This window comes from Vigna angularis, chromosome 2, assembly GCF_016808095.1.
Source record: "Vigna angularis cultivar LongXiaoDou No.4 chromosome 2, ASM1680809v1, whole genome shotgun sequence".
Lineage (NCBI taxonomy): Eukaryota > Viridiplantae > Streptophyta > Magnoliopsida > Fabales > Fabaceae > Vigna > Vigna angularis.
This window is the reverse complement of record NC_068971.1, coordinates 34,252,557-34,324,645: the sequence shown is the minus strand read 5'-3', so window position 1 is coordinate 34,324,645 and position 72,089 is coordinate 34,252,557. Positions and strand designations below refer to the sequence as shown.

Below are 72,089 nucleotides of genomic sequence, written 5' to 3'. Positions count from 1 at the left end.
CCAATCGGAAAGAGTGAGACATGGTGGAGTCAGAAGCATTATTGTGGAAGATAGGATCAAAGTGGGGTGTGGTGGAAATAGAAGGGGTAGTGGAAAAGAGAAAGGGTGGTTTGAAAAGTGAAGTGGCATGGTGGTTGTGATGGGAGAAGAGGTTGGAGGTGGAGTAAATGTAGAAGAGAATGAAAAGAGAGGTGAAGAGTGCTAAAGTTGTGGGGATGAAGAAGAAGCCGCTGAGAGAGCCTGCAACACGGCGTTGAGAGTAGTGGTAGAGGAAGGAAGAACGAACCATGGCATGAGGAGAGAGCCAGAGAGAGAAAGAGAGTGGAAGGAACAACAGACAGAGACCAAGAATAAAAGTCAGAACACAAACGTTTGATTCCGGTAGTAATGCACTGTGATTAAGTAGTTTTTCTCTGCATGAATCTTCAAGTTAGATCACAACTGAATTATAACACCAAGAGTTTGAGTCTTGAAAAGTAATTATTTGAGCATTCAAGTGTGTCTAACAATTGGTATTCTAAGATTATAAATCGATGTGATAGAATCTTTCATACCACAAAATCATGAATGAACTAATTAATTTTTAGGCGTAAAAGTGAAATTTTCATAGGATTTTTATGGTTGTATCCTAAATCAACTTTATTAAATATCCATGTTCGCTTTCTTTTTTAAATATAATGTTCCTTGTAAATTCGAAAAGGGTTATTTTTCAAAGGAACAATTTCATTTTCCAAATAAAATGTAATAAATGAGTTACTAAAATTGTTAGATATAAAAAATGGAATTTTTATAAAATTTTGTGATTATTAACTCAACTTAACTAAACATACATATTTTATTTTTTCAATATAATATCTAAATTATCCTTTGTAAGAATTTAGGAAAAGAACTGATTACCAAATTCGGTTTCCAAAAAGTAATGCAATTGAAATAATGAGTTATAATTTTCTCATTAGTGTTTTATGTACAACAATTTGAATTCAATGACAAAAGATGTTAATATACAGTCAAGCATAATTTAAAAAACATCTAAGGACATACTACAACAACATGCAAGCTACATGGAGTCTGACTTTGGACATTTATTGATGTGATCCTAAAATCAAAGTTTTCAATAAAATAAGAGATTGATGAATACTTTTCAAGAAGGAAAGTAAAAAAAATTGTAAATCATTAAAATAAGGTTTGAGAAAGTTGGTTTGAATATTCGAATACAGTGAACCTAGGTTAGAATGGTTAACCTCAAATGCTTATGTGTAAAATGGAATCTCACGTCTTTATCTAGAGTATATGAGATGCAGTTATAAGTAATTTTTATAATTTTAATTGAATGAAAACATATTCTCAATATTCTCACGTATATGAAGAAAAAAAACTTATCTGAATTCATTGTAAAGTTTTTTCAATAAATTGTTTTCACTTCTCTTACTTTTTTTTATATGGCTTCTTGATGATATAGAAATTATCAAGAAAGTCTTCTTATGTCAAAATCATCTTTTCTCTCTATTTCTTAAAACGTAGAATAAAGAAAAACATGACTTTAATTAAATTTACAAGTGTCATGACAGTACAAGTTTATAACTATACATATCCATATAGATAGATAACATCATCATGTTAATATTGACTTGTCCATAATACTCATACTTTCAACATGGCCAATAAAAGTTTTAGGTAGTAGTCCTTTAGTTAACAAATTTGTTATCATCAAATCAGTACCAATATGTTCAGTCAACAATTAAGAAGATATTAAACAAATTTCCTAAGAGATAATGTGATTATAAGGAGTGTATAAAGTGAATTGGATCCCATGAATATAGGAATATATCTCCAAACTGTTTCAATGTTAATTATCCCTTGAATCTAGTAGAAGATAATTGGATTTTAGGGTTGAGGGTTCCCTATAAATAAAGGAGCTAAGATGGGTGGTAAGATACTCCAAGTTAAAGCATTCCAATGGTTTAGAGAGTGAAGAGAGAAATGTGAGTGGGTTTTGAAGGAGAACGCGTGGAAAAAAGTGCAGAGTTTAAAGTGAAGATTGAAGGGTCTAATTGAAGCATTGAGTATTCAAGTAAGGGGAGCTAACATTCTTGTTTTCTTTCTTACCTTCTTACTTGTATATGTGTGGATATGTTGAGTTGGGTTAAATTATGGTCATAAGGGAAGCTAACTTGTTAAATGGGTTTTATGTGTTGGAATGTATGGTATGATCAATGGTAAATTTGATTGTTTGATTTTGAGACAATGATAATGATGATATGTGTGAGGGAAGCTAACATGTCTTTTACTGTTTGTGTTCATATGTTGTTCAAAAATGTGTTTTCTATTGAAGTGTAAAAGTGAAGCTTGTGTTTTCTTCTTGATGAATGTGTCGTAGGGTGAGTTGTGTTAATAGTGGTTGTTGTATATTATTGTGTGCATGTTTTTTAATGTGTATATGTTTGAGTATGTGAGGTACAATTATATATAAATTAGGTGTTGTATGTATGAGCTTCAATTAGAGTAGTGGTGTGATATTTTTTACTCTTTATAAGTGTTGTTCAAGCTTTGTTCAAAGTGACTCTTCAAGTGGTTAGCTCTAAGTGGATCCCTCTTGGCAGGTGACTCAATTGAGTAGAGGGTTCTTAAAGCAATTAGTTTAGAGGACAAATGAATTCCTTTAGGTATTAGCTCTATGAAATGATGTTTGGGTTTGCTTGAATATGGGTGTTAGGTTCTTAAAGTGTTTAGCTAGGAGGACGGCTAAATCCCTCTGGACATGTAGCTTTGTGAATTGGTGTTTAGTATGCATGAATGTAATGTAGGATTCTTAGAGTGATTAGTTCAGAAGATGGTTGAATCCTTCTAGATAGATAGCTCTATGAGCTAGTGTTTGATGTGTGGATGCTTGGACTCTTGAGTGGTTAGTTTATAGGACAATTAAACTTATAAAGGTAGGTAGCTCTATGGATAAAGATTTTGTTGTGAGCGTGAGGATGTTAAAGCGATTAGCTTGAATGAAATCATTATGGACAGGTAGATTTATGACCTAGTGTTTTTGGTGGTGTGAGCAAGTACCTCAATAGGTGCTTTGAATGGGTTGTTAAGAGAAGGAATGATGCATAAATCTTATATTTGGTGTGTTTTAGAAATTGTTGGTAATTGGTTTTTATTATTTAAAAAAATTTGGGTTCTATTAGTAACTATTGAGATGTGTGAACGTGATCTTCGAAAAACTCTGGTTAGGAAATATAAGATTTTTAAGTCTATCCATTTGTGACTCAAATCTCTATTTTGGGAGTCTAACTTGGTGAACTTCCGTGTATTTTTACAAATGAAAATACTTTTGGAAAAGTTATGTTTTTTTTTTCATATTCTGGATTTTAAATGCTATGTGAATTTATTTTCAAAACTAGGGGTTTTGTTGGGTTATGTTAGCATGCCTTTTTCTTTTTGTGTGCATGTGTGTTTAACTATGATGATTGTGATTTATCATAGAGCAGATGATAGAATATGTGTTAAGAAAGATGCAGAACACTAGAGAGCGGTTAAGATTAGGAGAAGTTTTGGACAATCTTATAGTGTGATGTTTTATATTTATTTTACATTTTCAATTAAGTTTTTGTTTGTAAAACAATTATTTTCATTAAGATTCATATATAACGATAAAATTCATTTTAACTACGTAATGAAATAGGTTTATTCGTGTTAGTTACATACGCGTATAAATACACAAACAAAATATAGATTGATTAATTATGACTATAGATCTCATCAATAAAAAGACAAGGCGATAAGTATCATTATATTGCAACTTAACCTAAATAGACTATTTAAGTATCCTTCATGGCTAATCAAGAAAATCCAATCACCAAAAGTCAATTACATTGTATCGAACCACAAAAAAAAATATTCATTACAATAAATGAAACAACCACTTATTGATATCATTTTAGCATCCACTATAGTACCTAATATCTTTAACCAAACAAAAGAATTTTAATTCATGTTTCTCTAAAAAAAAATACAAATAAAAATAAAAAATATGAAACAAAAGTCATATAAAAAAAACTTCAAAAAGTAACCTTAAGAAATTGATAAGAGTGCCTTTTAGTAGTCTAATAAGTTAAAGTCAAACCCAAAAAAAAATATAAAAATTAAAAAATAATTAAATTCAACTTAAAACTTTTATAGTGTTAAAATTCTAGGAATTATGATATATAAAGAATTCAACCTTTTATATAAAATGTCGAACTAAATGTTATAGTATTGATAGGAATAACCAATATATAACATGATAATTGTTTCTTTTTTTCCCCTTAACATATTCAAAATGTCAAATTTAATATTATTAACTTCTATATCATCTTCTGAATATATTTCCAACTCATGTCCTTGCGCTCCCTTTATTTATTTTTATTATCAATTTATATTAATCGTGTCAATCCTATTCTTTTCTATATATTTTCAACTCAATTTTTTACACCTCACATTGTTTTTTCTTGATTTTTAATATAAATTAACCATTTTAATCTACATCATCGTCACCTTAGTTGACATTGGATTTTGAGGTAAAATTTGAAGTTAAGGTACCATATTATTACTTTTAACCATAAATATTGTATTTCACAATACAATGCTAAAATAGATCAGACATATTTAAAAAAGTTCAATATATCCTTGCTTTTTTCAACAGCACACACATGATAAAAAAAATCCAACATACTCAAACTTAAACATGTGATAAAATTTATAAATAATAGATCATTGATCTCATCACTTTCCCAATTATATTCCACTTTACATCATCATTAATCCTCAATTATTTAGTGGTTTTTTTAATACCAATCAATTAGTAATAGTTGCAACATGCAATGACAAAATAAAGGAAGTATCGTCATAAAAATCTTTAAAAACTTCATAAATACAAGCACATTCTCAATCAATTTTTTTCTGTGACATCCTCCTTCTCTATTAGCTAAAAATAATAAATTGTTTGTTTATATTGTATAGCAACATCTAGCATAAAAAAGGTGAAATTTCACTTATCTGATACACTATGTAGGGATATAATTACTTAAGTAGGTATGCTTAGTTTGCACATCTCTTGAAAGTTACTAACCTATTAAAAGAATATTTCATATGATTGCATGCAACTTTTATTTTATTAATTGAGGAATCAATTTCGTGTTTTCTCTCATTTTTCAAAATACGAGTAAAACATCTTATATATGCATGTACTTTCCATTCAATAAAGTATAATGATACCAAACATTCATGTCTCCTATCAAATATGAATTAACTAACTTGTTTACCTGGTTTTTATCAACAATTTAGAGAACAATTTTTTTCATTTTCATCCTTTCATTATCTTTCAAAAACTAACAATTAAAATCTTAATCCAATTAGAACCAAATTACAAACTAGAGTTCAAATTAATAGAAGTGTATCATTATAAATTAAGTCATGGATAGGTAAACACTATTGAAAAAAAGAACAACATGTTGGTGCAAGGTAAGATCTCGCTTTTCAAAATACAAGTAAAACATTTTATATATGCATGTACTTTCCATTCAATAAAGTATAATGATACCAAACATTCATGTCTCCTATCAAATATGAAATAACTAACTTGTTTACTTGTTTTTATCAATAATTCAAAGAAATTTTTTTTTCATTTTCATCCTTTCCTTATCTCTCATAAACTAACAATTAAAATCTTAATCCAATTAGAACCAAATTACAAAACTAGAGTTCAAATTAATAGAAGTGTAATCATTACAAATTAAGTCATAGATAGGTAAACACACTATTGAAAAAAAGAACAACATGTTGGTGCAAGGTGGGGAGGGGGGATAGAGCATGTAAGCATTTTAAACTTTTTTGCATGTAGACATTTTAAACCTGTTTTGAAATTGAAGTAAAAGTATAAAAGTAAAGGATAGATACACAAAATTTATACTAGTTCACCCTTAATGTAAGGGCTATGTCCAGTCTCTTAAAAACATGCTTAAGATATTCCACTAATAAAATATTTCCATTTGATTAAAACATGAGTATCAACCTCTCTAGGTCTCATAAGTATCAACTTATCTAAGTCTCATGAGTACCAACCTTTCTAGGTATCACGAGAGTTAACCTCTCTAGATATCATGAGTATAAACTTTTTCAAGTATCACAAATATAAACCTCTTTAGGTATCACGTGTATAAACCATCTATAGATTCCTTCTTAACCTCATCCTAAGATTAATAAATGTCAAATCAAGTAACAAGAACAACTCTCAAAGTAAAAGAGTAAGCTCACAGGGTAAAACTTCACTATGTGAAGAATATCACAATGGTTAATTACAACCATTATCACTCGCAACTAATAGAATTTGACTTTATAATCTTAATGTTTTTTCTTTTCAATCTTCTCTTTATAAAGTAGTATTTTTGTTGTTGTTCCATCTCAATATCATTTCTTCATAACCTTGTTCCTATATATATATATATATATATATATATATATATATATATATATATATATATATATATATATGTTATGGAATTACTATCATTCAGACTTATTCATCTTGCTTCTCTTTTGAGAACATTTTGGATATGACCTTCAAATTATTTTCTTTCTTTCAATCTTGAAATTTTCCTTATTTTCTTCTTTGAATTTCTTCTTTAATTTGTATTTCTTCATTTTAATTTATATTACTATTATAGCTTGAATATAATCTTCAAGATGTTCTTCGTGCAATTTGTAGTCTTTAAAATACTTCCTTGCTCTTGATTGATTTAAATCATATAAGATATTATTCAATATTCACAATATTCTATCAACGTAGATATTCTTCAAATATTCTTCTTCTTTAATCAAATCTTACACCAATAAGATTTCTTCTAATTCTTGATTTGCAAAATGATAAATTTGATATTCTAATTGTTGATTTAATATTCATTTTCAGCGTTCAGTTTTTTTTTGCTAAATAATGTATCAGGCGCACTTCTTTGTTTCGATGGGTCGTCTGGTTCCCTTTGTAGACTTTTGACTTTTTCGTGTTGTCTGGTCAACTTGTATCTAACTCATCTACGCACTATGGTCATTTGCTTTATTTGATTTGACTTTCAACTCGTCTGGTCTTACTTGACTTTTACTCATTTTGTCAATGTGATTCATCTTGTCACTTGGTTTGACTTCCTTAGAGTTTGGTCTTATCTTGACTTGTCTAGTCAATAGATATGACTTATCTAGTTTGGTGAAGCTTTCCACTTTGTCTAGTCTAGTTGACTTTTTATCTTAGCTCATATACTCTTCTCTTTCAAACTTATTTCACTTAGTTTATGATTGATATGTTTTAGATAGTGTCTAACTAGTGTATAGTTTAGTGATGACAAAGTTTAGTCTAATAATGCAGTCTTTATATGAGTGTATTCTATTTATTTTTTGGTTAAAGTGAGACTTAAATACTTGAACAATTGTAATTTATGTTTTCATTTCATTATAAATTTTGCTATCATGAAACCCACTTTATCAATATTAACATCTAATGGAGTTTGTAGTGTCTTTAACACAACAAACTCTAAGGACAAAGAAAATCCACAAATATAACAACTCAAGATTCAAAATATTAGGAAGAAGATAATTATTATTTTGTATATGTATGTTGTTCAATTTATATTTTTGTCAAGTGAGATATCCCTTATCTCATTATTATATTTTGATTTGGTATGAACAGAGTATTATTGATTTCACTTTATATCTGACATTATTCGGAGAAAGTGAACATTTAAATTGTATGTCATTGAATGTTTGACCTAGGAGATTTAAATCAATGATATTTGAATCATATTAAATGGTTAATTACATTAAAGCTTATTTATTCTAACTAGTAATTACAAAAATAATTTAAATTGATTTGGTATGATTTGATATGAACGGAGTATTATTGATTTCACTTTATATCTGACATTATTAGGAGAAAGTGAACATTTAAATTGTATGTCATTGAATGTTTGACCTAAGAGATTTAAATCAATGATATTTGAATCATATTAAATGGTTAATTACATTAAAGCTTATTTATTCTAACTAGTCATTACAAAAATAATTTAAATTGTTGTATGTAAATCAAATAGTCTATATATATATAATTACATTATCTATTATAATAATTATTATATGATAATTATTCCTACTTTGCTTTTTTGTTTCACATTTACTCTTTCTTTCCTTAATGAAAAAATGGTGAGATTTTGAATACATATTCATACGTACCCATTCGTTTGACAATTATCTTCAACTACCTTGGATGCACCAAAATAATATAATGACATTTAAAGAACATGAATAACCTTTGTTAACACTACCACATGGAACAACTAATATCTCTATAACACCAATTACTATTATTTTCACTATTCCAACAAGCATAATGCACGTTAATCCATTCTATATTATACTAATGGATCAAATTTCTTAAATATGATGTAATTAAACTAATGACTTTTGAATCATACACTGAGTCATAAATACTAATTTGATAATCTAAATAGGTCTCATGTTTCCCAAAACTTAGTTTTGAAGTTGTTGATTTCTGATGTGGCATTAAACGATGTTAGTATGATGTTGAGCGCAACTTGGTTAAACAAGTCAGAGAATAATTTTGCTTTAGACCACTGAGCGCTAGCCTTCATCGCTAAGCGGCCATTTTTGTGCATAGTCTAATGTTGAGCGGTGACAAGGTGTCGTTGAGCACCAATTACCACTGCAACTCTATAACCAAATTCATCTTAGTTCGTTGAGCAACGGTTGTTTTCGTTGAGTGAGAATTTTATTGAGAGCTTGGGCATTGGGTGCTCTCTTTTGTGAGAGCTTTCGCGATGAGCGTCAGTGAATTTTTTTGTGGTTTTCTACTTTTTGTTAGTTTGAATGGGTTGTTCTAAGTCTTATGCATGTTTATGGTGGAAATTATGATACTTTATGGATCTGTTATATAGTTGTGAGTATGAATAAAGTATGTAGTGAAAAGAATTTCAAGGAGAAGTTCTTATAGTTATTTCAAGTAGAAAAGGGTGGGGTATATGGTAAGAGGATAATAAGGTCCTTGCCTAGGGGCTTTATTTAGCAATAAATGGTTAATGGACTAACCTTGTGTGTGATAGCTTGGGTGGGGAAATTGTTCCACTACCATATAAGTGCATAACTCACAAATTTTGATATCAATACAAGTATCTGGATGATCAAGTCTAAAAGGTATGCTTATATGTCTTAAGATTGATTGATATATTTGTGTTGGTGGGATTAATTTAATAAAATTGTTGTATGATTGCTTTTTAGAATATTAGCTTACCCTCCTATCTTTGTCTGTTTGTGTGATTGTTCTCTCTTTTACAATGATCATATAAATAATATGAGTAGAGGATAATGTTTCTAAGGAGTAGGTGTTGGATGGTAATGGTGTTGAAGCGTAGAGTAGGATGTTATCTTTGTTTTTCTTTGGTCTGAAAAACTTTACTACACTCTTAGTTTCGGTGTAATAACATTCTCAGTATTATAAAATCCTTTGTATATATATAAATGATATTATAATTATATTTTGGATAATTGTAATAACATATTATATGTATTTCTTTGAGTATATGTTCTTTTATTGGATGCATAATGCTTCCTTTAATAGTTATATACTATTAAAAATGTGATGTTATATTTTAATAAATTTGTTATAATATTTATAAATACTTATATATACTCCTATATTTTGATTAATGAAGTGTTTATGAGAAATATAAGAATATTTAACAATATTTTTTTAATTAGATCCACTTGTGATTGGAAAAGTTTTTCTCATTTAATTTCTTATTTTTTTAATGGTTTGTGATGAAAATGTCTTTTTTTTAACTTCTTAACCTTATTGTGGTACAACTTGAATTAGAGAATATTGTAAAATGAGAGAGCTATCTCTTGGTGGATTTAGATTTCACTTTCTATTACCATTCTCATTTTTCTTTTGACTTGTCTCTAAATTCTAAAATATATAGATTAATGTGAAAGAAAATATAAAATCAACAAAATTAGAAAAATGAAAAGGAAAATACAAAAACTTATTAAGTGATATAACATACGTTCTATCATTTTCACATTATTCAACGATACTTGTATGGTATTTATACCTATATAAAAAGAAAGTTCTTTTTTTAATATCCGCATTTATATTTCAATTTTATACTTTAAATAGAAGTTTTTTTAAATTATAATAATTATTTTATTAATTTTACCTTTTAAGTATTTGTTTTTTCCAAATTTAGCCGTTTTTATCTATTTGATCATTATTTTAATTTTAATTATTATTTTTTAATTATAAATTAACTTACAAAATAAGTAAAAACTATTTATAATATTTATATTTAATTTTATAATAATAACAATAGTAATAATTTTGTTAATTTTTATTATCATAAAAACTGAATTTAACGAATACTAATAAAAGAAAAAGAAAAAGAAAATGTTGAAACATATTTACATTTATATATGATGAATTTGAAAATTCAACATAGTTGAATCCATTGATTCTTATAGGACTTTTTATATTGTTATGAATATCGACTATTGTGTTTTACTTATAATATCAATGGGTAGATGGCCAATTTTATCACTAAATATACGACGTAATAATTATTATTTTGCCATTAAATTTTGTTACGAATAAAAACTTAATTTAGTTCCTAAATATACAAAAAATCAATTTATTTTTAATATTAAAAGTTATTAATAAAATACTTTATAGTTTACTATTAACTTGGTTCTTAAAAAGTATGTTTTAATAACAGAATAGTATCACAAACCTTAATTGTTAGATTTGTTTTTTCACATATTCTAATATTAAAATAAATATTTTGTACTGAATTAAGATCGCCTAATATATTTAACAACTAAATGAATAATTTATCTTAGCATTTAACAACTAAACTAATAATTTATCTTAACATTAACATCCCAAGGAATAAAAACACCAATTTAGTTTTATTGAATCAATAGCTAAATTTTATTTTAAAAAACATTTTAATTACAAAAAAAAAACAGATCTGCTAAAAGATAAGTTGACAATAACAATTTAATTTTTATAAGACCAATCAATCGTAATAAATTATTTCCCTTTTGCTCAATAAAAATTGAATGCAAAGAGGAAAGTATATATTTTTTCTAACTTTATCTTTCAAAATTTTTAAATTAAAATAATTATTTTACCAATTTTATTTTTTAAATTTAATTATTTTTTATTTGACTATGTTTAAATTAAAATAACTATTTATAATAAAAAATAATTATAAAATAAATAAAATTTATTATTTTTTGTTATCATAAAATAGATAACTAAGATGTGTGTTTCCAATAATAATAATATAATTATGGTTACTAACAAAAGAAATATTCATCTAAAATATATGATATAGATGATAAAAATAAGAACAGGGGTTGACCGTTATTACTAACTGCAGTGGGGAAATATAGAAGCGAAAAAAGAACAAACTAAGTAGGTTAATAAGATAAGGGTTAGAGATAAACCAACCACATAGGAACTGTAAAAAACCGTAGGGCAAGAAACCTGAGAGAAGCGGACATCCAAACCCAACCCGCCATTTAAAATCCCTCCCTCAAACGTATCAGAAAACACAAAACACAAACCCTTGCCGTTCCAGCTTTGTTTTTCGTCTTCCCTCGCTTTTTTCACTCTTCTTCTCTACGTTCCACAGCACACTTCCTCAATTCCTCTGTTCTTCAATTCTTCATCGGTAAAACACAGACAGCGATGGCCAGCGATCCCAGGCAGAACGAAGCCCAAGTGGCGCTAATTCTCGGCCCGGATTCCACTCATCTTGAATCCCTAATTTCACACTTGATGTCGTCCTCCAACGACCAGCGTTCTCAGGCTGAGTCTCTCTTCAACCTCTGCAAGCAGACCCGCCCGGAATCCCTCCTCCTTGGCCTGGCCCACCTCCTCCACACCGCCCCCAAACCGGAGACCCGAACCATGTCCGCTATCCTCCTCCGCCGCCACCTCACGCGGCACCACGAATCTTTCCTCTGGCCACTCCTCTCCCCGGCCGCCCGCTCCTCCCTCCACTCCGTCCTCCTCTCCTCGCTCCAACAAGAGCCCATCAAATCCATCTCCAAGAAGCTCTGCGACACCATCTCCGAACTCGCCGCCGCAATTCTCCCCGACGACCCCTCCGCCTGGCCCAACCTCCTCCCCCTCCTCTTCCAGTGGGTCACCTCTCCCGAACCCAGGCTCCAGGAAGTCTCCCTCCTGATTTTCGCCCAATTAGCGCACTACATCGGTCAAACCCTACTTCCTCAATTGTCCACTCTCCACTCTGTCTTCCTCCGCTGCCTCCACTCTTCCACCCCCTCCGACGTCCGCATCGCTGCCCTCGCCGCCTCCATCAACTTCATCCAGTGCCTCACTAGTTCCTCTGACCGCGACCGCTTCCAGGACCTCCTTCCTCTCATGATGCAGACGCTCACCGAGGCACTGAATTCCGGCCAGGAGGCCGTCGCGCAGGAGGCGCTCGAACTCCTCATCGAGCTCGCTGGTACTGAGCCGCGGTTCCTCCGGCGCCAGATTGTTGACGTCGTGGGCTCCATGCTGCAAGTTGCGGAAGCCGAGGCCTTGGAGGAAGGGACGCGGCACTTGGCGATTGAGTTTGTTGTAACTCTCGCCGAGGCCAGGGAACGCGCCCCTGGGATGATGAGGAAGTTGCCGCAGTTTGTGAGGAAGCTTTTTGGCGTTTCGCTGAATTTGGTCCTGGATATTGAGGATGATCCTGCATGGCACGCTGCAGTGGACGAGGAAGAGGATGCTGGTGAGACCAGTAACTATGCGTTTGGGCAGGAATGTTTGGATAGGCTTTCGATTGCGCTGGGCGGGAACACCATAGTGCCTGTTGCTTCTGAGTTGTTGCCCACCTACTTGTCTGCTCCTGAGTGGGAAAAGCACCATGCTGCACTCATTGCGCTTGCGCAGATTGCTGAGGGTTGTTCGAAGGTATCATCACTTGCTTTGGTATTTTTGCTGCTAACAGGGTATATTGATTGTGATTTTGGCCTTTTCTTGCTTTTATGTTTGTACCTGTGTTTTGTATGCTGTGTGGATGAATTTTATAGGTAGCAGTAAATAAAGACGCTTCATGTTTTTGGGCGTTTTTCTCTTAAATTGTGATTTAGGCGGTGTAGGTGATGATAGAAAGTATATGTCCTTGATCTGCTGGCCATTCATAATTGATCTTTTAACTATTTATTAGGTTTGCTGCTTCTGTGTTTGTTCTCATGCTTTTATGTTGTGCTTTTTGTGTTAAACCTTTGTGTACGGTTACCAGTATTTGATGATTCGTGTAGGTATGCTATTCATTACTTTTTACTTTGTTATAAATGTTATACTTCTTTTTGATGGGAATCCAAAATGCAGCATGTTATACTGTAAGCATACTATTAGGGATTCTGTAACTATGTCTTTGTTTTTATGGGTTGAGTGTATGAATTTTCATGATAAGCTGGAAGAAAATTATTTCCCGTGTACTTTTCTGTCTCTAAGATTGTGATATTTGATGGTGCAGGTAATGATAAAGAATCTGGAACAGGTGTTATCAATGATTTTAAATTCATTTCATGATCCCCATCCTCGAGTGCGATGGGCAGCTATAAATGCAATTGGGCAGTTGTCCACGGATTTGGGGCCAGATTTGCAGGTTAAATTTCACCACTTAGTTCTTCCGGCTTTGGCTGGTGCAATGGATGATTTTCAAAATCCAAGAGTACAGGTTTGTTATTTTGCTTTTTGTCTGGATTAGATACATTGTCTGCCAATGTAATAAATCTAGTCATGCTCTCCTTTTTTTTTTTCTAAAGATGTAAAAATTTTGTTTTGTGCCATTGCATATTCTCATTCATATTATGCTACAAGATGGGCACTAAATTAGCTTTACTGTATGCTATTTTGTGTTCTTTCTTTTGTTCTTGAACATGTATGTATTTCAGGAAATAATATGGTTGAGTTTGGTTTTTCATGGCCAAAGCAATCTCATGTAGCTGTCATCTTGTGTTACCTGAAGTATTTTATTGTTTATAGGTTCTGGTGATCACATATAAATGCAAACCTAGTAGTTACTGCCATTAGTCTGCTCAGTTATCTCAAGGCTTTGGCAGAGGCTTTTCACAATCTTAATAAACATTTACATTTAAGAAAGTTAAATGGACAGGGTAAATATGCAGTTTTAACATCTTCAGTGTTCTGTCATTATTATTTATCATCAGGTGATTATGGCTCATGTGAGTAACTACTTTGAAATATCAGAGTTCTTCTACCCCAAAAGTCTCTTCATAGTTAATGGATCTGCTGTTTAGTGCCACTGTTTTTTACTTGTCTGCTTAAAATTTTAAGATTCCTGAGATTTGTTAATTTCTTTAATTTAGATTCAGAAATTCAGTACTCTTACTCATCACGTTTTTATTTGTTTGTTGCAGGCTCATGCTGCTTCTGCTGTGCTAAATTTCACTGAGAATTGTACCCCTGATATTCTAGCACCTTACTTAGATGGGATTGTGAGCAAACTTTTGGTACTCTTGCAGGTATTGACTTATTTTGATATCTAGCTAGCGGGAAAATTTTCAATTATCTGGATTTAGATAATAGTATCTTAGGTCATGTATGATGTTTTCCTTGTTTGGACATTGTGGTTGGAAACAAATATCACACAATGGATTCTCCTTGGTTTCTTTTTTTGTAGTCTTAGGTGTGTATTTGGATATGGGATGTAAGTCTTATATTGAGTAGTATGAGATGCTTGGTGGAGTATCCAAGTGTTTGTTAGCATAAAGTGACTGTTCAGTTTTCCCCTGAGCTTTTAGCAACGGGTTCCTCCATGTACTTAAGGGCTTATCAATTGGTATCATAGTTAGGTTATTGTTGTCTTGGAAAGCACTATAAAGTCGAGTGAAGTGTCATAAAGTGTGAGCAATTGGAACATCAGCTTTTAGGGGTGGTGCTGTATTGGGACCTTGGATATTAAGGAGTGTCTAAGTCTCACATATGCTTGATGAAGTATTTGTCCTGCTGCATGTTTAGTATAGTTATTTTCCTGGAGTGATTTGTTGCTATTATCCTTTCCTAGAATTGAGCTAAACCAATATTGGACATAGGTTTGTTTAATGTTTTGTTTCTTAATTTTATGCATCTTACGGATATTTTGTTTGACCCCCCATTGTGTGCAAGTGTTTTTTGATACCTTTGGGACGATTGGTGTACAAACATATGATAATCTTTTCTTTCTCTTGCCTTGGTTCTAGAATGGCAAGCAAATGGTTCAAGAAGGGGCTTTGACAGCCTTAGCATCGGTTGCAGATTCTTCACAGGTACTTATGTAGCTAATATTCTCCATTGCAGTAACAATGCTTTTAACTTCTATATTTAATATATAAGAATGTTGTGACGACAGGAGCAATTTCAGAAGTATTATGATGCTGTGATGCCATACTTAAAAGCTATTCTGGTTAATGCAAATGATAAATCTAATCGGATGCTTCGAGCCAAAGCTATGGAGTGCATTAGTTTGGTAGGAATGGCTGTTGGGAAGGAGAAGTTCAGGGATGATGCCAAACAGGTGAAATTTTAACTTAGTCTGAATTTTTGACTTGGTCCTCATTTATGTCTTTTTAAATTCATATTATTGGTGGAAGTAGTAATTTTATATTCTTTCCTTGAATCGTTGTTTACTTTCTGTGTGGTAATAATTTGTTTTCATTTTTCCTTTACCAGGTCATGGATGTCTTGATGTCACTGCAGCAGTCTCAACTGGATGCTGATGATCCAACTGCTAGTTATATGTTACAAGTACAGTCTTTTTACCAGTTGTTTCCATAAACTTATCTATAATTCATTTTTTCCTTCTAGTTAAAATTCTTATAAATCTCAAATTTTCACTTGGCTTCCATGCATTCAGGCATGGGCACGGCTTTGCAAGTGCCTTGGACAAGATTTTCTCCCATATATGGGTTTTGTGATGCCTCCTCTGATCCAATCTGCACAACTTAAGCCTGATGTGACCATTACATCTGCAGATTCTGATACTGAATTTGACGAAGATGATGATAGGTGCCTTTTCAGTTCTTTTTCATAAATTGTTGATACCTTGTTTTAGTCTGTGTTCGCGATAGTTGTCTAGTGCAGGGTGGGATGGTGGTGAGGCTTGTGATGTGTTTTGGAGTTGCAGTTGGGTGGCCACGTTTGGGCTTCTGGGGTGTTTTGTTGCATTGTTTATTTGAAGCCTTGCTAAAAACTGCAGTCCATGACCTCCATTTCTCTGCTGTCAACCTTCCATTTTTTTTCAACTTATGGGTTGTGGGTCCTTCGGGTTTCATGATTTAGTATTCTCATTTGTCCTCTGTTGGGCTTTGGTCCTGAATTTGGTTCCAACATCATATTTTAGGTCAGTTGCTTTTTAACTTATAATATGTGGATATACAGTATAATATACTAAACCAAATAATAATAAATATAATAGTATTAATAGTATATAAAAAATACGTTTAATCTTTTAAATAATTACATATCACACAATATAGTAAATTCAATAAAGAGTAAAATATTATATAATTATATAAGTATATAATATTTATATAATATAATACAAATAAGTAGTAATGAATATAATAAACTAATTAATTGCACTAATAAAAACTAAGTCAAACTTACCGCATAATATAATAAGCTAAATAATAAAAAATATGGTAATAATAGGAAATATACACAATATATGTAACAGATAAAAAATAATATAAATATATATACATATATTGTTAGATAAGACAATCAGTATACATGTAAAAATCTAGAATAATGTATGTATATAAATTTCATAAAAATATTAGAATGGTGGTCATTCTGCTATTTTATCTCACTTTTAGGGTTGGCTGCTCCACTCTGCTATCTGGGAATGGCAACTATGGTTTTAGTATGATGTGATATGCAATTTGTTCTTCATTTCATTTCCTCGGGATGCCCTTCCCTGTATTTGAGCTTCTACATCAGTCTTTATTTTGAAGACATTTTTATCTATTTATGATAATGTGAGCTACATATGATATTTTCTTTTATTAATTTCTATTTGTATGAAAAAATAATTTCCTAAACTTCCATGTAAGACCTTTATGCTTGGACATGTATTTTTTGATAAAGACTTTATAGCGGTCCAAGCAGTTGTCTTCAGGCCTAGTTTGGTTAACATGAGAGGATGTCTTATCTTGGGCTTAAATTTTAAGTAACAGTTTTCTTGCGATATATGACCTTTCATTCTCGAATGTTATGGAAGAAGGGAATAAGCACAGAGAACGGAGACATAGATTATGCTGATGGATAATACTTTGTATGTGGCTGTTGTTTTTGTAGCATCGAAACAATTACACTTGGGGATAAAAGGATAGGCATTAAGACTAGTGTCTTGGAGGAGAAGGCTACTGCTTGTAACATGCTATGTTGCTATGCTGACGAGTTGAAGGAAGGATTTTTTCCTTGGATTGACCAGGTTGATTTTGTTTTATATTTTATTGGCATTTTCCAGTCCTAGAAGATATTTTATTGGCTAACTTTGTGAAATCATCTAGGTTGCTTTCACATTGGTTCCACTTCTTAAATTTTACTTCCATGAAGAAGTTAGGAAGGCAGCAGTTTCAGGTATTTTCTTAAATTTGATATTTTTTATTTATATCCTCGAGCACTCTTAATGATTTTTTTAAATGTCACTTGCCTGTTTTTTAATGTAGCCATGCCAGAACTGTTATCCTCAGCGAAATCAGCTGTAGAGAAGGGACAATCACAAGGTCGGGATGAGACTTACATAAAGCAGTTGTCTGATTATATAATACCAAGTTTGGTGGAGGCTTTACACAAGGTTAAAATCCTGCCTATCTATTATTCTGATAATTTGGTATCCATACTGCAGTTTTTGTGTGCTTATATCAATATATATTTTGTCTTGCAGGAGCCAGAAGTAGAAATTTGTGCAAGCATGTTGGACGCATTAAATGAATGCATACAGGTTTGTAACATCCCTCTATCATGATGGAAGATTTGTAAGTTATCTTTATATCTGAAATGTAACAGTTTTGATGCATACAATCTTATGTACAGTCTGTCATAATTATTTGAGTGAAGGGGATGCCCAAAATAGTTTATGGGAGAGACAATTTTGTCCATGATGTGTGTTCTGGTTCTTAAGTAACAATATGCCTTGAAAGAATGTTACATAGAGTAGAATTTGTATATCACACTGGATAATTGAATAATTTGGGAACTTTTTTTCTGACTTTCTACAATAGAAAGAGAATAGCATTAGTGGCATGACTACTTTTTCAGCTATTCTTACTCATTGTACACAGTGCCTACAAACTTCGTAAAATTACAGTTTATTCCTTTGCAAATTAGAAATATAATTTATGAGCATAAGTCACACATCCTAAGAAAATACGAAATACTTTTGAACGCAAAAATAGGACAGCAAGGCTTCCCTATACCTGGTGATCCAGATAAGGAGGGGGTAAGTAGAACCACCATGTGAATCCAACAAATGAAGGAGTAGAAGAAGTGGGACGATGGAAGGGATGAACACCATTGCAGGAAAGAAAAAAGTGTGCCAAGATGAATTTTTCAACTGTAGAATGACAGTTTGAAGTATACTTGTTTTGTCTTTTAGTATTATCCAATTGTTTATTACTTGTTTGTCATTATTTATTACTCCGTACTTGTTTGTCATTATATTTTGCCATATAATTCTGCATCTGTGTTCATATTTGTTTTTATATGTCATGGTTGGACATGGATTTGAGGCTATTTTCTGCTGTTCTAAAATCTCAAGTGATTTTATTATTGTCTCTAAGCTGTTTTTTAAAACTGAAGTTGGATAGGATTTGTTTCTCTCAGGTCTCTGGACCACATCTAGATGAAAAGCAAGTACGGAGTATTGTTGATGAGATTAAACAAGTCCTTACAGCCAGTTCAACAAGAAAACATGAAAGAGCAGAGAGGGCCAAAGAAGAGGACTTTGATGCTGAAGAAAGAGAACTACTCAAGGAAGAAAATGAGCAAGAAGAGGATCTTTTTGATCAAGTATGTTCAGTAATCTGAGTCCTTTAGTTTAATTCTTTTCTATGTGCTGTCCTAACAATTATTTTAATCATTATGTTCTAGGTTGGTGATTGCTTGGGAACTTTGATAAAAACATTCAGGACATCCTTCTTGCCGTTCTTTGATGAGCTGTCCTCATACATAACACCTATGTTTGTAAGTTTCTTTCTGTCTATCTAATAATACATCTTTGATGCTAGAATTAGTCTTAAGTTTTTGGCGTTCTTGCTTTGAAGTTGTCTATCTCTCCTCTCATGGCATTTCCTTTTGTTTTTTGTGAAATCTTTTTCCGTAAGGCAATTAATTTGAATGAAAAAGAAATTTTGTCTAGCTATTATCTTTCTTTCCTAAGTTGATATTCATTTTTCCTGATTGTTATGTATGCCCTTTTTTATTGGGGAAAAGGCCATGTAGTTAGTGAAATAAGTGGATAATATCATGTGAACTAGCCTCTATCATGACAATGCAACCTCCTTAAATGCTTCTGTATGAAATTTGGGTTTTATTAAGGGAACATGCTAATGTTCTGATCCCCCCCCTTCCCAGAGCACACGAAAATAACTTGGATTATGTCAATTACTAATTTACTACTGAACTACTTGCCTATATTTGTGATGTGGACATTTTTAAATTTGTACAAATTACGAGCTTAGAAATGTTTTCCATTCTGTTTTCTGATCCCATTCCGTCCCTCCGCCATTGATAATCAATATCAGGGAAAAGATAAAACCTCAGAGGAAAGGAGAATTGCCATCTGTATATTTGATGATGTTGCTGAGCACTGTCGTGAAACCGCTCTCAAGTAAGTGCTTCCTCCTTGTGGGAGTCCCCTGTCTTTCGTTCTTGTGTGGACTTTCTACATTTCCTTGCAAAAAATATTTTATCCCCTTTACCCTGAATGATTTTGTTCTATATTTTTACATGCTTCTTTTTGTTGTACAGATATTATGATTCTTTCCTTCCATTCTTACTAGAAGCTTGCAATGATGAATATCCAGATGTTCGACAGGTTAACTTCCCCTTCTTGGTTTACTGTATATTAATATTGCTTTCCATTTTTATAATATAATTTGAGATAATAATAGTCTCAATAATTAAATGTCTTTGCAGGCTGCTGTTTATGGTGTTGGCGTTTGTGCTGAGTTTGGTGGATCTGTTTTCAAACCCCTCGTTGGAGGTTAGTTGCCCAATACCACCATTTAACTGTTTTTCCGTGGCCAACTATATGTCTTTTTTATTTTATTTTTTATCTGCTCTACTGCAGAGGCACTCTCAAGGTTAGATACTGTGATAAGGCATCCAAATGCACAACTTCCTGATAACGTAATGGCATATGACAATGCTGTTTCAGCTCTTGGAAAAATATGCCAGTTTCACCGTGATAGCATAAATGCAACCCAGGTATATTACATTTTGGTGCTCCATGTCTCTGCTGTCTTTTAAAACGCTTCTGTTTACTTGATCTAGCTTGTGATCCTGATGTCATTTTAAAAATTGTAAGTTGGTACGTAGTCATATTGCTTGGTGTAGTATTTGTGCTATATGATAATGGTGATTTTTTTATCATTGGAGTAATGGTCAAGTCGTTGGATCATGTCCTGATAAGGCGAGTCTTTCAGCTTTTTCTGAATTTACTTTCTGGATTCCTTTGGCACGTTTTTTCTAGTAATGCTGGAAAACTGGGGTTTCTGGATAGACACAGACAAACATAATATGTTTACTGTGTTTAATTGAGTCAGTCCCTGACCCAGAGGATGAAGGTATTTTATTTTACATACGGTTCAAAATTCTTGAATGACTTTGTCCGAATCATTCACATCAGGAAAACTCTGCCTCTATCAGTAATTGATACTTTTCTGAAGAGGACTTCGACACAATTGTGGAAGAATTTTCTAATCATAATTTATTCTTTATCATTTACTTGGTGGGTTCTCTGAACATTTTAGGCCGAAAACCCTGGTTTAGGATAAGATGGGTATTAGGTCCTGACACTCATTTTGAATCCTTGAAGAAAATGATAGATTAGACTAAAGCCCTCCTCTGCTTGTAGGTTTTGTTTCTATCCTAACCGTTTATTGCTTTGTATCAGGTTGTTCCTGCCTGGCTGAGTTGCTTGCCTATAAAAGGTGATTTAATCGAGGCTAAGGTTGTGCACGACCAACTTTGTTCAATGGTTGAAAGGTGGAATTCTAATCCAGGACATGTTTTGATTGATTTCTATTTACCGATATATGCTTCCTCTTATTTTTTGTTGGTAGTTGACTTTGGTATTTGTTATATATATATATTAAACCACACCTCTTTTGAATTTCAGATCAGATAGAGAACTTATAGGTCCCAACAATCAATATCTTCCCAAAATTGTCGCAGTTTTTGCTGAGGTATTTTAGTGCCAGTTGTTTTAGTTGGTGCTGTTAGATTCTGGCCCCACTTTTCCATTCTAAAACGTGTTGTGCTTTGGGCATCAACTATGGTGCAGGTTTTATGTGCGGGAACTGATCTGGCAACTGAACAAACTGTAAGTCGAATGATTAATCTATTGAGGCAGCTACAACAGACTTTACCACCTTCAACCCTTGCTTCAACATGGTCATCCTTGCAGCCTCAGCAGCAACTTGCACTTCAGTCCATCCTCTCATCCTAGTTATTTTGTCACCTTCATCAGATGCCACCTCTATTATCATGTGATGTCATTGTTGCCTTTTCAGAAGCTGCATTGTCAGGTCAAATTCATTCCTTTAGCAGCATAATTAGAGTATTTTCCTTAGCAAGCAGCTGCGTCTGATTCGTGTTTCATGATTGCTGACCTTGGTTTAGAAAGCCAAGAGTTGTGAGGTATGGCTTTGTCGCAGAGGCAGAGCAGTGTTGAGTTGGTTGGATGGGAAACAGTTTTGGTGTGGAATGTGTATACTGTGTTACAGTCAGAAGGAGTTCTGAAATGAATAGTGACTACATCCTGTCTGGATGATGGGGTGGGGCGTGACCGAGTCATGCATGACTCAGAAAAATCGCATAGCATTCTTTTGTTTATTTTGAGTTGTAACAGTTTTGATGGGTCGTTTCTTTGGGAGGTTGGAAACAATGTCATAGTTTAATTTATTTGTATATCTGCCTGCGTGTTTCCTTTTGCGCTTCCCCCCTTCATCCTCACACTATACGTTCTGATATGCATGTAGGGAACAGAGTTTTAGGTTGTTTTGATTATTAGAAAAGGAGTCCTTTCAAAGTAATCTTCATTCTTTTGGTTGTATAAAATAATAAGAAAAAAAGTATGAAGACTTCATTGATATGTAGCAAAGTCAAAGAAGGAAGGGTAAATTTTGTTTAATGAAAAGAACGCCATTTTATGTTACCCTTTTACTGAAAAACTGGTGTAGTTCACGGTTTGTGTTGCTTTTTCTTCTATTTATTTGATTGTTCCAAGAGAAATATCAAAATTTTGCTTTTGATAACGAAGAATTTTTATCCAATTTTATAAATGAATTCATCGTATTGCACAGAATCTGTTTTCCTATAAATTCATGAAATCAGCATCTATGCAAGAGTTGAGTGTTGATAAACAATTATAACACCATTTCTTTCAATTAAGAATTGAATCTAGAATATTAAAACTTAAACAGAAAATTTATGATAATATAAAGTACGAATTAAAGAATTTTTAGGAGCAAAAAATATTTTAGTTGTAGAAGGATTTCACTATTATATTATTTTTTAAGGTCTTTTTAATTGACATGGTAAGTTACTTTGAGTCTATCCTTTTAAATCACTTAGGTGCTCTATTTATGTCCATGTTTAAAGTTATTTTCTAGTAATTAAAGACATTTAAATAGCATTATATTTTCATACAATGAAAGAATATATGATTGAACAACGATATATTGCAAAGGAATTTTACATTACATGTTGCAAAGGAATTTTACATCACAGTGAATTTATTATATCTATTTTAACGAAAGAGAAATTTAGGTACTCATAGTCATCTAAAACATACACGTTTGAAGTAATTCAATAAAAAATGGTGTTCAAACGTCTTGAAGCAGTGTTTCTGGAGTTCCTAAAATGTCTTTCATATTTTTCTCTTTCTAGAACTGTCTCTCCTTTTGTCTTTCTCGAACTAAAAATCAAATCAGACTTAAATAATTCGCTCAACGTACAACTGTGCATGTGTTGAGCGAAAACTCAACGCACAACTATGCATGTGTTGAGCGAAAACTCAAATGTTGATCTCTTAACTGACCTCACTCGCCGAGCAAAGAGTGCTGATGCGCTAAGCGAATAGTCTTCTTTGTAGTTGAGCGCATGATGACTGACTTAGCGAGAAACTACTAACAACCCTTCAATGATGTTTAAGGTTCCTGTACAAAGAACTGCACCACTTTTCTACTAACTACATCTTTTCTATGAGAAAAACACATAATTCATGAATAATCACAACTTTGAGCTAATTAATAAGTATGAAAACAATTATTTTTCACACTTATCTCAAATATATATGATCCAATCCTAACCAAGTTTAACCTCTATCATGGAATTTGAACTCAAAATCAACCAGAACACTCCTTTATAGACCATAACTCAAATATATCAATTTATACTCATAACTAACCAACTTAGGGGTCTGAACAAGTCCAAAATTACCCAAAAACATATTCCAAGCCCTCCACTTTGCCTTAGACCTTCTACTTCTAAAACTACTACTCAAAACCTCTAAAATGCATCTAAAACCAATTAAAACTTAACCAATTGGTACCACTTTATCCTAACTCCCATATCTACCAACTCACAACTCAAACAAGTTTCAAATGACTACAAAGCAAACCCTAAAGTTCAATTCCCCTTCTTTGACTACTCCTACAAAATCTCACCTCTCAAAACCTACACTTTAGACAAAAAATAACCTATAATTGTTAGTTACTCATTTCTCCTCAATATTTCACCATGACCAATACCACCAACATCACAACAACAACATTCACAAGGTTAAATCCATTCTAACATGGAATCATATCAAGCCATTCCACAATCATATTGCCAATTAAATAATCAAAACACAATGCACATAGGGGGAATAACTCAATCATAATTAAATCATCCTATTATTCAAGTTACCACATATCATATTATAAAATTAGAATCTAAACTAGCTTCTCTTACCTTATCAGAAAGCCACCAAGTTCTACGTAGTGTTCTAACCTTACTTCGAGCCCAAGGAACCCTAAGAATGCCTACAAACCACTTAATTGTGATAGAAATGAGTCCTTAGGACCTTTGATCAATAAAGAATTAGAAAAGAAAGATGGACGACACATGCAAAAATTTTTTAGTCACATGCGCCTTAAACTACAAATTTAAGAAAATGAGTAGAAACTTACTTGCTCTAAAAAGAAAATTGAACGAATAATGATAGAGATTACACTGTCGTGATCTACTAGACGTTTACTGATCGTTAAATAAATGATCTAGGGGTCAGAAATCGTAGAGAGAAAAAAAAGAGAACTCAGAAAAAAATTCTAGAGAGATAATGGGTGTTTTAGATAATAAGACAAATTTATGAATTTCTATTTATATTATTGAATTATTTTAACTTTTAAAATACTTAATCTTATTATTTTAAACACTTATTAACTATAATACTCTATTTTCTAAGTTATTACAGGAATAATTTTGTTACGTGATTATACATATGCTATTTATGAAACAAACTTAAGTAAATAGTAAAACATTCATTAATTAAGTGAATTAAAAGAAATATTGAAACAATATGAAATATAGTGTGTTGCTATCGCTAGCATTTATCCTAAAAAAATAGCCATCCAACATCCATAATTTAACTTGCCTATTGGATATTGCTCCCTATAATTACTAATTGCACCTCTATACTGATATAAAAAGACTAAATTACCATCACTGTACACACCATTGCTGTCACCACTGTCATTTCATCATCACCTACTGATGAGAAAAGAAGAACAAAGGAGAAAGAAGAACATAAGAAGAACGTTGCAGAGAAAAAGAAAGAGAGAAACTGTGAAAAAATGTTTGTTCCGGAAAACCCTTTCTAAAACACATTTGATGTAAAATATTTTAAAATTTCGTTTTGAAAGATATTATATGTATCTTGGAAACTTGTTCTAGAAATTTCATATTTAAAAGCTTTTTTCTGAATGCATTTCATGCATTCCAGAAATTTTACAGATACTTTAAAAAAATTGTTCGAGATTTGTAACATATAATCTACAAATCATTTTTATAAAAAGTAAACTAGTCATTTCAAAAAGTTTAGGACTTGCGTGAAGAAATTTTGGGAGTACAGGAAGTTAAGCCATCCAACTCTCCATTCCTCATTTTCTCACCTACCACATAAAAAATTTCGCACTTATATTCATTAATATATAGATTTTGTTTTCTCTTTCCCGAAAAAATGAAATGAAATTATTATTATATTTTTTCTTTTACTTGAGTAACGAAACGGACAAACTCAGCCAGGATTGTGGAGAGCCAGACCAAGCAACTTAGGGGAAAAACCATCAGTCCAGTCAAGGTTGTCTGGGATAGTAGAACAGGTGATTCCACTTGGAAGTTAGAGGGAGTTATGAGAGAATCCTATCCTCACCTGTTCTCTGGTAAGTCTAATTTTCGAGGGTGAAAATTTTTGTTGTTGGAGAGAATGTAATGACCTGAAAAATAGAGTGTTATAGAGCAGATTGGTGTATTAGAATAGTGAGATCGATTATTTTACTTTAAAATAATTTGATAATATAAAAGGAAATTTTATAAACTATTCTCATTATTCTAAGAACACTTCATCTCTCTAGAACTTTATTCCTCAGAGTTCTTTGAGTTCTCTCTAAAATTTCTTCTTGCTGAGTTATCTGTTCAACGATCAGGAAATGCCTAGGCGATCCTGGCGTTGAGGGCTTGAGTTTGGACCGATCAATTTCTCGTTCTTCAGCTGGTAAGTTGTCTCCCTTTTTCTGTCCGCTGTTCTCTGTGCTGTGAGCATGCAACGATTTTGGTTGCATGTGATTAGTAGTTATTCCTTCCATTTCTAGCTCAATTTAGGTTCTAAGTGTGGTTCTCTATCACCAATTGGTGAGTTGTAGGTTTCTGTTTAAATTCCTTGCTGTGCAAGGTACGACTGGAACGTTTCTGTGTTTGGGACTGTTATCTCTGAGGTAAGGGAAGCTAGATTGTGTTTCAATTATCAATTGGTGTTGTATGAAATGAATTATGTGATTAAGTGCTGTGCAGTTAAAATTCCAGCTAGTGAATGTATGTTCTTAATTGTTAAAAGGGTAGAAACTGTGAATTGTGATTGATGAGCTGATTTGGATGAATCTATATGCTGTAATGTGTGTAAATTGGTGATTGGTATTGGTTGTGATGTGTTGTAGTGTGGTTGAAGTAAAGAGTAAAGTGAATTGGACTGGTTTAGTGTATTTTAAGGAAGTGAGGTAGTGAATTTGAGGATTTGTGGTTAAGGGTTGTTGGTGACTGCTGGGATAGTGTAGATAGGTCATATGTGACTGGTTTGAGTCATCAAAATGGTCAAAAATAGGTTCCAAGTGGTAGAATTGGTTTTGGGTCTATAAGTTGATGAATTGGAGGTTTTAGAGTAGAGATTGGTGCATAAACACTTTAGATTGGTGTTAGGAATGTTTAGAATCCTTTAGTCAAGTCTAATTTAGTATATATATCGAATTAGGAGTGTTAGAAGTTGGCCAAGTTGAGTAGAATTGGTAAAGAGTGGTTGAGTTGTGTAATTCTGCAGAATTTCGTTCTGCAGATTATGCAGACTCGCTGTGCGAATGGATTCGCATAGCGAGTTCCCTTGGCGAGGTGCTCTCTGCCAATGTACCCGCATAACGAATGGGTGCGCTGTGCGAGCGATTTGAGAGGGTTGCTCTCTGTTTGTCAATCCACATAGCGAGTGTAATCGCTATGCGACTGGTTGGGGTTTGGAACCATTATTATTTTTATTCGATCAGCGAGTGGGTCTCGCTCTGCGAGTGCTTGAGGGGTCAAGTCTCTGGAGGAGACTCTTACGTAGCGAATTGAGTCGCTATGCGAGGGGTTGGGGTTTGTAGCATTTTACAATTTTATTCGCATAGCCAGTTTAGTCGCTATGCGAGGGATCTAGAGTAGTTGGTCTCTGTCTTTGGCTTTCGCAAGGCGATTTAGGTTACTGTGCGAGAAGTTTATGGTCTCGCTATGCGAAGGTGTGCGCTGTGCGAGGGGTACGTTCTAGTTCAAGTCTTGTGTGTTCTTATGTTGTTGGATGTGTATCAATAAGTGTTGTATGAAGTAAGTTGTAGTTATATCATGTAATATCTGTGGTGATTGTGGTATGTTGTAATCAAAATGGTAAAGTTCAAGTGTTGTTTATGGACGTAATTCCATGATCCTCAAGGAGAGGAGACATGGTGGTGCCCTATGTTGTGATTTAAAGTGAAGTCTCTAGTTGAGATTCAAGTAAGTTTAGAATGAATGCAGGAGCTCAGTCTTGGGGGTTATCCTGAAACTCCAATGGTCTTTCATTCTCAAGTAGAGAGGATTGATCCATGTCGTGAGGAGTAGTAGGAGGTCCTAGTCTTGGGTGCTTCCAGTATGGCCCAAGGTGAGTGATAACGGACTAACCTCGTGAGTGTGGTAGGGTGAAACCTATTGGTAATGGCTTTGCAAAGTAGTAGAAGTCACCACGAGTGCACGACCCGCCATAACTCGGCAATCATTCTAAGTCCGGACAGTCAGAGTCAGTCTGTGTTATGGGTGAAGGGTTTAAGTGATGTGAATGTATAATATACTTGTATGAATTTTATTGATTGTGGTATGATTCGTCTTTGTTTAAACTAGCTTACCCTGTTGTGTGCTTATGTTTTGTATGTTCTGCTGTTCTTCTTCTGCGATGACCATCCTTTGGATGTGAGCAGCGGAAGAAGAGTTTTCCTTGGAACAAGCATTGGATGGAGGTGATGCTGCTGCTGAGTAGATGTGTTTGGTTCTTTAAAGCCTTGTAGATAGTTTTGGAATAGTCTTCGGTCTGTATATAAAGTTTTAAATTTATAGTTGTTTTTGGATAACTGTACTACTTTATCATGCATGTTGCTTCTCCTTATTATAGTATATACTATATATATTGGGATGTTAGCCCGTTTAAGCTTAGGTAAACATTAGTCTACCAAAAACAGGTCGGGTTAGTATGTCAATTATAAAAAGGATTGAATTTTACAACTTGGCCGGGTTTTCCTAAGCTGCAGGACAAACTCACTTGTTTTATTATTTTTTTGTTCTGTAATCGAAAGTCTAATATCACATAGATATAAGTTGAAATTTTTATTTTTTACATGAAAATGGGTTGATGACTAGTTGTCGAGCTGAAAGGGATTACATTTAGGATGTTTCATACCTCGACCGAGTTATACCAGACCTTGGTCGAGTTGTATTAGACATTGATCAAGTTGTATCAGATCTCAATCGAGATGTCAGGTTGTGTTAATATAAAGTGTCACAACGTAAATTCTAATTTTTTAATGAAGCCAGACTCACAAAGTGGCCTGACTAACACACAAAACTAGCTTGACAAGCTTGGTTCAGGTTCGCGAGTTAAAAATATTATCCTAATCTGTCTTTTTTAGTCGGACTGACAACTAACCCGTCTAACTTGATTCTTTATGTCATTTCTACTCTCACTTAACAAAATAAATTGTTTTATAATTTAATTTGATGAACAACTTAATCTCTCTTTATATATAAACATATCAAACTAAATATTATATTTTGTTGGTATATTGGTATGTTTGGCGAGAAATGATGACTATTCTGACTCTATCATATTAGAGGAGCTATATTAATTATGTTCATGTACAATTTTATATAATTAGTTAAGGTTAAGTATTACTCATTTCAATTTGTATGAAGAGTTGAAGTAGTTGTAGTAGGTATCACATATGGGACTATGTGGCAAATGTTATATTTTATATATAAAAAAGCATGAGCAGGCATCATTGACTTTAAATATGGGTTTATGTTTCAAATAACTTTGGTACTTAAAATAATCTAAATGAGATAGAGTTTGATAAGTTTTAAGTGAAGTATAATAACTTTAAAAGGCATCAAAAGGTTGTATTTGATAAGGTATACCAAGAAGCTAAAGGATAATGATGTATAGAAAACTAGAGAGGGAGGGTTTCAGTTATTTGTTTTTCTTTGTGAAAGATTCTCATTGAAAATCTAAAGGTCCCCTTTACCTCATTAGTAGTTGAAGCATCTAACATAAAGCATCTCCCTCAATCTTATCTTCTTTATTGAAAATTAAAAAAAGTGTTTTTCATTAAAGGAACACAAGGGCACTTTAACTCTTTCTTGTTAATCTTTTTCCCCCTTTCTTGCTTTAAAAATTCTACACTAACATTTGGAAAATTAGATTTTCTATTAGATTTTATTGGGGTTTTTAAGAGTTTTGTATATTTTAGGTGTATAGTAAAATATGACAAAATATCAAATATTTATAATAGTTAAATATATTTTTATTTACATATAATAAATATATTTAAAATTGATTTTTTTTGTAAAAAATAATTTAGATAAAAATAATAATAAATAAATATTTTCAAAGTATTTAAATTTTTAGATCTATTATTCATACTATACTATTTAAATAAGTACTAATATTACCATAATACTATTCATTCGAATTGATGAAGCTTAATCTATCTAAGCACCTTTTGCTAGCTATGTTAAAGGATGAAATTATTGCAAACATGATTGAAGATTTTCCAAAACTTGATCTTGGAAAGATTTTCCAAGATAACATTACCATGTTGGATTGCTAATTTATTTAGTAAAATAAACTTGTGTCTTTTTCCCCATATCTTCATTCTTGTCTAGCGTGAGATCCATTGCAAACTTCTAGTGGCATGCAATATTTAAAGACTGAAAATTCATTTCATAATTAAAAAAAAAAAGCAAAAGCAAAAGGGAAAAAGAGTTGGAGGGTTAAGTTAAGGTGAATAGTTGTTTTAGGTTAGCTAATTGTCTCCTCAATGAATTAAGAAAGAAGAGAAGGACAATGTCACAGATATCAAAACCTTGGAATTGGTTGAAATAAGGTGAAGAAGAATCTATGAATAAAACATGTTAGAGGGAACAAAATGTCCTTGGTGACGTGAGAAGAGGGGTTCAACTTACCACAAACGCAGCACGCACGATAAGATATGTGCATGTTTTCTGAATCTTTTATATATTAATTATTATCAACAAAACATTATTGTTGTTATGTGTAGCCACATAGGTGAGAGTGTCAAGCATGGCTCTAATGATCTGTTTGTTTATAAAGGATCATTTTGGGGCCTCCATCTGGCACCCATTCATGCATTCACTACCAAACTTTCAACTGTTTGACTTAGCAAAATGTGATGGAAGAGTGAGGACAAAGACTTCCTACTAAGTATTATAATAACAACTCTCTTATTTCCCTTTTTTCCACTGTTGCTTTTATCTATGTTCTAGCCCTTTCGATGATTTACCAAACTAGGCGTTGACCCAAACCCATGGTTTTATGACCGTTTCAAGATGTAGAATTGTATGCAACAATATTTGCTAATTAGTCTTTTTGCTCTAAAAGAATTGAATGAATTATGTATTCTTGTGATGGGATTTATTTGATAAAGGTGTACGTTATGAGCAAATTCTAGAACTAAATAAAATTGTTGCCATTTTTTAGGGTATCAGAGTGTTGGGATTGACAATAATCTCTGCATAAAATTTTAAGCCAATGAATTAATGGATTTTTCGATTTTATACAGTATTTTACTTTTTCATTTTTATCGATGTGAGATTTGGACTCAGATGCATTTTCAACCGGGAGATGTAATGTTAGGACTCAGTTAATTTTATTTTTTTTATTGAGAAAACAAGATTATTAGTAGTGTGACTAAAACTAGATCAAATTGATTCTGTTTCAGACACATTTTTCAAACTGAGGCTTGACTCTTTCTGTAATGGAATGCCCAGAAAAGACATACGTTCATACACAGGGGCGGTTGGAAAGTAAAGGGTGATATATTGAATTTGAAGAGGATACCCTGTCTGCATCATGTCAAATTTTAAATATGCTTTCAAAAAGTTAAACAATTAACAAATCCCATGATGTGCATCTTCTATATTAATCCCACTTGCTTGCTCAAAAGTTAGGCACCTTTTTCAATCCTATGTGTGTGTGTATATATTATATGTATATATATATATATTCTCACAGCTTGCAAACAATAACATGAAAATTAAGTAATAGCTAGCTTTCCATCAACATTGTGAGAGCTATAAACAACTTCTGGTCCTCTTGTCTTGTTTCTTGAAACATCTTCATCACAAGTTGTACCGTTCAAGTAGACCATTTTGTTTGATAATAGTATTTGTGATGGAAATTCAATTCCAACAACCAAACCTGCAGCATCAGAAATCAGGCATTGCAGTCACCAGAGGAGGAAAGTTGAAAGGGCGAAGCAGAAGCAACAACACCAACAAATTTGTTGGGGTGAGACAAAGGCCTTCGGGGAGATGGGTGGCTGAGATCAAAGACACAACTCAGAAGATAAGAATGTGGCTTGGCACATTTGAAACAGCTGAGGAAGCAGCCAGAGCCTATGATGAAGCTGCATGCCTTCTTCGTGGATCAAACACTCGCACCAACTTCATCACTCATGTGTCCTTGGATTCCCCTCTTGCTTCTCGAATTCGGAATCTTCTTAACAACAAAAAAGGGATAAAGAAACAGGAAGATGCTAATGTTATTGCTAATGCTAATAATGCAGCAGTTCCAAGAGTAAGCAGCACTGGCACTGCTAGTACTACTACCACTACCACTACTACAACTACTACAACTACTACTAGTACTCATTGTAATTCAAACAATGGCAATGGCAACAATGAGAAGTATCTTTCTACCATGACACCTCAAAGTTCAAATCTGTTTGATGATGCTTATAAACCAGATTTGAGCAATTGCAGGGAGGATTTTGGGTCAGGTCATCAATCCAATACTTCATGGGGTTTTGGACCTGTCTTTGATCGTTTTCCCATTGCTCAAATATTGGATGTACCAAAGATTGATGATTGTCTCACTGATGCAGCTGACTTGGAGCTTTGTGAATTTGAAAGAATGAAAGTTGAAAGACAGATATCAGCTTCACTCTATGCAATTAATGGGGTGCAAGAGTACATGGAAACTGTTCAGGACTCCAGTGAAACTCTCTGGGATCTTCCACCTTTATGCTCATTGTTCTGCTAAACTTGAAGGTCTAAAAGATCCTGCAATTGTTCCATCTGAATGTCAGTAGTCTTGTTTATTTTAATTTATTGAAAACTCGAGGGAGGAGTGTGGATCTGAGCATTGATTGAAATATTACAATAACAATGGTGAGATATAATTTTGTTCTCAATGTGAGCAGGAAGATCAATGAGTTGCATTAGCCGCTTGTGAAAGCTCATTTTTAATTATATTATTGTGTAAAAAGTTTAAGCATTTAAGTTCTTCTTTTCACATCCTAAATGTCAAAATTGAATCTTAAAGTTTTCATCAAAGTCTCCTTTCTAGGAATATGCAGTGTGAAAACCACACTTTGGAGGGCAAAGTAAGCAAATTAGAACCTTGGATCTTAGAGCCAAAATCAAAATGACTATTCACGTTGATTTACATGGGTAAACAGTAGAATCACATTAATTTCCTCTACACATGAAAGGGACAAGTACTATGTTTTCTTTGTTAGTAATTAATGGAAAATATGCTTCCGTATCTTCTCAGATTTTGGTCCAATTGCTTTTTCATAACTCATGCCTTTTGGTAATTTGCTTTGGCTATTCATTATTTACCCCAATCAATTATAGATACAGAATTTGTCTCATTCTCTTGTCCCAAACATTAGCGGGTGAACCATCATAGAAATGATTTAACTTCAGAAACTTTATTTTATAACTTTGGAGATTAAGTGATAGGACTGAAATCAAATTACAGATCACATCCAAGGATAAGGTAACATCTTACTTGGTCTTGTAGCCCCAGAATTCCCTTTTATTAGTACTCTACTCTGCTTTCTTCCATTTGGCTTGTGAAGGCTCATTGAGACTTAGCAACCAAAAATAACACGCTAAAACAGCCAAGTAGATATTACCAATTGCTAAACTCTGAATTAATGGAAAAAGCTAGACAGTGATTTGTTTTTATCTAAGAGTATTTTATGTTGGTATAATGAGTTTCAAGAAGAGACAAACTCCATGTCATGTAATTGGTATAAAACAGATGAAAAATTCTAGACCAAAACTCGTCAGCATAAGAGACCAGCAAGGAATAAAGAACCAATCTTATAGGCATGCTTACAAGGAATAGTTCAGCAAATATTTACAAAAGAAAATGAATAGAAATATTTATTGATAAGGATAGGCTGGTGACATATTTATTTTGTTGAAGATGTCAAATTTAACACTACAGAACATGAGAGGAGACAAATCCCGTCTAAACCTGGTGGTCATAGGTCTGGTCATAGTCTCTTAAGTGAAAAAGAAATAGCTTGTGCGGAGCCTACAAAGGCATAGAAGTCAAGTTCTTTTTTACCAAACAAGTGACTTGGTAAATAACAAAGGCTTGTTTCATGCTATGTAACATCACTATTATAATATTCATGCATGGTGGACTTCAAGTCTTCCACTCAATACAGATGGAGGGAACTTTTTTTCGTCACATTTCTCATTTTTCTCTTTAATCATGGAACAATATTTTCCACCAATGATGAATATCATTGAAGTGTAGAAGTGGAACCACAGATCTTGAAATTGTTTCCTTCCTCAAACAGTTGGTTTTGCAATACAGAATTTCTCCATATCAAGATAGTTTGTTTCTGGATTTACTGGGAGGTTAAGATTGGTGGAGTGAACACGAATATAGGTAATGCTATTGCATCATATTGCGCCAAATACACTACCCTTTTTCACCTCTTCATTTTCCCACCAGTTAATTATCAGAAATTTGAGAAGACAGACAAATCACACCAAGTTGATGTGACCATACATAATTAGAGCTCAAAGAACAAGAGAGGACTTGCATTGAAGTAACTCATTGTATTAATAGAATTGCTAAAAGATGCTGGATGATTAGAAGATATTCTTATTTATGCTAGTGTTGTCATGTGTCTAACTAACTAACTACAGGAGAAAATCTCAACCACTGATAATGGTGTTCCGTGTAATACTTGTAACACCAATCTCGTTAAAAGCTAAGCAGAAGTTGCATGCAACATAAGCTGTGGTTTAGTATTGGCTAGTTAAGATGTCAATCACCATTTGAAAGTATTGATTTACATAATTATAGTTTATCAGTAAACTCTAATCCTAACTGACCTTCCACGGACAGAAAACACTGTATAGCCAATTTGTATCTGCAGTTCCTCGGTTTCTTTTGATATATTTTAAAAGCTGCAAAATATAAACATCTGGTTTATTTTAAATGATGGAAATTGCAGCGTTCCTATCCTGTCATTTACTTTCACTGAAACAGAAAATGCAAGTATTTCAGAATGGCAAATACATGGCTGCTGCTGGTGAGAAAAACAATGGTCTCACTCAACACTTCAATATGAAACAACAGTAAGAACAGAGCTAGTACACAACACAATGATGCTTAAAAAACAATGAACAAGGATAGACAGTAGATAGTGATGATGAAGATTTCAATAACTCTCCTCAGCTTCTTCTTCTTCTCCTTCTGCTCCAACCTCTTCATAGTCCTTTTCAAGAGCAGCAAGATCTTCCCGGGCTTCAGAGAATTCACCTTCTTCCATCCCTTCACCCACATACCAGTGGACAAACGCCCTCTTAGCATACATGAGGTCAAATTTGTAATCAATGCGCGAGAAAACCTCAGCAACAGCTGTGTTGTTACTTATCATGCACACCGCTCGCTGCACCTTGGCAAGATCACCTCCTGGTACTACTGTTGGAGGCTGGTAGTTGATACCACACTTGAAACCAGTAGGGCACCTAAAATTTGCCACCAAAATCATCCTATAAGATTTTTGTTTCAAGAAAAATGAAAAACTCCAGAACATGTCTCAAAACTAGCTAACATTGGCTAAAAAGAACACATTCTAAACAATGGCATTCCAAGGAAGTATAATTACCAGTCAACAAACTGAACAGTTCTCTTTGCCTTGATATTTGAAACGGATGCATTTACATCTTTGGGAACGACGTCCCCGCGATACATCAGGCAGCATGCCATGTACTTGCCATGTCTTGGATCACACTTAGCCATCATACTTGATGGCTCAAAAACAGCACTGGTGATCTCAGGAACAGAAAGCTGTTCATGGTACGCCTTTGCAGCAGATATTACAGGGGCATAAGATGAAAGCATGAAATGGATACGGGGATATGGCACAAGATTAGTCTGGAACTCAGTAATGTCCACGTTAATTGCACCATCAAATCTTAAGGAAGTGGTCAAGGAAGAGATAATTTGAGATATCAAACGGTTCAGGTTAGTGTAAGTTGGCCTTTCTATATCCAATGATTTTCTGCAGATATCATATATTGCTTCATTGTCCAAAAGCACAACCACATCAGTGTGCTCAAGAAGAGAATGTGTGGAAAGGACACTGTTGTAAGGTTCAACAACTGCAGTAGATACCTGTATGATAAACAGTACTATCATCAGGGCTTCCACATGGATAATCAACAACAATATACCAAAAACAATTAATAAGCAAACTATAAAACACGAGTTAACGAACACAAGAAATCCCAAGAGAATGTAGAGCAACAAATGAAAAAGTATCTGTATATCTAGCAAATAAGCCTACTGGGTAGTTTTCTTTATGACATTGTTACATCGCGTATTAGAATATTAAAAAGTATAATAGGGAACATCCTACTACATTTTATTGCATTTGTTTCCAATTGAATTTGATTACTTAGGGTAGAAATATGTTCCTTACAGGAACACTGTCCTGAATCAAAGAATAGAAAATCAGCAAGACAAAAGGATGTTAACAAGTGTTTGATGATGCTTCACAAACAGATAATTTTACTTCCAAATTTTTTCAACGATTTTAAGAAAATACCTGAGGAGAAGGGTAGATGGTAAAACCAAGTTTAGATTTCTTTCCATAATCCACAGACAAACGTTCCAACAGTAATGATCCCAAACCAGAACCAGTACCACCACCAACCGCATTAAAAACCAAGAATCCTTGCAAACCAGTGCAATTGTCTGCTAATTTTCTGATACGATCAAGGCACAGTTCAACAATTTCTCTTCCAACTGCACCATAGGTACTCAATAAGTTGCATTATCCAGCTAAACAAGGCAGTGAATAATCAATTTTGTCCTGCATCAGAATTTGACTTACCAGTGTAGTGTCCCCTTGCAAAGTTATTAGCAGCATCTTCCTTGCCAGAAATTAATTGCTCAGGGTGAAATAGTTGTCTGTAATCACCACTTCTTACTTCATCAATAACACTAGGTTCCAGATCAACAAATAAAGCCCTTGGAACATGCTTGCCAGATCCAGTCTCGCTGAAGAAGGTGTTGAAAGCATCATGTGCAATCCCAACTGTGGTATCACTGCAAGAAGATAGACATGACAATTATTTGTACCAATGAAAAGGGAAAAATAATCTGAATGGATTCGTCAAAACAAAAATTAAGTTTCAGTTTCAGGGTAATGAGAAATTAGAAGCTTAGAAAGTGATCAAATTCATACAATATGTATTTGGCCCCCAAATAACACCCCAGCAAGACCTAACAACATCTCAACCAAATAATGGAAAACACAAATGGAAACAACATTAGCAAATTAAATTATAAAATTCCAAATTACATTTAAAATGTAACTGCAGATTGGAGTTGTAATGCGTTGATCCAAATTCAAGAGACAATCCTACTTGGCAGAGTGCTCTACATAATGGAATTTATGTAAAAGAAGTCTTCAGAAAAGGCAGTATTTATTCCTTTCCTTGTCACAGTTACAACAGTGTAATATAAACTGAGTCATTTTTGTATACTAAGATGTTTCACAACAGACATGCCATAAAAATGGAGGAAACGTAATAAAGAAATAAACATGACACGATCAAGCTTAACATTATGATTTAAACCACATCAAACCGAAGATCCTCGATGAAAACAATAAAAAAGGTAAACTACCAATAATCACTTTCGAAAACATGTGAAGTTTCTGGATTGCATCTAGCTGATCAAGTAGACCAAGTTAAAGATAGATCAAATTAAGCTTTCTGATATTCAAGGCAACAATTGAGTGAAAACGTACACCACAGTCAAAAGACCGAAAGGATCAACACTTTCATGAAGAGACAACCTACCCTATGCAGAATTCGTGTAAAGAACACATAAAACAGTAATGATCGTAGAAAGCAGCGTACCTAGGCATCGTGCCATCAGGGTTAATTCCATGCTCAAGGCAATACAACTCCCAACATGAATTTCCCACCTGAATTCCAGCTTGTCCAATATGAATGCTAATGATCTCTCTCATCTTCTGTGTATTATCAGCTTCTCTGTGTGATGCAAACAAAAGTCACAAGGAGGAGCAAACTGGAAGGAGAGAAAGCAAAGAAGATTCCTTGATATTTGTTTTTATATCTTTGGAGTTAGAACAGCTGGACACATAAACACATGTGAAGGATGGAGAAAAAAGTCAAGTGGGTAGAAATTATAAGAATTGATGAATATCTTAAATTATTGGAGTGAGTTTTTGTAATAATGAAAGAAGGGGACCTTCATTTGGAGATAAATAACTGCACAGTGGGGGTTGAAGGGGTCCATGCTTTTGGTCGGTTTTCCAACTTATCTTATGGGACACAAGTCCTTGTCTTCTTTGCTGTTATTTCATATTTCTTCAAAGCAGGGAAAATATAATTTTTTACTGTTTGAACTAGTTAACAATTATAATTGTTGTATTTTAAAACTGTTATAAAATTTAATAAATCTAATAGTAATTTGTCATAAAAAATGACACTGTAAAATTCTTTATATTCTCAATATTTATTACTTAAACTACAACTTATATAGAATAATAACATCTCGCTGATAAGTAATACTATATTTGAATCTTTTAAACAATTTTTTATATATATGCATATATTCTGAAAATATCTATATTTCTTATGCAGTATCCATCTCAACTTGTGACACATCTTTTTCCATTGGGGCTGGCTGGTACGGTTACACAGCTGTTGACGTTTCTCCTCCATGTTTCTATTCAAGTGATCGAATAAGATATTTTTGTATAATGAACAGATTTTTCATTACAAAAGCACCACGTGTTGGATGATAATAATTGAGTGATAGTTTAAATTATTAGCTATTCTAACATCAGAAAAATATAACTAAACCAGACCTTAATTACTTCTTATGTTTGTAATGATTGGTTGATTACTGTGCCCTTTTATGTGTTTAATGATTATTATCATTGGTGAAGATTTAATTTCTATTTCTACACCTTTATGCATTAGTTATGGTATGGGACAAGATGGAGACATGGTAGAGTACATGGTACAGTTACAGTTCCTACCAAAATCAGTGTTATAGCAGAATATCAATCATAACAAAATCTAGTGTTACTGAGAATGTTCAGTAAGCAAAGCTAATGAAGAAGCTCTATATCCATGAAATTATGTACTTTTATGTGGGCCAGCAAACTTTGTCTAGAACATTGTGCAGAGTAGGAAATTAGCACTCAGATAGATACCTTGACTAGTGGTTAGACATTTATGTTATGTTTTAATTATATAAGTAAATTTGATATCATGTTAGTCCAGAATTTTAAATTATAAAATTTTCTCATTCTGTACCCGGATCCATTTTCACTTAATATAGAATTTTATCTTCATATTTAAATCCCAACAATGTGTAATAAATTTGTAATGTATATGTTCAATAATTTAATAAAACTTTAGCAATAAGATATTATAAGTTACACATTTTACATAGGTTAAAAAAATATGGTCTTCATGAGTTATTCAGCTAATGTAGATCTAAATGATGTAAAATTATTTTTCATCCCACAATCATTATCATTGTCACCCTCACCACCAAACTAACCATCCAAAAACCAGCACCACAGCAAGAATTAGCCTCCTACCATTGACCATTTGCAACGCCTACAACCACTTCTCATGATACCTATAACCTAACACCATCACCAAGAACTAAACTCTCCATACAAATTAGCCTCCCAGCCTCACGTTAGCATGAAAAGAGCATGCAAATGAAGAATATAATAATCAAGGAAGAATTACTGAAAGGATGACAAAGGAGCTTGATAAAATATGAGAAATAATTATCTTTTGAATAAGATATCCTTGTTTGTTTAAAGAAAATACACAACATCTTTCTCTAGATTTATACAATTTTTCACCTTGTTTGATTATAAGGATATGATATGTAAGATGTTTGTTTCACTAGTACAAAAAATAACTTATAATGTTATCTTATTATTTTGTTACTTAGAACCATTTCTTAACACTTTTGTTATATACAGGACTTGACTTGAACTCACTTGTGATTCATTGAAATCAATATAAAATTGAAAAAAAAAAATTCTCTCATAGTTTCTTCATTGTATGCTTAATTTGGTGTTGTCAATACTACGAAGGAATTTCAAAGAAGTTCTTCAACATGACAAGTTGAGGATATTAGCCAAAACAAAATAGCATATACTTGATGAAATGTCACAAGAACATAAGATATGTAAGTGTTGAGATAGAAGTAAGAAAGTAGAACATTATATAAAGGTGAAAGACTCATTGTCTTAATGTTTTGGGTAGAGAGTGGTGTTAATCCATTATATGGTTGGACTCATATCTCTTTGGTATTGTCTCTCCCCGGTGAACCTCCTCCTCGATGACCCAATAATGGTATCAGAGTCGATGGTTCGTCTTGGTGACCGAATCAAACGAGTATAATGGTCCCTATACCAAAAGTTTTCCTAGCAAAGGGTATTCAAGTAAGCAAGTCTCGTTAAGATGTTGGAAAGAGCTACTCGTGGTTGTAGTTGGTTGGGAATACTTCTGCCAGAAGGAGAGTGTACCTATGTGGAAGGGACTCACCCTTGAGGGGGAGATTGTTGGGAATCCAAGTATGAGTCCAAGTCCAAGTCCAATACCCAACAAAACTCGTCTAAAGTCGGTTGCATGACAGCGAAGCTCGCCTAAAGTTGGCCGCATCAAAGCGAAGCTTGTCTAAATTCTGTAGCATCAAAGCGAAGCTCGTCTAAAGTCAATAGCATCTAAGCAAAGCCTACCTAAAGTCGACAGTACTAAGAAAAGCCTGCCTGAAGTCAACAACACTAATAGAGCCAACTACCTAACATAAGCTTTTCTCATGTCTGCAACATAAGTTGGAAGGACTATTCTTACACAACAACTTTCAAACGAGCTCGGCTAGAGGGCCAATCCACATATGAGCTCGACTAGAGGGCAAATCCACTTGCGAAGATTGGCCGAAAGGCCAATTCACCTACAAACTATACAAGTCGACAAAGGCCCGACCAAGAGATCAAACACAATCACAATCACGTATGCGAAATCAAATTCCGAGACTAGGGGTCTTATGTTCCTACTTGACTCAATAGACATACTAAAGAGCACGAGCCAACAAAGCCTATTAAGCTTCTTCATTCTAGATCAGCCCAAACCTATGTCTATTGGAGCAATATCCACATATCATAACTAATCTTAATAGTTTGGTATTATGGTTATTATTTATAATGAGGTATCATTATGTTATTATTAATTACACTGTTACTATATACTTGAGGTAAATATTATTCCAATAGGAATATAGATCCATTGTTCATGTTAATCTTATAAATACAACAAGTATTTTATAACGAATACTCACTTCATAATTATGCACACTCATTATATTTATAAAGATCCTAAACTTTCTTACTAACTTAAACCTCAAAGAGTCTTTTGCAGATGAATCTCGCCCTCTGAGTAACAAAGAATCCAATTCCAAACTATAAAAAACTTTCGAGCCATCACTAAAATCTTGTCGCCCATTTACAAATTCACATTCAAAATCCCAATAAAATGATAATAAAAAACAACAAATTTCATAATACATGAGTAATGAAATACTTGTAAATTTAATATTTTTAAAGTTTTCAATAATTGGAATACTAACACAAATTATATGTAATTTTAAATAATTTTGTGAAATGTCAACTATCTTGTTCCTGTCAAATACCTTATAATTAAGTTATTTGACTTCTTTTTTTCTCTTTTAGTCTTATTTATTTGTCATCAATCAAATTTAAGATTACAACAACATTCAAGACTATCACAATGTTGGAAAATGGAAATGAAAAACAACACTACGAATATTTTTGTTGCTGTACAACATTTAATTAGGTAAAAAACAGATAACAGATCATCTTAATTTCGCAAGTTTAAATAAACTCTATTCTTATTTCTAAACTCTACTTTATCATGTATATATTTCAATTTCATTATTACAAAATTCTTATCAATAATATTTTTCTTAATAAAAATTCAATCCAATGTATAAACTTAATTTTCGACTATTAAATAACTTACTTCTCATGCCAGTTTCTTCTATTCAAAGCAAAAGACAAGAAAAACGGAAGATATCTATATGAATATTACCAAAACAACAAAAGAACACAATCAAAGACGAATTACTTTAGATAACAATATGTTAACTAAAAAACCGTAAAACTTCAAAATATTCACAAATAAATTTAAAAACATTCAAACTAGAAAGATTTTAATTAAAACATAAACTTACTCTAAACAACTAAATTCTGATTAAACAAAAGTACTGAATATCTTACTCCTTCAACCTGGATGTAGTTGTGGTAAAGGTCATAAACAAAAGTGAAGAGAGAACATGAAAAAAAAAATATTAACAGAGCGAATAATATCTATCAAATCATGGGATTTTCTTTTAAGAGGATCTAATAATGCATTTTCTTATACTTGATTAAAAATTTATTAGAAATTATTCCAAGAAAAGTAACTCAGAACCATTTCCGACAGTGAGAATAATGAGTGTGAAGCTTTTATCTTAATGAGAAAGGTGGCAATGACAAAACATTATAAAAATTGGGTTTTTTTTGATAAAACAGGGAAAGAAAAGAAGACCCTTTAGTGAAATGTAGTAGGAAAAGTAGGTTCCTACTTTCTTGGACTCCTTGTTAGAATGAGGTACCAAACCAAACAAACCCAACTTAGCCATGTCTTTACCATCCAACTTCATCTTGACCCAAGATACTATTGAATCCATAGATAGAGACATGAGAAGAGGCATCAACAACGCCAACAACATACCACAAACAAACACAACATAACACGTTTTTCTACTTTCTTTTTCCCTTTAGACCCGTTGGTTTCTGTTCTAACACTCTTGTTTTCACTCTACACATAATAAATAACACACCTTTCTTAGCTTCTTCAACTTTCAATGGCCACTTCACTTCTTCTCTTCATCACTTGTTTCTCTCTTCTGCCATCATCCTATTCCTCTACTTCTCTACCTTCTGCTTCCTTTCTCTATGATCTTCACTCACAATGTTCCCTCACCGTTTCCCCTAACCCTCCTCTTCAGGTGCCTCTCTCTATCCACTGTCACTGCCTCTTCTAAATTTTCTTTCTTGGCATCTTCTTTTGTTCTTTGGAGTGATTCTCATTGTGGGAATTTGCTTTTGTTCGTTTATATGATGTCTTTGATTTTATGGCTTCTTGCTTTTCGTGTGATTAATGGTGTTTGGATTCATGGTTGTCCTCTTTTGAAGAATAAGGTTCTGCTTTGATAATTTGAAAATGGGGAATCGGAATATTAGGTGTTGGGTTGGCTGCCATCTTATGCCAAACTATGTGGGAATCATTTTGGGAAATTTGTGATTGTGGAGGAAAGTTGAAGGTATAACGTTGAAGGACAGTGGGTTGATTAGGTTTGTTAGAAGTGCTTTTCCAATTCAAATCAAATGACGGAATTCATTGTGATGTCAAGGTCCTACAAAACTTCCATTAAAGAAGGAAAAGCAGCTATATATTTGGACACAACTAATTCTTGTTTATTTTTGCTTTTGACCATATTGATTCATGTAAGCATGAGGGTTAGTTAGAGAAGGTAATTGCTGTGAGATTAAGATTAGGGTCTAATTGATTCCTTCCTAGGAATTTTTCTGTGGTCCAATGACAGGCATCGAGAAAAACAAATAGACTACATTGCTTAACAGACTGAAAACTGAGGTGTAATTGATTGGTTTTTTTTACATGTTCTAGTATCATTTTTACTTGTTTTGTTTTAAATATTTGGATGAATTTCTTCAAAAGCATCTACAGGAGTGAATTGAGCTTCTAGCTTGAGTTAAAATCAACTTATGTATTAGACTTTTATAGTTGTTTGCAATCAGCTTCTCCACAAACTAAGATGCATAGGTTGATTTTAGCTTATGAACAAGACAAAAAATGCGTTTTCCCTTCTTCTTTTTCCTTTCCTTTAAGTACACTGAGTTTAAACCAAACAAGGCACAAGTTATAGCGTTGATGATGAAATTGCAAAAAATGCTGTTTAAACATTGCATTGTTTACACATCATATGTCATGTAATGCATTTTTTAACCTAGCAAGCACTGTTATGTTATCTCCTTGAAGATCTTCTAAATGCAGAATGAGACACTTATCATCAAAGTCTGTTGTTGGAAAAATTTAATCCCAGTGAAATCTTTCGAATGAAAAGAACTACCTTCCTTGTGAAATAGGTGACATTTTGATTATTTCAAGCAATTCATTTCCACTGCAACTACAGACACGCCCTCAAATTAGTTTCTCCAGTTGTTGAGCCTTTTGTTTCATAATCTATTAGCAAAACAAAATATATATATATATATATATATATATATATATATATATATATATAATTAAGTGGAGGCAATCTTTATCTTACAAGCTGATTTTATATATTTAAGTTAGATTTAAAGTCCAATAGTATGAAAGCCTACCTTGGAGAAGTTTGTTGGCTTGTATTAGAATTTTCATATGACCAAATTATGGTATCTAAGTGGTGCAGACCTCACTTTATAAATCAAGGTTGAGTTAGACTTATAATTATTTTCTAATATAATACAAAATACATCTATCCAATCCAACTTGCTGAAAAGAATAAGAAAAAAGAAATTCCTTTTTTCATTTTGACATATTGAAAACTAGGGTGAAAATTGATTATATATATGAAACATTGTATGAAATACTCATCCCCAATCTTCAATTTTAAGGTGATACGAAAGGAACTAAATTTTATATGGGTGGTTGAGATTGAACTTTGTAATTGGGTAATTGCCGTAGATTGTTCTACCAGTGGCAGCATAATTAACCTATATGTTAGTAAGAAATTTTTCTTTTTTCGTAACTATGCTAATGGTATGGAGTTTTCGTGAACTTTGCACTAATCTCCATTAAAGATCTCGCTAGTCACCTTTAGTAGAGTTTTCCCTTTCAGCTATGCTTTTTCCATCTACAATATTAGAACTAGAAAGGAAAAGAAATTTATACTATAGTAATCACTTTCCAATAATGAGTGGCCTTTATAATTGTGTTCAAGAACATAGGCTCTTTATTACTAGACCGAAGTTAATATGTTAAATAATTTGATATTAAGCTTCTAACTTTATTCTGAATATTATTTAAATATACAGTACCAGAAGTTTTTAAAAATTGCCATATTATGATATACTTATGTTTATCATAAGACCTATACTTATATCATACAGAACAGAATAGGTCTCTGAATGAGTCGGGCTAATATTGGAATAACTTTAATCTTCTGGTTTATTGGTTTAACAATCACAAGCATCAATTTAATTGCAGTGTGCCATTGATTTTATTTTCACTTGCTAAATTTAAAATATGGTTCTAAGTTTCATCTGTATTAATACTTGCTTTTATCGTTGTCAAATTCTTAGCGAGGCTTAAATAATCAAGATCAGTGGTTATGTATTGTCTATCTAATAGATTATGCAATTTTAACACCAACTTTGCATTTATTTTAGGGTACTTACCAGTATTGTCAGTGCATAGATAGTTTTCAAAATAATGAACTAAAGTGGACATGATACCTATCTCATACGTTAAAATGATAGAACCAAAAAGGAAGAAAGAGTATTCTATTTCATTCAATCTCTGGGGTATATACAGTCCTTCATCATTAATGTTGCCCCTCTATAAAGGTGTTTGAGGAAGAACTTATGTAAATAAGTCAACAAGTTGTTATTTAGTCTTTGACATGATCTGGCTGACCGATGCCTTAAACAACTTTTTCCCTTGTAAAATAACATTCCAATTAAATATGCTTAGTCCTTTCTTTCATGAAAAGTTATATTAGAAGCAATATGCATTACAGCTTGATTATTGCAAAACAGAAAATTTGGTTCCATTCTCATGCCAAAATCTGCTATAAGGTAAGTAAGCCACATGATTTCATTCCAAGCATTTGCATAGCTCGGTATTCTGACTTTGCTGAAGACCTTGAAACAGTATGTTGTTTGTTTGATTTCAATGAGATTAGAGTATTTCACAAAATGTACAATATCCTATGTTAGATTATCTATTATCATCACATTTCCCCAATCTGCACCAGCATATGCCTTAAGCAAAGAGTAGACATTCTGGAAAAAAAATAAGGCCTTGGCTGGCTGTAGCTTTTAAATACTTCCATTGAGGGTGAATAGCAGCAAAGTGCGGTCTTCTAGGATTGGATATGAATTGACTAAGTCTATTTACAATAAAGCATATCACTGGCCTGGATATAGTCAAATAGAAGAGTTTTCCAATGAGTCTCCTAAACAGGGAAGGATCAAGAAAAGGGTCTCCATAGTAAAATTACTTGGTTTATAGTCCAAGTATCTAGTGTCTTTAAATGAGATCACATATTTTGTTTGACTTAGAATAACTTGCTTGGAATAAGCAAGTTCCAAACCCAAAAAATATTTCAGATCCCCAACGATTTTCAGGTTGAATATTTTTTTGCAATTGCTGTTGAAATTTGGTAAGAATGCTAGGATTTGGTCCAACAACTATATGCCATAAGCATATAATAGAGCCTCAAAATCCTCATTTTTTCCTTGAATGAAAACAGAATAATCATCTTAAGATTGAGAAAAACGAGAGTTAATAAGATTAGAAGAAAACTTACTAAAACCATTGCCTTAAAGGCTTGTTTGAGGGCATAAATGGATTTATTCAATCAGCACACTAACTTCTCCCCATGATTTGAGTTCTCACCCTAAGGCTTGTATCCCATGGGTAGTTTCATTTAGACTTCTTCAAACAGTCTCCATTAAGAAAATCATTATTTATGTCAAGTTGTTAGATATTCCAATTCTTAACAGCAGCAATAGCAAAAAGAGTTCTCACAATAGTTAACTTAGCAACCAGACGGAATGTATCTATAAAGTCAATTCCAGGCTGTCAAGTATACACTTGTTCCACCAATCTAACTTTTAGAATATCAAGAGGGCCATTTGCCTTGGTTTTGACCTTTGCAACCATAATTGCTTATCAGTAGGTAGGGGAGCAATCGGTCATCCCCGTTGGCTTCCATGACAAGTAATTAATCTTGCATTGCTTTCCTCCATTCAGGAAATTTGACAACCTGATGGTAGTATGTAGGCTCACTACTTTGAAACGAGTCGGGAGTTTGAGGGTTTTGGTTGATCTTCTAAGAATATGAGTTGAATTAATTGGAATTTGGAAGTGCACTATGAGATTACGTGTTGATGTCATAACTAATAGGTGCAAGAAGGGTAGATTGATGGAGTTTGAAGCAGGTTGAGGGTTCAGAGTATTAGGAAAAGAATCATCTGAAGTTTGATTTTTATTGCTAGAGTGAAAGGGAAGTATATTTTCTTGAAATTGAACGTCCTTGGAAATCATAAAGGTTTGACTTTAAGAGTTGTAAAGCATGTATCCCTTGTAGCCTAGTGGATAAACCATAAACACACAAATTGTGGCACTTGAACTGAATTTATATATAAGGGTAATGTTGAAGCAAAAATGAAACAACCAAAATTTCTAAGATCTTGATAAGAAGGGTCTCTTTTAAAGAGAATTTGGAAAGGACTTTTGTGTTTAAGATTGAAGGTAGTTGTTAGGTTTCTGAGTATGAAACCTAACGATGACAACTCACTCACACAATCACAGCAAGAAAAAAAAAAGGAAAAGAATGAATTATCTATATTCTCATCAACGAAAGTAGCGTACAATCAGTATCTGGGAGCATAACCTCCCTCCATCTAATGGGAGCCTAACCCCCCTTACAAGGTCCAAGACCTGTCTAAACAAAAGAATATGACTAGCTGCTTTCTAACAATGAATAGAACTATATTTATATAAGATCTTCCATCCCACCTTTCCTAACCGCTCTCTCATTTTCCCGCCTTTCTTAACTGCTCTCTCATTTCCTCTTCCTTCTATCCTTTTACCTTAGATCCTATCATTACACCCTGTTGCAAAACAACCTTGTCCTCAAGGTTGGAACAATGAAGTTTGAGCCCATGGCATTGTGATATGGTCTTATCACAGGAAGGGAACCCGCTGGCTACTACCTGCAACTTCCGGTCTGGAGGCTTGGGTGGTGGTCGAATTGAGAGATAAAATTTATGTTACCCTTTCCGTGTCTGCATTATTTACTTGAAGGCGAGGAACTTCTTATCCTTCCCTGTAAACTAACTTCTTCTACCGTTCGGCTCTCTTCTCCCTATCTTTATACCGTTCGACTCTTTTCTCCCTATCTTTATGTCGTTCGGCTCTCTTCTTCCTATCTTTATGTCGTTCGGCTCCTCCCCCTGCCTTCAACCGTTCGACTCGCGTTAACAACCTTGAACAGTGTTGCTGCCAGATCTTCCCAGTCTATAGTTACTTCTCCTCTTCGTTCTGCTACCGTTCGTCCTTTAATGGCCAATATCGTTCGGTCCCCTATCAGACCGTGCATCTTCCGTACTGACCCCACACTCTTGGCGGCTCCCGATTGGCCTGGGTAATTGCGCAAAGCCTCGGACCACTCGGCAACAATCGATCGGCCTGGGTTATAGCGATTAGCCTCGGACCGTGTCACCTCACTGTTCGTTCGTCCCCCAGACGACTGGTCTTCTATGGCCTCGAACCGCTCGACCAATGACTGGGACACCGTTTTGACTGTAAGACCGTTCGGCCTGTGACTGTAACTGTAAGACCATTCGGTTCCGACCGTCATTTCACGTTCGGATTCGGCGGTTCTCTCCCGTTCGGGTCCAGCAGTCCTCTCCTATTCGGATTCGGCCATCCTCTCCTTTTCGCTTCCCTGGAATTCTTCAACATCCCTTGCGATTCGCATCGCCACCATCAAGTCCTGCGGGTCATGCGGTCGGACTTGATTCCGTATGTCCTTTTGCAATCCCGCCAAAAAATATCCTAACAACTGCTCGTCCGACACCCTCCTTGTTCGACCCGCCAATATCTTGAAGTATTGTACATACTCGTCCACCGTCCCCGTCTGTCTCAATGCCGTCAACCACTCAACAATGGTTCCAAACCTTATCACCAGGGCTTCCTTCAAACCATCCCATGAACGATTCTTGGCTTTCTCCTTCCAAGCGGTAGCCAGCGCTCCCCTCCATGCTCACATACGCCAATTGTACCTTCTCCTCTTCCGCTACCCTCTGAATCTCGAAGAATTTCTCCGCTCGAGCAATCCATCCCATCGGGTCGAGCCCTTCGAAAGTGGGTAATTCTACCCGTTTCACCCAATTAGGTGGTGCGTCTCCTGGGTCGTCCTCCAATTCTTCCTCCGAGCTCTCTCTTCTCCTCTCCGAACTCTCTCTTCTCCTCCGCCGATTGTTATTATTGGACCCCTGACTTCCTTTCGAATTCCGTTCCAGATTTCGCGCCAACCCCTCTACCACTCGTGTTAGCTCTTTCAAGTCTTGGCGAATGCCCATATTGTCAGCCTTCAATTCTTCTCCCGCCATCTCCAATGCGCTCATCCTCCCTTCAATTCGGTTCTCCAATGCATGTAACTTCCCTTCCATCTTCCTCTCCCTCCAATTTAGATCCGGCAGGTCGGACCAATTTGTTAGGTTTCTGAGTATGAAACCTAACGATGACTACTCACTCACAATCACAGAAAGAAAAACAATTGGAAAAGAATGAATTATCTGTATTCTCATCAACGAAAGTAGCGTACAATCAGTATCTGGGAGCATAACCTCCCACCATCTAACGGGAGCCTAACCCCCCCTCACAAGGTCCAAGACCTGTCTAAACAAAAGAATATGACTAGATGCTTTCTAACAATGAATAGAACTATATTTATATAAGATCTCCCATCCCGTCTTTCCTAACCGCTCTCTCATTTTCCCGCCTTTCTTAACTGCTCTCTCATTTCCTCTTTCTTCTATCCTCTTACCTTAGATCCTATCAGTAGTTCTTTTATTTATAAGGAAAATTGCAGTCTTGATGCACTCTCCCCATAATTGAATAGGAATTTGGGATTGAATATAAAGATCTACCAACATTTAATAGGTGTTGATGTTACATTTTTGCCATATAATTTTGTTGGGGCCTTTCTACATAACTGAACTGTTGAAGAGTTTCTTTGGAAGAAGATTAAAGCCAACTCTTCTGATTTGTCAGATATAAATTTCTTGATGTGTGATTGAAATTCGGTCTATACCAAGGCATAGCTGCTGGATGATAGGTGTCTCTGATTTCTGTTTGAGCAGATAAATCCATGTGAACCTGCCATATCATCAACTAAAGTTAGGAAATACATTTTTATGATCATAAGTGGGAGTATAGTGAGGTCCCAAATCTCATAATGTATCCAATCAAAAGAATTTGTAAAACAATTACTGAGTATTGAAAGATAATTTTCTTGGCTGAGCTACAGGACATATGTCACAAAAGAAATCATTATTATTAGATTCAAAATTGAATTCTTTATTAATGAGTTCAATACATTTGGAAGATATATGACCTAGTCTAGCATGTCAAATGGCAGAAGAAACAATATTACAGTCATGAGTAATAGGATTTTATAAAGAACTAGAGCAAGTAGATACGAATTGTACAAACATAATCCTTGAACCAAGTCACCCTTCCCAATCCTCTTCAAGTTTTTCTGGTCCTGAAATAAAAGGGATCAACACTAAAATGAACAGAATTTTTTGTATTGAGTAATAGAGAACTCACTTATGAGGATGACATGAAATTAGGAATATATAAAACATTTTCCAATGAGATCATTATTCAAATTGACAGTTCCAACAGAATGAACAAATATGACATGATTATTACGGAGGGAAATAATTTTATGAAGATCACGTCTGTGGGAAATGAAGTTCCTTAAGGAACAAGCATACGACTATTGGTACTCGAATAAAAAATCCTAATATGATTGGATATTGGGACAGGATTAGGATTTGGTAAGATAGCACCTGAAAAAGGATTGTTCTCGGGTAGCAGAAGATGTGGAAGGATTGTTGCAAGGTTGTGATTGTCATTTTTCATCAATTGCTAGTACTGAAATTGAGTAAGGGTCATGGAATGAGCAAATTGTGATTGAACCCCTCTTGATTGATAATTCTCAACCTTTGACTCAATCTTCAATGATATATCTGATTCAAGGAATTGGGAACTGCTCTTCCTTGCTACTGGCCCTCAGTACCAACTTCTAAGGTGTCTTTCTTCGTTATCATGTTTGCTTTCTTTTCTTTCAGCAACGTGCTTTTCTTCTAAGGTTCTTGTTGTCTTTGTGTGAGTAGAGGTGGCTACATGGTCCATGTAGTAATACGTGGTATATGTAAATCTGAAAATATTACAGTTCGTTTTATTGTTTGTTAATGCAAAAAATAAAAGAATCATAAAGCATATCTATAATAACAACTCTTGTCTTACTAGTCAATTTTGCAGAATTAAGTTATATCTTAACATAAATTTTGAAATGGTAATAGAATTTACCCTAACCATTATTGTTTGGCCTATTGGGCAATCTGCTATGAGATCAAAATGTCTAGTTCTCTATGTGAGGGAGAGTGTTGGAGGGAAGCAATAACTCGTACTTTACATATTGATTATGTTATATTGAGTTAGGTTTTTTAACCTAAATTCTAAGACCAATCTTTGAAGGGATGGTGTCTAGGCCATAGATGGTTTTTGGCTTTGATTCTAATGCATCATTGTTGATTTAGAGTTTCTTGAAATGCTTATTTTTCTCTGAACCCCATAACTGAAGCTGATAGTTACATTAATTTGAAGATTGATATATGTTTTGATGATTTATTTGGTTATTTTTGGTTAATTTGTATCATTATGTACAATCAGGTGACGTGTTTTATTCATTGTTTTGATTTGTTCAGGTGGATGGGAACTTTATAGAAGGGGTTTTGTCTAGCAGAAAGAGGGTTGGATACGTTTCTGTGCTCTTCTATGCTTCCTGGTGTCCTTTTTCTCACAGAATACTTCCTGAATTTGAAATTCTTAGCTCTATGTTTCCTCAAGTAGAACATGTAGCACTTGAACAGTCATCGGCTTTGCCAAGGTTTGAAGCCAGCCCTCCTTTTTTGTATCAATTATAAAATTTATTTCCTTTTCTGTATACATATATACAATTTGCAGAAGTTAGGTTTATTCTTTGCTTAGTAGTGCCTCAGGTAAGCTATGCCATGAAATAATATTAAAGTAGGTTGTTTGTTATGTTGTGTGCTACTCGGTAATTTGTACATAATTTGAAGAACATGGCATAATGAATTTGTCAAAGTTTATAAATGTCTAATGGTCATGTGTGTTTTACCCTGCAGCTTGTATTCAAAATATGGAATCCATAGCTTGCCTGCAATACTACTGGTGAACCGGACATCTAGAGTGAGATATCATGGTCCAAACAATCATGACTCCCTTGTAGAATTTTATGCGAGAAACACAGGTAAGCATGTCCGAAATCTTGTCTATGATGTCGGGTGGAATTTCCTGTACCACCATTTTTCACCTTGTTATGATTTGGTAGCTTGTTGTTGATGATATGTTTAAAAGTAGAGCCATTTGCATTGAGTGTTCCAAACTTCAATGAGTGATAAATGTAATGAACCTTACCATGTCTGATACTAGGATTAGAAGCCAGGGACAAGGTTGTTGTTGGTGAACTAAGCAACTTGATGAGTGATGAACATTCAACTATAAAGGGCTTCTCCCTTGGAGAGATATCAAGAAGGGAACCTTACTTGGCATTATCGATATTGTTTCTATGTCTGAGAATTATTCTCTCTGTATTTCCCACGATTATGCCGCATCTCAAAGCATTCTGTTCATCCTATGTTAATCATCTGAGCTTTCAAAAGCTTGGCCAAGTGATGGAACGTGTTCTTCATGTAATGGATGTGAAGAGGATTTGGACCAAGCTAGAACTCTGTAAAAGCAGGAGCTTTCATGAGAGGGCAAGGAGTGCCAGAGTTTGGGCCTCATCTCTGGCTTCTGTTTCCCTTGGTGATTCTTCAGCTAAGTGATGGTTTCAAATCGCAATGTATGAACTAACAATGTTGACATGTTGTTCTAGTCGTTTAGAGGGTAGTGAAGGTTTTATCAGTAACTTAGTAAATTTTGAATGTATATACACGTTATGAGTTTAATGTGATGTTCTTTTATTTTTCTGTCTTTCAATTCTTTTAGAGGTGATTGATACTAAAACTGAGTCAGGTATTTCTTTTGCTTTTTCACTTTTCCTAGAATCCTTTCTATGTTTTTAATGTAAAATCAAAACATATAGCAATCTGTAATATTCTTTATTTGCTTGCTTTGTCAAGTTTGAATTGTATTTCGTCCAAGATTTCTCCTCTTCTTAAATTAAGAATTTTTTAATGAAAGTTATTCATGAGTATATTTCAGAATTTAGTTTTACTTGATTTATTGCTAGAAAAAAGTATAGTCTACAACGTTTATAAATGGAACGAACGTTTGGTCACACACACATGTACAGGTACATTCCCTTCATTTATATTCTTATAACCTCACCAATGAAACACCATCTTAATATTTTTACACTTGTGAGACAGTGGATTAAGAGAAAAGAATGTTTGTAAATTACTATTTGTTTCAACTCTTAAACATCATGGAAATTTTTAGTATTTGTAAGTAGGATATTAAATGCGTTATTAGAAGTTGATAAAAATATTAAATGTATTACTAGAAGCTAATAGAAGTTGTTAAAAGATTTTAGGCTGTGTTCATTTGGAGGGGATGATTTGAGGGAGAGTGAGTGAATGAATTTGAAGGGATTTGAGGGTGAATTTTTTGTTATTTATTTGAGTGAATTTGGAGGTAAGTGAGAACAGATTTGGAAGTAAAGTTTATGAAAATTAGTGTAGGATTTGATTGATGTAACAAATAAATTTTTTTTATTTAATTGGTAGAAATTGAAGATTACCAAAATGTCCCTAGTTATTAAAGTAATATAAAATGATAATTGTTAATGTTATATTTAATTGTAAAAATTTTTATAAAGAGTAAAACATTGACATTAATTATTAAAATTAATTTTAAAAATGTACAAAAATTATAGTTTAGTAAAATGAATTTATTTTTAAATGTAATATAATATTTTTAAAATGTAAAAATATAATATTTAAGTAAAGTAGAATAGTTATTTTTAAAATATAATATTTTTTGAAATAAAAGAATTGCGCGCATAAAATATTTTTAACTGATTAGCAACACCTTAATTCCTTGGTGATCTATAATATAGGCCAAAAGCTAAAGCCTCTTTGTCGTTCACTTTTCACTAGAAACTATAGTTCTGGATGGTGTACCCACCTTTATTTTGTTTGTTTTGGTTTAAGTTATTATCCATGTTGATGAAGTTGTATCTCGACTTAAATATTGCATAAACACCATTTCACATAGGTAAAGTTTTTTGGAAGCTCACAAAAAGATAAAGTAAATATCAAATCAATTCAAGATACAGTATGGTATGGTTCTCTCGAAGCTTGGTGCAGGACACACTGCAAACATGACCAAATTGAAACAAGGAAACCGAATACATCAAATAAAGGAATCGAATACAGGATGCATTTTTTACAAGGGAACTGAATACATAAAATGGAGAATCGAATACAAGCTTTTTTATATGTGTGAATGGAGCTGTAACCGAATATGGCTTACGTGGAATCGAATACAACAATAAAGAACTGAATATATGCATGTTTTTCTTTATTTATTATCAACCAAAATCGATTATCAAAATGTTATAATCGAATACGTTATTTGATTGTGATATTTTAGAATGACTTGAGGGTAAAGCTGACTTTTTAAACATAATCCTCTCAAATCTGGGCAACATCGTGGGTGATAAAAAAAATGAGGTATCTCGCAAATCCGTTTAAATCATTCTTCGCATTTCTCTTCAAATGAACACGTTTTATCCTCCTAATCAGTGCTCACATTTCTTTTTGAACAAAATAATCCCTTCAAGTGAACATAGGCTTAGGGTTAGAGTTATCTTTATGTAGAAACTGATATACTGTTTCATTTTAATCAATTTGAATAAAAATCTGGTTTCTTTCGTATCAATTTTTTCAAGTAGTATATTAGAAAAAAAAATTCTAATTGAAGGTTAAGGGATAGGAGAGACCAAAAATTCTCAATTTGTTTTTACACCCATATCAATATTTTGACTTAAAATTAGTTAAAATAATATTATTAAAGTTAATTATTAAAGTTAATAATGTCTAAGAAGTATTTTATGCCTAAAAGCTTGGTGGCTTCCCCGTACCTATTGACCACGTAAGGTCATTATATTTTATGTCTAGGGATGTTAAAAATACTTAAGTTTGCATGTATTTGTAGATAAATTTTTTAGTGAATAATTAGTATCCATGAATATTTATTATTTATGGATAATGAATATTTTAATACTTGTTTATAAATAAGTCGGGTATAGTATCATATTAAAATTAAAATTTAATTTATATTTTATTAAGTTAAATTTAATTTAATTAAAATTAATTTATATTTTATTAAGTTAAATTTAGGTTAAATCATTTCATTGGTTTTTATTTTACTCTTAATTTAGAAAAATTTAAGCAATAAGAGTTTTCAAAATATGTGGCTTAATAAAAAAGTCTGTGATGTAGAATTTTGTTTTTTTTAATAGAAAAATGTTCATATTTGATAAAACTGATTTTGTGGCCAAATCAAGGATTCAAGTAGTGGATTCATTCACCAAGTTTAGGGATTAAAATGTGTTTGCGTTGTGTGATCAAGAATAGTGATGTGGTTGAAGATAGGTTCACTAATAGTAGTAGAATGTCTTTCTCTAGGGTGATTCAACGACATTATACTTTCAAGGTTTCATCTTTGTCCTCCTCTTCTTTTAGGTTATCATCTTCATCTTCGTCATTTCACTCAGTTCAATTAGGTTTTATGATTTGAAGTTCTTCAACAAGAGTATAAGTGTGGCTGGAGAATATTGAATCGAAAGTGTCCTCACTCATTGTAAAAATTCCTAGGAAAAGAGTTGTTCAACCAATGTTTGTTCAAAATCTATCCTTTATGAAAATAAGAGATTGATGAGAAGCATGTGGGTGAACCATCAAAGATGAAAAGAACGAGTTTCTCATTTGAAATGTAATTGTGTGTTAAGGGAGTTTGATGCTTGAGTAAATAACATGGTTTAGAGCATTAATTTGTTAAATGAGTACTTTAGCTTCTCTCTCCCCACATAAAGAAAGTTGAAGAACAAACAATGATTCAGAGAAATTAATTGACACTTATTAACATGTTTGTTGAACTACATTTCAAACATTGATTTAGAGTTTCAACAAAATAAGGGAAATAATTGGCACTTATTGAGATGTTTGTTGAACTACATTTCAAAATCTAATATTATGTATCCATTATAGATGTCCACCTCATCATCTTCAAACACTATTTTAGCCAATTTAACACCAAGTGTTTGATTACATCAATTTTTTCAAATTAGGAATCAAATTGAAACAAATAAAAATACGGGACCGAGCTAGAAAAATAGGAACCAATAGAATAATTTAACCTTAAATTTAATTAAAAATAAATTTTAATTTATATTTAATTTAATATATATTATACTTTATTTTTTTTGGTAATTTTATTTAGATTTGATTTTAAAAATTTATAAAATATATATTTTTTCAATATTCACGGGTATCCGTAGAATTTGTAAGTTTTAAAATACTCGTGGATATTTTTTAAACAAATGTCTGACAGGTAACGAATCAAGTAGGGGTGCGTTTTTTTGTTAGGTAGCGAGTAGACACTATCCATATTCGACTTGATCTGTTGTCATCCCTATTCATGCTCATGAAAACCCTCATTGAAGAGTATCAATGACACATTCCTCTAAATTATTATCATAAAAATGAACGTTAATGAAATATTTTACAATGATTACACACAAATTCAAGTGATTTTCATTAAGATAATACTCAATTAAATAAATTTGTTATCCTCAAATAAGCAGAAAAAAGAGTTGTCTGCTCCTACAAGTATATTATTTTATATATTAATGAAATTTAACAAAAGATAAATTTTATATAACTTGGTCACTAAAAGGCAATCTAATAAAAATATGAAAATTTGTTCATCCTCAAGAAAACAAAGAAACAAAAATATTGACAAACTTAAATATTTGGATTTCGAGCTTGGAAACTTGTGTACTAAACCACTCCTAAGCTCTTAAAAAGTTGTTTAAATATCTCAAATATACACAACCAAATCCACTTGATAATAACTTAGTTATCTCCACCCACTCATTTAAGTGAGTCACAGAAAATGCAACAAAGTAACAATTCACCCACCAATAAACGTGTATTTAGATGTTCTCATAAGAAATTGTCGTCATCTCTTCTCATACTTGTTCTTTTCCATGTTATTATCACTTTGATCATTTTTGAACTTGAATATAGAAAAATATTTTGCTAGTAAAATTTGATACAATACTTAGTTATTGTTGAAACATATAACTCTAAAAACTGAGTTAAAAAAGCTTTAAACTATTTTCTCACTAAACTAGAGCATCTAATATGAAACTTATTAAGCAACACAAATTTTATATTATTTTACTTGTTGAGCTACTTTTATTTCTTCCTTAAACATTATACTTAAAATGTTTCACTAACCAAATCAATGATTACAAGTAGGGCTGGGCAAAAATAATTGATCTGTACTGTATTATAGTTAACTATACTATATTATACTTAAAAAAACTGATCCACTTTTACTAAAAGTTCAGTATAATATTTTATGGTTTAGTTTTTAAAAACTAAACTTATAACAGTTTCGGTTCAGCTAACTGTGAGAACTGTATCTACTCTTTTCTTTTCTCTAGTTCCAGTTCAATTGTTCCGTCTTGCTAAGAAAACGTTAATATTAATAAAAGAAATCGTTCAAATAAAAAATTAATAATAAATTTTTTAAGACAATTTTTTTATCACAAATTTTTATATTTTTTTATGAATAAACGTATATTACTTTTTAAATAATATTTTTTTAAGTAATAAAAGTAAAATATATTTTTTAAATTTAATTTTATTAAATGATTAAGTAATATAAATCATAAAAAAAAGACTATATAAAAAAATAATACTTTAAATATATCATATTCTTTAACATATTATTAAATATGTAAAAATATGTTAAAAAAACTTTTAATGATATTAAAATGTGTGTAAGCGCACACTAAAATAACTATTTATTTTAAAAATCAACTTACTTTAAAATAAATATCAATATTATTATTTTTAAATGATAGTATTTTACATATTAAAACTAAAATATATTTTTTAACGTTAAATTTAATTAAATGAATATATAATGAAATATCATAAAAAAATAATAATGTAGCAAAAATAATCAATATTATAGAAATATTATATTATAATAATTAATAAATATTAGTTTAATTTTTACATAATAAAATATAAATAATAAATAATTGATTAATAAAACAATTTTACGAAGAACAAAATAAATATAAATAAAAAATTATTTTAAAATAAAATAAGTAGATAAAAAGATAAAATGAATTATATACACATATAAAACAAAAAAAATATAAATAAATAATTAAAAAAATAAATATAAAAGTAAAATAATATTCATGACAAAATAAATATAAATAAAAAAATAAAAAATAAAAATAAAATAAAATAAATAAATAATAAAATAATTTCCATACACATATAATAATAAAAGAAATATAAATAAAATAGAAAATAATAATATCAAATAATTAAAAAGTTAATTTGTAAGACACTTATGAATAAAATAAAATAAATATTAAAATAAATTTCAATTAAAAAGAACGTGTATTGTCATACTATTTAGTTTAAAAACTAGTACAATTCAGTTTAAAAACTAGTACAATTCAGTTTAAAATTAGTATAGTTACTAGTTTAGTTTAAAATTAGTATAGTTAGTAGTTCAGTTTAGTTTATATTGTAGTTTAGTATAATTTAGTATAGTTCAGTTCAGTCCAGTTTGATAAAACAAAAAACAGTTCAGTTCAGTTTGTCTGAACTGTTTTACAGTTCAGTTTAGACAAATTAGTTTTTAGTTCAGTACAGATTTTAGTAGTACAGTGCAGTTCAGTTCTATTTGCCCACCCCTAATTACAAGTTAAGTACATAAAGTGTTCCTAGTTATAAGTATACAAATGACTTATATACAAATCACGTCTGCTTAACCTTCTTAATTCTCCTAGTATTAAGAACTCCAAGTAAAAAATCTCACAAATAATATAATTTAAACTAACTTCAAATTATGAATTTACAAAGTATTTCTCAAAACACACCAAGAACACTTTTGATCACATAAAACTTAAAAAATGTTTGTAATAGACAATGTGTCCACTTCAACTTAATTTCTTTTTATAATTTTCTTGAAGATGATCGTTGCAGTTTGAATCAACTAAGTTTGGATTTTGCAAGATATCTTTATAAGCTTCAAAGTCTATCTTCATCTTTAATATCTTGGATGCTTGAAAAGAAAACAAATGATTTAATCTCTTCCAAACATTCTTGAATCATTTATGTATAAGAAAACAACTCAAATAATATATATAGAAATTATAACTTAACAAAATCGCATAAATTCATTTGTTTTATAAAATGAACTATTGCTTCATAAAATCTATTTAAATACAAATAATATATTCGTTGATATTGTTATTTAAAAAACATAGTTTTACATAAAAAAAATGTTTAATCATTAAGATTTTATTATATTAAACAACTATAACATCAATTTAGATAAGGTCCATTAAATCCTTTATTAAATATTATATTGTTTGTTTAGAAACCAACGTGAACTTGTCACAAAAATACATATTAAAATATTTAGATAATTAAAACAAATAACACTTAAAATGTTTATTATGATATAATCATTGGATGATCCATTGATGTTAACGAGGTTCTAATCGTCTCAATATATATTACCTATTAAAAATCTTCTTAACAACTTGATAAGGATTCCTGTTTACATTCTCATAAAAACAATTTATAAATTTAAATTAAAAAATATAAATATTTTATTGTTGTACGTATTAATCTCATGGAGTTGAAACAATATTATCTTTGATAAAAAAAAATAAAATAAATAAGAAGTAAACATTTGCAACCTCGTATAGAACACAATCTTAATCATCTTAGAAAAAATGATTTGCAACCTCCGGAAGATATTTTTAAAATTTTGGTTGTCCCTTTTAACATGGGTAACACATTTATAATTATTGGACAGCTGGCAAATGCTTACAAACAAGTGAACCAAACCATTTGAATTCCAAAAGTTTAAGTCATAGTTTGAGAAGGTAATTAAAATACGTAGCTTGCACGAAGACAGCAAACACCAATGCAGTGTCACACTCTGCACAGTCAATCTTAACAATCACGCACCAACAAAACCATTTCCAATCAATGCTGATAATAGCTAACATCCAACGTGGTAAGAAATAAGCTGACATCGACATGTGCTACCTAGCTGCTCTTTTCAGATTGTGTGTTTTTATACTTTATTTTCTCAGAATTACAATTCTAAGTTATTTATATTTTAAGCTTTATTAAAAACTGTTTGTGGTATAATTAGGCTTTATAGATATGTTCACTTTCATGTGTATAACCAATAATATAAACATGTGAATGTTGTTAAGTAATGTGTTGCATTATCAAAATATTTTTATTAATATCTATTCAAATGAATTTTATATTAGAATATAGTAATGTTTTATTTATTTCGGTTAAACACCAACATCTAAAATGCATTTTAGAATTATTCACACAAATTTCATGTTGATATCCTTTATTTGTTCCAATAGTTTCTTAAACATACCACTAAAAGACAAATTGTAGAATCTTGTAGCCATGTTATAGTGAAATGCTCAAATTGTTATTTCTTCTTTATGTTGCTTTTCTTTTGTCTAATAGGTTACTTTTGCTTGTAAGGTCCTAATTTATCAACTAATAATAAATTGACAAAAATATTTTAATTGAATTATTGTCAACGGTCGGATTAGATATCGGTAATATTTATTTACAAAAATATTTTAAAACTCGTGAATACGTGTAAATATTAAAAAATATATATTTTATATATTTTTTTTAAAAATAAATAAATAATATATAAATATAAATATAATATAATATAAATTAAATTTAAATTTATTTTAAATTAAATTAAATAAAATATAAATTAATTTTATTTTTAATTAAATTAAATTTAATAAAATATAAATTAAATTTTTATTTTTTATAAGTAAATAATATTTGTGAGTAAAATAATATAATAATACTTATTACTTTATATCCACAAATAATAAATATGTGTAAGTAGGAGTTAGGTAAATATTGATAAAAAAAATTATCAATAATAATATTATTTTCTTTCCAATTTTTTAAAAGAGATAACCATAAATGGCATAGAGAATAAGACGAAAGAGTAGATGGACATCTGTACTTTGAAGATTGTCTTCTATTCTCTCTGCATTTCCAGAATCTTTCCACACATCAATATCATTTCACTCCAACAAGCAACCGTCAACATGATTGTAGGAAAACAGGAATCTCTTCTTTTCTCAAGAGAAAAATAAGGAAAGAAGAAAACCAACTTCTCCCTAACAAATCACTAATAATAACATAATTAAAAAGAATTTTTTTTGATTAAGTTAATCTTAATATCTTGTAAAAAAAAACACCTTTTTATTATTTTATTTTTTTTCTCAAAAATACATGTCATTACTTATTTATCTTGTATCCTTAACATTCAAAATTCTCCTTTATCCAAAATTAACAGCTTAACAGTCGTTATTTAACAATTCTGTTACCAATAGAAAAACTTAAAAGAAAGATACAAAGAGAAGAATCCTAATTCCTAGCCTAGTGGCTAATCTTTTTGTGGGGCCACCCACACCATTTTAAAAATTGTCATTTTCAAGATGAATAAACATACACTCTATTCATGTGTAAATAGCTTGTGAATTCACCCTTTATATTTCAGGAGGAACAAGACACCCTAAGCGCTTACTCTTGTGTGCTTCTACTGATGAGATTCCACGCAAAACTCCACAAAAGCCACCTTCTTTGATTCAACAAATCAACATCCAATTTTAAAAATCCCATTTTGTTTTCCCTTCTTTTTTTCTTATATAATCCAATTTTCCCTTGAATACTCCTTCATCTGGGGTGAAGATGGACACCAATGACTGGGTAGTTCTTTCTGATGACAGTCTTTTTGATCTCAACGAAAATTGTGTTGAGAAGCAGGTCTTTTTGGGGAAAAGAAACTTGGATTCAAAAAGTGTTTTTGATGTGGATGACTATTACTTCTGCACCTCACCAAAATTCAAGAAAACCTCCGAGGAATCAAGGAATTTTCATCTGAGGGTTTCCCAAGAGCCTGTCCATATTCCAATTCGATTGGAATCAAGAATTGGGGAGGCCCCAGATGAAGGGTTAGTAGAAGAAACCACAAAGGAACATGTTGAGGTCACTCTTGTGCCATCATCACCTATTGCCGCTGAGAAAATCAAAGGAGTGGTTTTGGAAGCTGATAAAGACACTTTACCACATATTTTGTCAAAATTCAGGGAAATTGAGTCCCCAAAGTCTATTGGTATAGGATTGTTCCTTAAACCTGACATGGGTGGTTTGAAATTTGAGGGGATCGGTAGTGAGGCACAGGAGATGCCCAGAATGAAGATTGATAGAGATGTGACTCTTATGGACTCTAGCAATGAAGTGGAGGACTCTGGTGATGGTTTTAACTTTTGGAAGTGGAGCATGAATGGTGTTGGAGCTATCTGTTCATTTGGGGTTGCTGCTGCCACAATCTGTGTTCTGATCTTTGGCAGCAACCAAAAGAACAAGTTCCACCAGGATCAGAAGATTCGATTCCAGATCTACACTGATGACAAGGTCAGCAAATGTCTCTTTTCTGGGGGGTTTAATATGATTTACAAATGAAAACAAAATAGGAACAGTTCTTATGCATATTTTAGTATAGGATTGTGATTCAAGAGTCATTTTTTTCCTAACATTTTGATGAAATGGTGGGGTAGGGTGAAGACTGTGTCTCTGTTGACTTATGCAAATTATGCAGTTTTACACTTATTGAAAAGTGTATTTGAATATTGAAGTGTTGAAATGACCCTTAATTGTGATTGCAGAGGATTAAACAGATGGTTGAGCATGCAACCAAGTTGAATGAAGCAGCATTTTCAGCAATGAGTGGTCTTCCTCTATGCAGAGCTCGCATAACTTGCGGTGGTTTCTATGATGGTGGTTTCTATGATGGTGTTTGATTTAGGCATTGATTAAGGAAGTTTGAGATATTACCATGAGTCAACGACATGGAAGAAGTGGCCAAAATCTTCTGTTCAAGATCTATCATATAGCTTTTTTCTTTCTACTTAAATAAAATAAGTAGGTTTGGTGCTGGTAAATTAAGCTACAGATTACATTAATATTATCTGTTTGATTTTGAAGGTTGGCTAAAGTAGTGGAATAATTGGTTGAATTAAAGTGGGATAGAGTAAGAATAAGTATAGAAACTTGGTACAAATCTTGGCACAAGTAGGCAGAACTAAGAGTGACAGCAATTATAAACTTTTGGGAAATAAAGTGAAGTCATTAGAAAACATTTCTTTTCTTTCAAGCAACTCTATCACCATTGTTAATGCTTATCAGCTTTGGGTTTTTTTTGTTAAGACGTTGCCACAACAAACTTCCTTCTTTTTGTTTTTATTATATGCTCTTTTAATATTCCAACTTTAAATACAGGCATTGTTTGATACAATATAGATTAACGTTGAACTTATATAATTATATGCAAAAAAAAAAATCATAGAAAGAATGTAACGAATATAGAATCATGTATATTTATTTAGAACTGCTTTTATGACAGATAATATTTTAATGTTCTTTATTAAAATTTAGTTGGAAGAGCCAATTCCGAGCAATATCTTAGATCGCGTAAATAAGTTAGAACTCATCTTAGAAAAAAATTAAATTTAAAGTTAAATTATAGTACTTAAAAGAGTCTATGAATATTTTTGTTAACTGCAATAAATACTCAAAACTTGAATAAATAGAATTAAATTAATGAAACAAATTTTAAAATATATTTTGATAATAATTATAACTTAAATTTAATTTTTTTAAATATATTTTTTGTAAATATTAATAATTTATTAATATGAATTATATTGTTAATAAAAATTAGAAATATACATTTATAATTTTAATTATAGTCTAATGACATTTGTATTATTTATTTTATTGAATACAAATAAAGGATATCATTAAAAAGAGGGAAAAAAAGAAAGATTTTTTTTCCAAATGAAAAAGAATAACGTATTAATCAAAATTCTTAATATTTAAAAGAATTCAATAAAATTATTAAGATAATTATATTGTAAATATGTGTTTAATTTTTAAAATATCACATACAAAAATATTATTACTATATTACACCAAAATCTTAACTCGAAACCATTAAAAATATCATATATATATATATATATATATATATATATATATATATATATATATATATATATATTCCTCTAAAATATTTGATTTGTTCTGAGCACTTTGTCTTACATGCAAATCTCAATTTCACATAAATAATTGTGATACTAAAGTATGCAACCACGTGAGACTTTTTATATCAATTCTACTATACGTGAATTATTTAGACGTCATAATTGTAGGTGATATATAAAATGTAAACCTTTTAAGATGTCAAAAACATAATAAGTGAAATTTATTATGTAAAGTGTATGAATATTTATCATAATAAATTCAATTTACTATAACATGAGTTAATAAGCCTGAGATAATAAGTCAACTTACTCTGACAGATATTAGAACACCTAACATAGTAAGTCCAACTTACTATGACAAGTATAAATAGACTTAATATAGTAAGTTGACTTATTATGACAAGTATTTAATGACTCTTCCACCTTTCCCGACGTCCATTTCTTAGACCAAGAAGACTTCATGACTTTACTGATACTCATATGGGTATTCGGGTTGGGGTTGAGGAGTTTGGTAATAAACCTTCATGCCTCCATGAAAAATCAAGGTAGGCACTTGATGTTCCATCTATAAATTTTCTTAATCATGTTTACCAAATATCATCCAGAAAAGGTAGAAACCCTACGAGGAGGATGTAGAGGGTGAGCCCACATGACCATATATCAACCTTGGAATCATCATACCTTTCCTTCGCTATGACCTCTAGTGACATGTCTGTGGACATGTCGCACGTGAAATGTAGTAGCCCATCCTCCTTAAGGTGGTTGGAGAAGGCGGTGAGTCTGATGTAAGAGACCTTGAGGTTGTTATATTCGACTAAGAAAAGGTTCTCCGACTTGAGGTTGCAGTGGTAAACACAACATTTGTGGCAGAAGTCGATCGTAGAATCAACTGCTTGAAATAGAGTCTCATGACGTCTTTCTTCAACCGACCTTTGAAGTCCTTTGGTTTAATGTTAATATGAATATTGACCCAAAATAAAGTTTTGAAAATACTAGCTTTTGCCCAAGAATGCAAAAAGATAAGTGTGAGGGTGTGATGAGTGTTGCATATTTATACCCTTATTTAGTCTATCTTGCATAAAGATGACAAAAAAATCTACGTCCGCGGATACCCATGGATAAAATCCGCGACGAGTAGTTACTATCCACATATATTTATTACCCATGGATAATAGGTAGCGAGTATTTTAATACTCGCTTCTAAACGGGTCGGGTGCAGGTATTATACTTCCTGACCCGCGTGTAACCGTTATCCGCAAAAATTAATAATAAAATTTTAATTTATATCTTTAAAAATTAAACTTTCTTTTTATTACTCTTAAAGAAAAAATGGAAAGCTTTTCAATTAAAAATTATGTAACCTTAATTAAAAGTCTCAATTTCCCAATTGTTGGTTTCTCTAAAAAACTCTATTTAGAGTTTCTTTTCCTAATATCTTCTCTTTTACATTTCTCGCGAGCAAACCTAGAAGCTTCAAGCTTCTTCTCTTTCTCTGTTATCGCGCGAACAACTCAACTTGGAGAAAATCATCTGTGAGTCGCGCAAAGGAGGTGCTCTCGTGATGATGAAGACAGTGGTGCAGCGATGACGCAACTCCGGCGACGTTATTATCTTCCCTGGTGCCTCGCGAGGGCGCATGATCCTTCTTGTTATTCTCCTTCCCTTCATGCTGGTTTGTTGCGCAAGGAGGGAGGTTTCCTCTCCCTTTAGTTTTTATGGTTCGTCTTGTAGAGAAATGGGGCTTCTACATTTCGCAGGGGTTCGATTCTCGAGTTTGACTCACGATTTTGGGATTGAGTTTTCTTTGTTTTTCCTCTACAGGTGTGGCGAAATATTGGAGGTTTTTATTAAGGATTGAGAGTTTTGAAATTGAGAATTTAGGGTTATTGTTTCTTGCAATTTAAGGTTAGGGTTCCTTCGATTGGGATTTTTACTGACCTTGTAGCGAGTTTGAAGTTTATGATATTTTTTTTCTGGTTTGAGAATTTGTAGGATTCTTGGTCTTGCAGTGTTGTGGGATTTTCTCTACCTTTCTGTTATTGGGGTTCTATGCTTGCAATTTTGTTCTTGCAAATTAAGGGTCAGGTTAAATTTAATTAAAAAATTAAATTTATATTTATATTTAATTTAATTTATATTATATATATACTTTTTGTAATTTTATTTAAATTTTATTTTAAAAAAAATCTATAAAATATATATATTTTTTTAAAATTTGCGAGTACCCACAGATTTTAAAATATTTGTGGATATTTTTTAAACGGATACTCATGCGGGGAGCGGGCAGGTTGTGGGTTAAATTTTCATTTTGTCGGTCGGATTGTAGGGAGACACTATCCAGGCCCAACCCGACCCGTTGTCATCCCTAATGATATATTCTTAATTGGTTTTTGTACTTTAAAACAATATTTTAATTAGGAGTTGTTATAATTGGGTTTACTGGGCATGAACAAGCAAATTTAAAAATAGTTTTTTAGTTGCATAAATATTCTTTAGATATTTTGAAGTGTGTTATTCCAACTATAGCTAAGTTGAACTCATGGAGGTGTAGAAATAAATTGATTAAAGTTTCATGACACCTTAAAGATAAATTCAATAATAGAAAATAATAAAAATCACAAGAAGTCAAGTCAAGCATTGCATGAAGAAGACAAGAAAAATATGAAAAAGTGAAGAAATTTGGCTAAGTCAGGAAGAGGGAATAAGTAATAAAAATTGGACCTTGCACTTCTCTATATTTTTTCTACGAAAAGAGCTTTGAAAATTGATAAATGAGATAATTTGGGAAAAATATATCTTTAGATATTTTATTTGATATTTTTAAATAATTACTTTATTTAACTATATCCGTAAATACCAAAAGATAATATTTGTCAAAAAAATTTAATTTAGCAAAGATCTTCTAAAATTTTTTTAGATCTCTACAACAATCAAATATATCTTGAAGATATTAGATTATTTAGAAGATAATTAGAATATATTACATTATCATAAAGAAGATTACAACAACAGAAAAGTTTAAAACAAAAACAAAATACAGTCCAATTTCTATATAAAGAGACTTAGGAAAACACATTAGTTGAACTTATGAATCTTTTGGGGGACCTTATTTCGTTTTCTCCATCATATTTCATGTTCTCTTCCCTTTCTTATTTTATTTTTATGTTATTTTTACATTCCATGGACTATCAAGCCTCTTGGGTTGGTTCTACTATAGTTTCTTAACTAGATTATGAGGTTAGATGGATAAATTTGTTTGTTTTTTTAATTCTTATTGTGATTTATTTGTATCTATGTCTTTTGTCTTTTAATCAAGTTAAAGTAATGATTTTTACATTGTAGCAAATTAACAGTGTTAAATCTACTTTATTAAATTTAGAAACTTTTATATGATTGAATGAGTTTTTGCCAATAATTGAAATTGTACTTTGATTAATGGTGAAAACTTTAACAAGAATTAATCAAGAATGTACTTTGGTTGATTAGATTTTTACTTGATATAAGAGATAAAAAAATAGACATGATTAGACATATTAATATTTAATTGAGGATGTACTTTGGTTAAATTTACTATGATTAATGTACAAAGTTCTTACTTTGAATTAAGAATATACTTTGGTTAATAGTAAGAAAACTAACAAATTAATTGAGAATTTACATTGATTAATTTGAAAATCTAAGATAATAATTAATTGAACAATAATCCTCAAATAACCAATGAAGAATCCTATTTTGAAAAAATAATGGAATAAACCTATTTCATTATTATTATTTTTATGTCTTTTTAACTTTTCAATTCTATTTCTTTCTGTCATTATTATTTTGTTATTTAATCTTTTATTTTTTTTTATTATCTTTATTTTGTTTGACAAACCCTTTTGTTTATCATTTATAAAAATAGATTGTTAGAAATAAATTATATGTTCATTAGGAGACGACTTAGGGTTAATTTAATCATATTTAGTTTGTTAACTATTAACTTGACAATATTGGAGTTATATTGGTTAAGTAATGGTAACTCCTATGAAAACACTTATCCACACACCGTCAATGTATTATTTAATTAACTTTTCAATTCAACTTCTATTTGAAACTAGGTTATGAAATAATCAAATAACTAATGTAACTCAGCTTACACTAAAAAGGCAAACAACATTTCTATATCCTTCTTATCTAAAGGTATTGTCTTATATTCATTATTAGCTATAAGAATGTAATTCACATATATCCAAATCATTCAAAAGATTATGTTAGATCATTTAAAGTTTAGCACCTTAAATCACTTAGAGTTGGTGTCCCTTAACAATAACAAAACACCTACAACATATACAATGGTTCACCCAGAATCATTCATAGCAAACTAAAAACTTAAAACACAACTCCCAACTCTACAACTAAATGTTTAACCATTGAAATACTTCCACCAAAACCAAACATATGTCCATCACTAAGTTACACCTTAAATAATAATTATTCAAACATATTGCCTATTGTGAAACATATGACTATCATCAAACCACTCACAAGTTAAAACATTTAGATTTAAGACAAAAAATAATCTAAGATTTTCTCATGAGTGTACACTCTCCTCACTAACTCCAGATTCTTTCTTTCTTAAAACTGTTGTTTCACCAACTAAATCAGACAAACTAGACTTACAATCATACACACTACAACACACAACAAATCCACAATCCTCCAACCAATCTAAAGTTTAATGGACTCATGAAACTCTACATCTGTCACTTACTCCTAATTCTCTAATGATGTTACAATGCTTAAAACCAATGTCCCTCACCAAGTCCTAACAACATTAACCTCACTAGGTTCCTAAGTATGATCCTTTTTCATATCATATCATCTGCCATGTGAAGCATCCTTGGACTCACACCACCTAGATACCATACTCTATGCGAGCAAGTCACTAGATGTGTGAGGATAGTTTCAAACCCCAATATACTTTGGCACCCTAAGCACTAGTATTTTCTCATGAAAATAGTTATTGGACTCAACGTCACATCACTACTTCAAGCAAAACTCTAACTTAATCATTTAATAAAAGTTTAGACTAAAAAATGTTGCCCAACAGTAGTAAGATAGAAATTGTTCTTCACAGAATTTATTCAACAACGACAAGGGTAATGCGTCCAGCGATATCCATTAAACTAGTTTAAAAGAAATTTCAAATCTTAAGGCTATCACTTGTTGTTACAAGATATCACATTCACTCAAATGCATATATCTACATTACATGAACACAAACATATTTTTATTTAGTATAAAGTTTCACAAAATCTAACTCAAGCATTACAAAAACCACAACCTAACATTTGAACCATACACATTCTTTCTCATAAGCATAAAAATTCTGCATAACAACTAATTTTCATTAAAATGTTATCATAGATTCATGACATTTACAAAAATTTCTCACAATCACCCATAATTTACAATATTTTCAATCCTTCAATACTCACATTAAAGCACACTTCAAAACACATAAACTCCAAATTTACTTTCAAAACAAAGACCCAATATTTCAAGAAGAAATTAATTATTCATTCAAATCAATGTTAAAATGAAAACTTCTAAATGATTAGCTTCTTTTACCTTAAAGGAAGAGCCTACCAACATTCTTCATGGGCACCCACAATACTCAAACTTGCCCTATATACAACAAAACCCTATTAAAAATTAGATGACTACCTTGGGATGAGGATTCATCTAAAATGTAGAAAAATCACATGCAAACCCAAGAATTTTTCATGCATTGAAAATCAAAATGACTCTTGACAAAAGGGGTAAATTGCACACATGTAGTATAGATTGCTAAGATCAACTTGTACATTTTTTTTTTTGCAAAAGAAACAAAAACAATATTGGTTTCAATGCTTCAATCTTCAAAATATAAGAAAGGGTTAGATTCTAAGAGGAGCAACAAAGAGAAGAGAAGGAACTCATGAAGGAAAAATGGGTAGAATGATGTTTTATTTCTTGGAGGAACCTATTTCTATAAATTTTAACTTTTAATAAAATAAAAGTCATTTATATATTTATTGGGTTCTCAAAGTTCCTACTAAATAATGCTCTTGTTTCATGGTGTTCCAAGAAACAATAGGTAGTAGCTCTATCCAACTGTGAAACAGAATATATAGTTAGGAGTTATGCAACATGTCACAGAGTTTGACTTGAAGAATTGTTGAGAGAGTTGAAGATCCAAAGACATCTATGCAACTGAACATTAACAATGTTTTTGCCATAAAATTGTCAAGAAATTAAGTCATGATATATAAAACTTGAAGGGAGAGCAATAATGTGTTGTAATACTTTTAATAAGTCAAGTTAGTTGATCAATTTTTTGATTTTAACATAATCTTATCTTATGTATCCTCGTACATATAAGCTACTCTTATGATGTAATAATAGAGTAACATACAACACATATTTTCTCTCTTGCTTTTTCATGTTAGTTCCAATAGATTTCTTATTATCCAGTATCTTAATTTACATCATCAATGAATCAAATATGTCTTTCAATAATGAATTTGTGAATTTGTGTATTTAATGTCGTGAATCACAAAATGATACTCACATATTATCTTTATAGAAAGAGCAAATTCAATTGACAAAATATAATTCACTCAATGACATTAAATAGAAAATTAGTTGATCGTTCTCTTATTTGTATTCACATGGATAATATTTATCTACTAAGAAAATTAGACAAAACTAACAAAAACAACATATTTCACAACTTGGCATAAATAGCATAAGGATAAATTTAACATTTACAAAACTTTTAACCAATCAAGAATATCAACAAACAATGTAAATAACATCATAGAATTAATTTCAAACAATTTGTCACTCTCACACTAATAAACATGCATTATTTAATATGTATTCACGAATTGCACACTATAGTTAAGTTGTCGGAGTTAACACTTTCTCGATCTTATGTATTTTTCATCTAACTTAAGGTAAATATAATATAATGCTAAAAATGTTATAACAACATTTCATATTGTACAACACTTAATCATATTAAAACTTTATCACAAATAATCTCAATTCTAAATGTCTATATAAAATCTATTTATACACACATGAATTTTATCATCACAAAATACACACATATGTCAAGTTTATCATCACAAAATTTATGCTAATTATATTTCTTATAATATTTACTTAATTTAAATTAATCCAATGCAGACTCAACGATTTTGATATTAATAACATTCAACCATTGTTCCATAAGTAAAATCTAATTTCTTTATAATTCAGAGCAACTTCTCTTACTTGTTGCTTGAGTCTCATACAATAGTAAAAAGGAGTTGAGAATGCATCAAGACTTTTAGAGATATCCAAGAATAAAACTATCATAGTAAAATAAATATAAAAAATATGTTTACTATTTTTCTTAATTAAAAAACTATTGTTCTTAATTAATGTGTAAAAATAAGAAATTGAATATATTAGTAAGAACTATGGAGTAAATCATCACAATTTCTAATCATGAAGTTAAAATATATATTGGTTCCTTATTTTTGTTCTTTAATCAATGTAATTTATTTTTTAGCATATTTTTATTTACATTTAACATCTTTAACCTTAGGTTTATTTTACAGTATTCATGATGAAATCCATTATTTTAACCTAATTGAAGTTATTCAGATTAATTGTAATAATGGTTTAATATTAGATTTTAAGCATGTTGACTTATTTATCTTGTTTTTGTAATAACTGGAGTTGCAGGTGGAAGCTTTTGGTGATTCCAACGAATTTAAAAAGTAAGATCTAAGATTTTAA

General features: G+C 32.0%; 6 protein-coding genes across 6 annotated transcripts in view; 4 read left to right on the top strand and 2 right to left on the bottom strand.

Moving 5' to 3' along the window:
• The window catches only part of LOC108328463 (probable glycosyltransferase At5g03795), a 2,810-nt gene extending 2,340 nt beyond the window's left edge, over positions 1 to 470 (bottom strand). Inside the window, exon 1 of the mRNA XM_017562333.2 lies at positions 1 to 470. This exon is cut by the window's left edge and continues 63 nt beyond it. Coding sequence (XP_017417822.1) covers positions 1 to 289 — 289 coding nt within the window. The 5' untranslated portion in view covers positions 290 to 470.
• Positions 471 to 11,588: 11,118 nt separating this feature from the next.
• Positions 11,589 to 22,249, top strand: LOC108329089 (uncharacterized). Its single transcript, XM_017563097.2, has 20 exons — positions 11,589 to 13,015; positions 13,584 to 13,787; positions 14,491 to 14,595; positions 15,313 to 15,378; positions 15,462 to 15,626; positions 15,782 to 15,856; positions 15,966 to 16,117; positions 17,411 to 17,546; positions 17,626 to 17,695; positions 17,785 to 17,912; positions 18,003 to 18,059; positions 18,941 to 19,126; positions 19,208 to 19,300; positions 19,861 to 19,946; positions 20,087 to 20,153; positions 20,255 to 20,321; positions 20,409 to 20,545; positions 21,234 to 21,325; positions 21,459 to 21,525; positions 21,624 to 22,249. Exons 1-20 carry the CDS (start codon positions 11,780 to 11,782, stop codon positions 21,786 to 21,788), a joined length of 3,354 nt encoding a protein of 1,117 aa, XP_017418586.1. The 5' UTR covers positions 11,589 to 11,779; the 3' UTR covers positions 21,789 to 22,249.
• Positions 22,250 to 31,238: 8,989 nt separating this feature from the next.
• On the top strand, positions 31,239 to 32,580 carry LOC108328654 (ethylene-responsive transcription factor ERN1). The gene has a single exon (XM_017562548.2). It carries the CDS (start codon positions 31,560 to 31,562, stop codon positions 32,427 to 32,429), a length of 870 nt encoding a protein of 289 aa, XP_017418037.1. The 5' UTR covers positions 31,239 to 31,559; the 3' UTR covers positions 32,430 to 32,580.
• Positions 32,581 to 34,627: 2,047 nt separating this feature from the next.
• LOC108329309 (tubulin alpha-3 chain) lies at positions 34,628 to 37,843 on the bottom strand. The gene is made up of 5 exons (XM_017563468.2): positions 37,574 to 37,843; positions 36,541 to 36,755; positions 36,253 to 36,452; positions 35,311 to 35,819; positions 34,628 to 35,170 (listed from the first exon to the last, which is right to left on the bottom strand). Exons 1-5 carry the CDS (start codon positions 37,684 to 37,686, stop codon positions 34,861 to 34,863), a joined length of 1,347 nt encoding a protein of 448 aa, XP_017418957.1. The 5' UTR covers positions 37,687 to 37,843; the 3' UTR covers positions 34,628 to 34,860.
• Positions 37,844 to 42,447: 4,604 nt separating this feature from the next.
• LOC108326895 (5'-adenylylsulfate reductase-like 5) lies at positions 42,448 to 52,870 on the top strand. The gene is made up of 4 exons (XM_017560493.2): positions 42,448 to 42,785; positions 51,574 to 51,755; positions 52,015 to 52,139; positions 52,322 to 52,870. The coding sequence occupies exons 1-4, from the start codon at positions 42,642 to 42,644 to the stop codon at positions 52,714 to 52,716; spliced, it is 846 nt and encodes a 281-aa protein (XP_017415982.1). The 5' UTR covers positions 42,448 to 42,641; the 3' UTR covers positions 52,717 to 52,870.
• Positions 52,871 to 61,685: 8,815 nt separating this feature from the next.
• LOC108327959 (uncharacterized) lies at positions 61,686 to 63,229 on the top strand. Its single transcript, XM_017561711.2, has 2 exons — positions 61,686 to 62,649; positions 62,901 to 63,229. The coding sequence occupies exons 1-2, from the start codon at positions 61,924 to 61,926 to the stop codon at positions 63,033 to 63,035; spliced, it is 861 nt and encodes a 286-aa protein (XP_017417200.1). The 5' UTR covers positions 61,686 to 61,923; the 3' UTR covers positions 63,036 to 63,229.
• Positions 63,230 to 72,089: the final 8,860 nt, after the last annotated feature.

Bases quoted from the DNA above. Each gene is read 5' to 3' on its own strand.
- LOC108329089 (XM_017563097.2), top strand. From the start codon at position 11,780: ATGGCCAGCGATCCCAGGCAGAACGAAGCCCAAGTGGCGCTAATTCTC. The intron at 21,326-21,458 runs GTGGAATTCTAA...TTTGAATTTCAG, and splicing joins CTTTGTTCAATGGTTGAAAG to ATCAGATAGAGAACTTATAG. The intron at 21,526-21,623 runs GTATTTTAGTGC...ACTATGGTGCAG, and splicing joins TTGTCGCAGTTTTTGCTGAG to GTTTTATGTGCGGGAACTGA.
- LOC108328654 (XM_017562548.2), top strand. From the start codon at position 31,560: ATGGAAATTCAATTCCAACAACCAAACCTGCAGCATCAGAAATCAGGC.
- LOC108329309 (XM_017563468.2), bottom strand. From the start codon at position 37,686: ATGAGAGAGATCATTAGCATTCATATTGGACAAGCTGGAATTCAGGTG. The intron at 36,756-37,573 runs GTACGCTGCTTT...ATCTTCTTGCAG, and splicing joins CCTGATGGCACGATGCCTAG to TGATACCACAGTTGGGATTG. The intron at 35,820-36,252 runs GTATTTTCTTAA...TTTATCATACAG, and splicing joins CCATCTACCCTTCTCCTCAG to GTATCTACTGCAGTTGTTGA.
- LOC108326895 (XM_017560493.2), top strand. From the start codon at position 42,642: ATGGCCACTTCACTTCTTCTCTTCATCACTTGTTTCTCTCTTCTGCCA. The intron at 42,786-51,573 runs GTGCCTCTCTCT...TGATTTGTTCAG, and splicing joins CCCCTAACCCTCCTCTTCAG to GTGGATGGGAACTTTATAGA. The intron at 51,756-52,014 runs GTTTGAAGCCAG...TTTACCCTGCAG, and splicing joins CAGTCATCGGCTTTGCCAAG to CTTGTATTCAAAATATGGAA.
- LOC108327959 (XM_017561711.2), top strand. From the start codon at position 61,924: ATGGACACCAATGACTGGGTAGTTCTTTCTGATGACAGTCTTTTTGAT. The intron at 62,650-62,900 runs GTCAGCAAATGT...TTGTGATTGCAG, and splicing joins AGATCTACACTGATGACAAG to AGGATTAAACAGATGGTTGA.